General features: G+C 26.1%; 5 protein-coding genes across 5 annotated transcripts; 3 read left to right on the top strand and 2 right to left on the bottom strand.

Annotated features, from left to right (window-relative positions):
• The first annotated feature begins 12011 nt into the window (after nt 1-12011).
• LOC145838749 (E3 ubiquitin-protein ligase ARIH1-like) lies at nt 12012-13037 on the top strand. The gene has a single exon (XM_082946372.1). It carries the CDS (start codon nt 12012-12014, stop codon nt 13035-13037), a length of 1026 nt encoding a protein of 341 aa, XP_082802498.1.
• Nucleotides 13038-17645: 4608 nt separating this feature from the next.
• On the top strand, nt 17646-18228 carry LOC145838750 (E3 ubiquitin-protein ligase ariadne-1-like). The gene is made up of 2 exons (XM_082946373.1): nt 17646-17765; nt 17935-18228. The coding sequence occupies exons 1-2, from the start codon at nt 17646-17648 to the stop codon at nt 18226-18228; spliced, it is 414 nt and encodes a 137-aa protein (XP_082802499.1).
• Nucleotides 18229-22201: 3973 nt separating this feature from the next.
• On the top strand, nt 22202-25333 carry LOC145838751 (uncharacterized). Its single transcript, XM_082946374.1, has 5 exons — nt 22202-22343; nt 23251-23360; nt 24016-24163; nt 24644-24756; nt 25031-25333. Exons 1-5 carry the CDS (start codon nt 22202-22204, stop codon nt 25331-25333), a joined length of 816 nt encoding a protein of 271 aa, XP_082802500.1.
• A 4693-nt stretch (nt 25334-30026) lies between these two features.
• On the bottom strand, nt 30027-39922 carry LOC145837782 (stress-induced-phosphoprotein 1-like). The gene is made up of 12 exons (XM_082945225.1): nt 39874-39922; nt 39160-39246; nt 37054-37185; nt 36410-36551; nt 35995-36160; nt 34986-35154; nt 34247-34476; nt 33685-33902; nt 33088-33249; nt 32296-32432; nt 31545-31690; nt 30027-30360 (listed from the first exon to the last, which is right to left on the bottom strand). The coding sequence occupies exons 1-12, from the start codon at nt 39880-39882 to the stop codon at nt 30288-30290; spliced, it is 1671 nt and encodes a 556-aa protein (XP_082801351.1). The 5' UTR covers nt 39883-39922; the 3' UTR covers nt 30027-30287.
• A 21020-nt stretch (nt 39923-60942) lies between these two features.
• On the bottom strand, nt 60943-66995 carry LOC145838752 (uncharacterized). The gene is made up of 14 exons (XM_082946375.1): nt 66817-66995; nt 66673-66758; nt 66251-66389; nt 65874-66042; nt 65227-65474; nt 65080-65165; nt 64643-64737; nt 63471-63597; nt 63207-63301; nt 62669-62781; nt 62450-62566; nt 62041-62219; nt 61731-61867; nt 60943-61360 (listed from the first exon to the last, which is right to left on the bottom strand). The coding sequence occupies exons 1-14, from the start codon at nt 66993-66995 to the stop codon at nt 61082-61084; spliced, it is 2049 nt and encodes a 682-aa protein (XP_082802501.1). The 3' UTR covers nt 60943-61081.
• Between the last annotated feature and the right edge of the window lie 5094 nt (nt 66996-72089).

The following is a 72089-nucleotide window of genomic DNA, read 5'->3' on the forward strand; positions in this document are numbered from 1 at the left end:
ATACTTGTAGATACTTTTAATACTAAGATAAGGCTACAATTAAAAGACCTGAATAACACTTATTTTTTTTCTTATAACATAAGAAAACAACAAACTTGTAAAAAACTGTAGTGTGCAATGCTCGTAATAAGGTCTCATGTAAGTACAAGTTGAATTAAAGCAGAAAAAAAAAGTTCATTCAAATATTTAAACGTCTAGCAGCTAACAACTTTTCAAAATTGTAACGTTTCAACCTTATATTTAATCTTTAACAATCTTGTATATATGTAAGAAAAGCAGCGAATGTTGAAGTGATCAGCGGTAATGGCCTCTTTCGACAGAAACTCCGTTTTTGCGGTCCTTGCAGCGACGGTTTTGAAACCAAATCTGGGAATAAAAAGTTACCTTTTAAATAAAAAAAAAGTAGTTTTTAGTTGCTAAATGTTTTATTAGCGGTCTGCTTATTTCGAAAATATTTGAATTTTACGAAAACAGTTTTCAAAGTTATTAAAGTTTTTTCTTGATAACTACAAATAAAAAAACATGACTACCTTGGCTCTAGTTAGGCTTTTATCAAAAAAAAAAGAAATGTTTTTAATGATAAGTTTTAATGATAAAATATATACATAGTGAATTAATAAATTAGTATAAACCTTCAATTCTTTACTAGACAGTTTTGTACTTTCAGCCAGTAGCTGAATTTGATCTACCAGTGGGTATTTTGTTCCGTTCAAATAAAACTCCTCCAAAACATCAGTTTGATCGAAACTTAACGAAATTCTTTGTCTATAATAATATTATTTTATACATCATGAGTACCCGTTTTAACATTTTTTATGCATTTATCAAAAAAAAAGTTAAACTTAGTTATAGCTAAAAATTTGTTCTCCACCTGAAAAACTTAGTTTTTCTTCAAAACTATAGTGTAACAAATTTTAAGCAACTAAACAGTATCTAAAGCCATAAACGGTTTTTTTTTTACTTTTTACGTCTATACATAAAACAAAAATATGAAAAAACACGAAACAAACTTTCTTTTCTTCACCGCCACTTTACGCTCTGAAGATTCTTGGTCTGACTCTTCTTCAGATAGAGCTCTTGCTGCCGGCTGTGATAATATCATGTTTAAGTCAATGTTTTTTTAACCTAAACTAAAAAGTATGTCGTATTTAGAATAAAAAAGAAATAAAGTTAATTTGGTCAAGCAAGCATTTTAAAGGGTAATTGTTTTTAGATCAATTTTACTGAAATAATAAATTCTTTTTAGAACATTTTCTACTTAAACTTACTCTCATAACGTTGCTTTCAACTTTTGTCCTTTTCAAATCTGTTATTTTTTTTTTATTGTTTGAAAAAACTTGACTACCTCTAAAAAACATGTTATTATGATCGTTATTAAAACTAGTATTTTTTTAACTGCTGAAAATGTTAATAAGTTTTTTTTTACTTTTGTTTCCATTGTTTTTCTTTCGTTTTAAGTATTTTCTTGGCTTTTGGCCTCTGCGTTGTCTGGTGAGCTTTGCTCTTCGGTTTTGAAACCAGTTCTGTGTTTAAACAGTATCTAAGTTGTACTTTAGTTGTCCTTATACAATGAAACAAGCCAAATAAATTGAATTAACTTATCTAATTTTTAACATCTATTAAGTTACAACGGTTGATTAGTATAGACTTTAAATATCAATAAAAACTAAAATTATATACAAAGGTTTTTATAAAAAGATATAATGAACAAACATATATTTCTGTCGGACTCAGACCAGTTTGCTGCGATATTTCTTGTTTCACGTGTTTTTCTAGATACTCGTTAATACTGAAGTAGTATAACAGAACCTCCATTTGATGCCTAGTAAACTTTATACGTACTCTGTGAAAAAACAATAATTTAGAGTGAAGTATAAATTTAAAAATAGTTATTTCGAAATAAACGACTAAAGTTCTTAAAATACCCAAAGAAATTTGTAAAACCAGAATTCATAAAAAGAATTAACTTTTTGAAAAACTTCATATAAAACTTACTTTCGGGGTTTCCTACCGTCTGAAATCGACTCATCACCAGAGTTTTCATCGTTCTGCTGTAAGGAGGAAAACGTGTTGTTGAGCTAAAAGTATAACTTTTTAAATAATTAAGTAAAATATTTTATTTATAAAATTGAAGACTAATTTATACCTGATTAGCGCTACTTGCAGGAGTGTTTTCGTTATGCCCATACCCTGTAAAAAAAAATGCATACTTTCAAATCAAACGAGTCAAACCTAAAATTTTCTAATATTTGTTAACTTGTGGTCATACAATTTACAAGAGAGTCTAAAATAATACCATTAGTTGATGAAAATGTAGCTGGTTGTTGATTGAAGCTGGTTGCTTGAATAGGATAATTCACTGCTCCATTGACTGGAGTTTGATGCTGAGGTTGAAACTGGTTTTGTGCTCGATAACAGTCATTTAGCTGTTGACAGTGATTTAATTTGTAGTTTTGCTGGTAATTTATTCCTACATTCGGTACGTTCAACTGCGGGTGTATGTTTGGATACTGACTAGAGTAGGGAATTTTCGTGTGATGACTGTAAACATTCACTTTACTCGGGCTGAAGTAGTAACCAGCACCGTTTTGTCTTCCAGGCACAGGATAAAAACTTTGAGCTGCGTGCTGACCGTTTTGCTTTTGCACTGCATAACTACCACCTTGGTTAGCCGAAGGAACTTGCATCGGGTAATAAATTTGCTGGTTGTTCAGATTGTAACCAGTTTGCACGACCGGCGCTGGATGACTTGGTATGCTGTTGTAATGCACCATTGGAACAGAGCCTTGTACTTGCTGATGCATGACCTGATGTGTGGGCAGCTGTTGCGTCGCTTGCAACGTGTGGTAAGTTGGTTGGTCCGGTCGCACAAACGGTCCGCATTGTGGTGGTAGATACGGTGGTTGGGCTGGCTGAAAAGTTTAAAGTACATAAAATAAACCTTCAAAGTTAAATAGACTATTTTCTCAACTTTATCTAATATTCAAAAGAAAACAGTTTAAACTGTCACCTGTTTGTTTGTTAAATCTTTAATAGAAGGCTCGTTTTCAGCATTAGCCGACGCACTGTCATCAACTACAGAGATGCGCGCGTTCTCGGTTGCAGAAGGACTGCTTTTTGGAGAATACTCTGTCACTTGCTCAATCGATGCATCTCCACTGTCATTCAGCAGGGACACAAAGCTCTGACCCATCACTTGGCTGCAGCTCGTTTTCATAAGCGGGTCGTTGTCTGAAATCACCGGACCTCCTCGCTTTATCATGTTAAAAACAAATCTGGCGAAAGAATTGTTGTGAACTAAGTCGAGCACATTAAGTAAACTGTGAAAGCTGTTTTTTTATTGAAATAATAAAATATATCCTTTTACTTGAAATGTTTATAAAGGTTTTTTAAAGTTTTCAGTACATCATGTTCATTAAAAAAACATATAAGAAACTAATGTAAGTTTACGTTTAGTAATAAAAATAGTTTATGTTATTCAGAGAAAAAAGGTTAAAATATATGAATTTTGGTATAGTTTGATATGTATAAACAGCTTTTTTCTACAACTAGCAATTACAAAAGGATGACAAAAGATATTTAAAACAGAATAGTATTGTAGAGTTTAGAAATGAATTAAGAAATTAGTTACAAGCTTAAAGCTAATAGACTTATAAAAAATTAATTTTAAAAAATATATACTAGTTATTTTCTGAAACATTCTTAAAACTTTATACAAAAAACTTTCAAACTAAGCTAAAAAAATTTTAGTTTGTAGGTTAAGTATATTTATTTTGTAACTAATAAAAGTTACAATAAAAAAATAGATTTTTTAAATTTATTTGCTTGTTTAACCTAAAGTATGATTGAGATATTTGTTTTTTAGTTTCTGTTTTATTTTATTCAATTACAACAATTAATTATTGTTACATATACAACAACCAACAAAAATGTTATATCTTAAAAAGCTATTTTTGTAAAAAATCTAAACATATAAATTTCTTAAATCTACTTTTTTAAAAGCAACAATACTTATTATCTATTACATAACTATCAATTTTTTACGTATGATTCGTTCTATACTAACAGTTTTGTATTTTCATCAGGTTTAGTCTCTAAAAACTATGAGATAATTGATTCTAATTGTGCCTGTTTAAAGTTCAGTTTTAAATGCAAAGTTTTCTAATTAGAGGCTATTAATTTTGTAAATAAGTTTATTACCATAGTTAATTTATTTTTTAATTAATCTTTTTAGATGTTTAAGGTATTATTATTAAGCTATCACTTTTAACCATTCAAAGTTTTCAGTTTTTTATAATTATATAATTAAGCTCTACAAAATTTTACTCTTTTGCTTTTTTTTTAGTATAGTTTTTACATAACTAAATTATGTTTAATATCTTTAAAATAGAAATTCTAAATGTTGTAAAAAGTAGCCTATTATTTATTTACTTTTTTTTCTAGTTTGAATCTATATATAAGTTTTTGCAAGTCTAAAATATATTTTTAGATATATGTAGATTATGGTATAATATATAGTAGTTTTTATTAATAATATATTTTAATGAGCTGAACTTTGTAAAATTAAAAACCAGTGGCCGACAAATCTATAAAAAATTAAAACATCTCGTTTACATTTTATTACATTTGCAAATTTACAATTACAAAACTTTTATTACATTTTTGTATCATTTGTTCAAACTGTAAGTAAACTACACAAATACTTGAAAAAATAAGGTTTTAAATTGAATGAATAACACAAAACATCAAAAACTAAGTTAAACAACAAAATATATTCAACAGAAAATACTACGCTGTCATGCAAAATAAAAACTTAAAAGTATAAAGCAGATAAAAATACGTACAAGTTGGGGTAGAAATTTAGTATGCTAGTTGCTAAATTGGGTAACTTTATTTTAAACACTTGTAAATTAGAATCTTGAGTTATAAAAACCATCAGTCTAAAAAATGGCATTAATTATTTTATTACAACTGTGAATAAAATCATTTGAAATGTCGAATAGCCATCACTTTTCATAATATTATTGAGCCATTGTTTTTGGTTATTGTTGAGAAAATAAGGTTTTTAATTTATTTTTTACGTTTACGTTTTAGAAAGTAAAAGTATAGCCGGGTTGTTTGAATTTAAAATCGTTAAGTAAGTTAACATTGCCATAAAAAAATTTGACTCACCATTTTAAACTGAATTACTCTAATCAAGTAAAAAAAAGTTTAACTTAAACACAGTCTTTTTTTGCTTTGAGTAGTGTGCACTGTACTTAAGTCTAGTTTAAAACTGCTTTAAATAAACTATAAATCATCGTTGTTAGACTATTTATCTTTTTTAGATGTAAACAATTTAAATCTTCTTTAAAAAGTATCATAAAATTTCTTATGTTTATTAAACTTTTATCTTTTAGTTTTAAATGTTTTTTTTAGTTTTTTTCTTTTGTAGAATATGCGATGTGAAAAAGTACATTAGTTTAAAAAAACTTATAGTTTTAAACAAAAAAGTTTAGAATTTTCAAAATATACTAAGCTTATTTTTTAACGATATAAAAGTGCTTGTATGTAACAAAACTGCCGAAAAAATTACCACACAGATAGTATGATTAATTTGCCTAAACAAACTAACTAAACTAAATTATTAAGCAAGTAACTATTTTCTTTAATATTAAAATCAAATACAAAACTGAATGAAATTTATAAGTTTAAAGAGCAAAACGTAATTTGTTTCAATAGCAACGCAACTGTAAACTGTAGATACATGTTGTTTAAAATAAAAAAGTAACAAACAACAATAATAAGTAAACTTTTCTGAACGCAAGCTAATTTTTAAGCTTCGAATCTACCACTATTAACACAAAGCAAACTGTCTGAAAAATTAAATGTTACTTACAAAACAAAACAGAAATTACCAAAAAGTTCAATAACTTTCATAAGTTATGAACTAATACCTACTCGTACAGCAATCGAGTGTAAATGAAACAAGGCAAGCATGTCTTCTCTTAAATTTATGTTCTAATTAAATCGAATTAAATCACAAAAATTTAGTTGAATTAAACAAAACTCACTTTTAAAATCACTCTTTAATTAAATAACTGCTATCAATTCCAATTATATTAGGTAGTAAATAGGCTTTAATTTTGTAATAAATTGAGAAATAATTAATGCCTAAAATTACCTTGACAAATTAGTAGTATGTTTATTGCAATTACCAATGATAAAGCTTATTATAATTGGGTAGTAATTATTGCAAAATAAAAGCACAGTATTAAACAAGAGATTGATTAAAAGTCTTGATTTTCGTAACATCATTTAATTTTAGTAATTTTTTTTCAACATAAAAATGTTCTTAACTTGTAACTATTTTATAAACTTTCGTTCTAAGCTCAAACTGTTTCTCACATGTGAAACAAAAAAAAATACTGGTTTAAAACTTCAGTTAGTCTTTTGAAAGTTATACTACAGTATTAAGTGCTTAGTTAGAAAACATAATAATAAAAGCCATTCATTCTTCAATTTTGTTGTATTATTAGTGTAATAAAATAAAAAGGCAGCCAGATACTTAAACTTTATACTTTTGTGTAAAATTAAGCAATCTTTATCAACTGTTTAGTTGTTTTAAAAAACTTAAAAGTTTTAAACCACAATGTTCATTCAAACAGTAGCATGTGAATAACTAAAAAAACCTTAACTATTATGTACTAAATACGAATTTTAACTAGTATGAAGTTTATGACATGATAATAATTCATGTATATATTCATGTTTGTTTTCAATTTGTAAGTTTAAAGTTTAAAGCAAACATAAACATTTAAGTTTAATAACAGTTACCGCCAAAATATACAAAAAAATGTAAATTTTATATTGTGTATCAAGTTTCTTGATCAAATTAACGTTGAAATGAATAAAACAACGTATATACCGCATACACTTTCTTTTAAAAAGTCGTACAAACTCGTTTTAAAACTCGACTGTTAAGCATTTTTAAGACATATTATAACTTAGTTTTTAATCTTAAGTATGACACTTTAAATTTTTTCGAAAACACGTTTTAATTAACTTTTTTTTTCTTGTAGTCTGTTAAAATACTAAATCAGGGTACACGGTAGTTCAGGTTCTTAAAAAATATTTCAAAGAAACTTAACTCAAAAACTAATATACACTTAAAGAATACATGTATGTAGTTCCTCTTAATATATACAAGGCATTTTTTTCTTGTTGCGAAAATTTGAATAATTTTTGAAATATGGTTTAAATAAACTTAAAAATAAAATTATTTTTAGTTTTTATTTAATATCTTAAGAACTTTTTTAAACTTGCAATAAAGATTAGTGTATTTAGTTTTGATAGTTTTAATTTTATCTATTAAGTACAGTTTAATAGTATGACATTTTTTAATTTGTATTTTAAGTTAAGCTGTAATAAAAAAACAAAACCTTGTGCAAGAGTACTTTGACGTTTTTTTTGAAAAACAATTGGTTTAAACAATTGAACTTATTCTACTGTTTTCAAAATAGAACTTTATATTGTATCAAAATTCGTAAACTATCATTTAAAAACAGTGAATGTTTTTTTTCGTATCACGTGTTTACTTTTATGTGAAGTTTTTTTTTGGTGTTGTTATTACAAAACAGAGTGGTTTTGATAAATATTAGAGATTAAATATGCTTTTATAAAAGACATGGAAAACATAATTAAACCACGAAGCTAGTTTGTTATTCAACTTATCTTTACTACTAAAACAAAGTTTGTAAATAGGTAGCAAGATTTGTCTATAATAAATAAATAAAATATTATAATACTGTTGAAATTTTGTCGTTTGGGTTCTTTAAACTTTATTTTTAAAACTTATAAGAATTCGAATGTTTTTCAATACGCAATATATAAGTAAAACTAACCAAAAATTTTTTTTTTTTTGTTATTAGTACATGTATATTTTTTACTTTTATTAAAACATTGTAATAATTGAAGGGTACTATTCTAACAAAAAAGTTGTAAACTCTAGGAGCAAGATGTTTTTCGAAGTAAACCACTGCTTTAATTAAATTACAATTCAGCACAATGATAAAATAGTTCTAATACACTTTAGATTGTTGATAAAGCTGTTAAATTAATCTCATTTAGTGTGTTTTTTTTTTTTTTTTTTTTTAATTTTTTAAAAAACAGTTAAAAGCTCTTAACCGAAACAGAAATCAAAATAGAGTTTTTAATTTGTTCTAATATGGTGCAAGACAATTCAAATTTTGCAACACAGTTTTAATAGTCTTGAGTTATTTTAAATTAAGTCTTTTAATAATTATTAAAACTTGAAAGTAAGTTATAATGTTATTAATTAGACCTATATGAACTTTTTTGTTTTAATATGTACAATTTTTTGAGATATGGCTAACATTTGTTTAATATTTTACTAAGATATAGTAACTTTTAGTAATTATGAGTTTTCTTTTTTTCATAGCTACTTACTTTAAATAATTTTCTGATTATAATCTTAAAAGTTAGACTCCAATATCAATAATAGATACAGGCTTATTATGATAAAGCAAATACTTTTTTTGTCTTTTACATACTTTGTATTAATTTAGCCAAGAGCACTATAATAAATTAAAAATCAACAAATATATACTTAAAACTATTATATAAAAATTTTGCTTAATATACTTAAGGCATGCCGTTAATAAACTGCTCTTATAAAATTTTGTAAAATATTATACTTGTCACAGTTTATATTCTCATATTTAAAAAGTTATTTTAATAAACAGTAATTAGAACTTGGTATACAATTATGGGGCATCACCTTTTTAACCTTTTTTACTAAACATTTTACTCTTATAGTATATATTGGGTAGGGCTATAAATTTTTAACTTTGTGAAAAAATACAAATTGTAAAATTATATAAGTTATTTTTTGGGTAAGGTAAGTTTAAGAAGGGTTGCCAAAATCAAAAAAAATTAAAAAAGAGTTATGAATACTGAATAAACGTTTATTCGTCATAAGTTAAAATGTCATGTTTGAGTATATTTTGGCGATTTATTAGTAATATTTAATAGTAATATTAGCATGGTTATCATATGTTTAACTTAAGTTTAAGTAAGCAATAATTATTTCTTTCTTTAATAGTAGTATTAGCATGGTTATCATAAGTTTAACTTAAGTTTATGTAAGCTTTAATTAATTATTTCTTGGCAGTGTTACAGACTTCTAAAAAAAATCTATTTTATGTAATTTTAACAAAGCTTGTACGTTAACTTATTACATGGTATAGAATACAAATTTTACTTATGAACATTATATATACTTAAAAACAACAAGATATAATTTGTATAAAACCAGAATTAAATAGTTACTGAAATAATTTACAACTAGTCGTTATTGATCAAATTGAGAAAAAGATCACAACAAGGTAGTTCAGATCTATAGTTTGTTTAAAATCATATGGTTTAACATAAAATAATGTACAGAAACTTGAATAAAATTTTGTTTGTTCGTACTTTTTACATAAAGTGTTGAATTTACAAAATACAAACATTTTATTATAGATAAAGAAGAATTTTAAAGCTGTAAGCATTCTAAAATATAAAATATGTATGATGTCAATTTTAAATCATTATAAATAAAAGCTTTTCTTTTAATAGTCCATGCGCTAAGTTGCATCACATTTTTAATTAAAAACTCTGTTATATGCGAATTAGGTATCATTATGCCTTTTTATTAAGCTAAAAACTGCAACTTTACTTTAAAAATCGTAAATGTTAAAGTTTAAGTTAAAATAATTCTTATTTATTTGAAGAATATTTCGTTTGAAATTTAGGCTACTTTAAAGATGATTCCTACACATTTTTTAGCATAATATTTTCTTTTTAACTTATGCTTGTTTTTTTAGTTCAAAGTTATAGTTCTTATTCTTCTCCTAAACCTTACCATGTATCTTTAACTACTGAACCACGACATTACCATAGTTATATTTCAATAATTTATTTGAAATGGTATTTAACTTTTAGTAGCTAGCTATTTTTTATAATTATTGTTTTTAATCTAATGTTTGTATACCTAAAAATTATTATTTGAAAAAGTACATATACAAAGTAGTACTATTAAAAAAAATTAGATTTGTTTGAATTTTTTTTTATTTTATATTTTTTAAATCATTGGGCACAATTAAGTTTAGATTGTGTAGACTGTAGAGTATATTTTTAATTTCAAGTTAGCACAAAATAAATGTTCTATGAAGAAATGTCAAAATCGGCTGTTTATGTGATGTAGATTTTTTTCTTAAATTGTTTGATTTGTTTAAAAGTTTTACATATATTAAAAAACCATATGAAGTAGAGTGCTCTAATTATTAATAATATAAAGAGCTTAATTATCAAATACAATTCTTTCAACAATTGTCAATTCAAGCTTATTTTATAAAGTTTTATAAAAAACAAAGTTATTAGTCATTTTTCAAAGATGACGAAAGTTTTTATTAACCATCTTAACTTTGACATCTAGTTTAATCGGTAAAAATATCTATACTATGAATAAGGTGTAGGCTAGTTTGTAGTAATTAAAGGTATTGCTCATTTATTAAATACTCAAGACTCTGTAGTTATATTGTTAGAGAGAGTTGTGTTTCAGAAAAAAATTATAAAACAATATTATTTCTACTATTATTTTTAGATGAAAAATTTGTATCAGTGTTTTTATGTTTAATCTTTAAAAAAGAGTTTTTTGTGTTCTTTGGGGCTTATAATTTTTTATTGTATGTTTTTTTTCGTAAAATATATTAGATTTAATAACAATTTTAGCCGCTAGATACTAAGAAGAAAAGTGAAAAACAAAGAAAAATTGAAGTAACAAATATGAGTCTAAAACTAATTACGTCTAAAATAAATAAAAGAACATCCAATTAAGTAAGCCTCTAATCGTATTGTTTCACAATTACAACTGAAGAAACACACCAAAAGTTCCTACAAACTTAATATTTGAATCATTTAGTACAGCTTGCTAGTGTACTACATTTTAAATTTTTTTTTTTATAATCATAAAAATTGGTATTCTTTATAAATTTTTTTCTAACTTCATACAAATTTTGACAACTTTTTAGCTTGGTTTTGTTTTCAAAAGAAGTTTGTATATGTTATTTTTTTTACTAAACTTCTTGGTAGCAACAACTTGTTAAAACGTGTCAACCTTTATATTGTTTTCGTTTTTAACAAAAATGTGTTAATCACATGAACATGCTTCATAATACTAAGTTTTGAAATATCAAAATTGTTTCCACAGCATGTATTGTTTACTAAATTTTCAGCTATAGCTGATTTTTTTATTGCACTTTTGATTACTACGCTCTTTTTATCTTTTTTGTCAGTGATGTCAAAAATGCAAAGAAAAAATCAGCTATAGCTGAACATTTAGTAAACAATACCTGCCGTGGAAACAATTCTCATATTTTAAAATTTACTATCATGAGACAATTTTCAAATACTTTGGAATTAATAAGACTAGAACCATTCTAATACATTTAAATAAATCTAAGTTATGTGAAAAGAAAGAATTTGATAACACTTTAGACTAATTTAGTAAAAAGCCATTTTGTTTCATTTTTAATGTTACTTATGTTGATTACGCTTGAATTTAGTTAATTGATTAATTAGTATATTTTTGTATTGTAGAATGTTTGTTTTTTATCTTAGTTTATTGTTTCAGTTGTACTTACCCTGACAAAAATTGAGGAAATGTATTGGAATAGAAAGAATTTGAGTAATTTTTTTTATTGAGATTTCAAAGTTTTATGTTTTTGGTCTGGAAATACTATTTGAAATGCCTGCTTTTTCAAGTATAAACAATTTTATTTAAATGTATTCTATTTCAAAAACTGCTCTAATAATTAACCCCCTAAAAGTAGCTAGTTTTTTGATTAATTTAGCTTAGAAAAAATTATAATTTAATTAATTTTAAATACGATGAAACTCTGCATTTAGTAGTATTTAATTTTAAACATAAATTAAATTGTTTTAGTAGACTTTAAGATAACAGCATAACAATGACCGACAATTCAGAATACTCGGATTCTTCAGATTACTCAGACCTCGAAGAAGACTTTGATGAAGAGTTTGAAGAATTAAGCCAAGAAGACGAACACAGAGCTCCGCAATACACAGAGCTGAACCAAGAAGAAATCCTCGAGTGCATGGAAGCCGAAATAAAAAATGTAACTAGTCTGTTCCCCGACGTCGGTAATGCTGAAGCCAGATGCTTGCTTCGGTGCTGCCAATGGAGCAGGGATCTCGTGGTTGAGGCGCTGATAGATGATGGATGTAGGAAGAAAAAAATTTACGAGAAAGCAGGTATCCAAATGAAAAGCCCTTTGAAAAAAGGCAGCCATCCTGAGTCTTCTGAGTTTGAATGCGAAGTTTGTACTGATGAAGTATCTATTGAAGATACGTTCAACTTGGAATGCGGACATGTATTTTGTAGAGGATGTTTAAAAGAATGTATCACTACAAACATTAACAACAGAGTAAATGTGTGTTGTCCCGGTGAAAACTGCAAAACGGTGTTAAGTTCAGACGCAGTTCTGAGCTTGCTCGACAGCGAGAGATCCCGCTCCTCTTACTTCCGCTTCCTCGCTCAATCTTACGTAGAATCCAACCCGCTGACCAGTTGGTGCCCCGGACCAGACTGCAGTCTGGCGTTTAAATCAGAGGATCCTACCGAGTACAAAGTCGAGTGCTCTAAAGGCCACAGAAGCTGCTTCAACTGCCAGATGCCGTGGCACGACCCGCTGGACTGCAATTTGTTGAAAAAGTGGTTCAAAAAGGTTACGGACGACAGCGAAACGACCAACTGGATCATTTACAACACCAAGAAATGTCCTAATTGTCAAGCGAGCATCGAGAAGAACGGCGGGTGCAACCACATGCGTTGCTGGAAGTGCAAGCATGATTTCTGTTGGATCTGCTTGAACAGTTGGGAGGATAATCACAACTGCCAGCCGAAAGAGGAGGGAAAAGGGGACAATGAGGGGAGGGCGGCGTTGAGACGATACAATCTGTATTTTGACAGGTGATTTTTTAGTTGCTTATTTTTAGATAATCTGTTGTACAAATTGCTTTATAGTTGCTGTGCAAAGTGTGCTTGTTATATGAAACATATACATTATCCGAGATTGATGCTTTTTGCACAGCAATCACAGACAGATTAGTGGATAAAGCATCAAGCTAGAACCAATTTTAAATTACTTTCTGTTTTGTACAACCAGTAGATATGTATATATACATATATATTTATTTATTTAATTATATAAAAACTATAATTCAAACAGCTGTTTCACACATTGAAATGTAAAATTTCATGTGATCGTCAGTAAGTTACAGTTTATTATAATAGTGAACAGAAATTTCGATTTTAGAATTTTTTATAGTAATTATGACGTAGTAATGGTACAGTTTATTGTACGATTAGTTGAATTTGAAATACGCTGTGAAAGTTATTCTATGCTTTTTAGGAAAGTTTAAAAAGGTTATTTTGGAAAAATGTTTTAAGCTATTAGTATATACATATATATATATTTATTTATTTAATTATATAAAAACTATAATTCAAACAGCTGTTTCACACATTGAAATGTAAAATTTCATGTGATCTTCAGTGAGTTGTAGTTTATTATAATAGTAAACAGAAATTTCGATTTTAGAATTTTTTATGGTAATTATGACGTAGTAATGGTACAGTTTATTGTACGATTAGTTGAATTTGAAATACGCTGTAAATGTTATTCTATGCTTTTTAGGAAAGTTTAAAAAGGTTATTTTGGAAAAAATGTTTTAAGCTATTAGAAAAATTTTTTAGGCTGTTGGGAAAAATGTTATAAAATGCTATAAAATACTCGTGTTTGCCGCTTCGATTTTATTTTGTTTTAATATTTAGTTGGTTTTAATTTTGTTAAAAAAGTATTTTTGATAATGGATGCATATGTTTTGTCTTTCGCTTTTCTTGTTTAGTGTTACGTTCTTATCTGATTTTTCGATTTCTATTTTTTCTAAGTTACAAAGTTTGCAGCCGAATTTAGTATTGAATTTTAATTTTGTCCTGTTTAATATTTCCCATTTAATTTTGTAGTCTGTATTGTTGTCTTTTAAGTTCCATATGTAATTCGCTAGTTCTGTTGTGTGTCTTTTGTTAATATTGTTGAATGATGATTTGTGGTTTCTGTATCTTTGTTTAAAGGTATTTCCTGTCGACCCTATATACTGCTTTGTTGTTTTATTTGATGTTACTGTTGCTTTATAAATTATATTTGACACTAGGCATTCGTTATTTAAAGGGCAAGGTTCTTTACGGCAATTACAAAGTTTATCTTTTATGGTGCTTTTATCGTCTATATTGCTTTTGTTTAATATTTTGTTGTTGTGAGCTATTATTTTACTTCTGAAATTATTTGTGCAACTGTAAGATATTTTGATTGTGTTTCGGTTGAATATTTTATGGAATGGGTGGTTTTCGTCAAATGATGTAGTAATCAGGTTTAAGAATTGTTTGCCTATTTTTGAACTTATATTTAGACTGAATGGTGGGTTGAAATATATTATGTCTCTTTTTCTTTGTTTTTTATTTCTTTCTGGTAAAGTGGTTTTATCGTATTTTAAGATGTTTTTATAATTGGCCGAATTTAATGCTTTTTGGTATTCATTTTTTACATTGTTGAAGGATTCTTCGTTATTAGATAGTTTTATTAGTCTTCTGTTTATTGTTTCGGGTAGTTGTTTTAGTATTTGTCGGGGGTGGTTGGAGTTGTAGTTTACGTATAAAATTGGTGAGTTTGGTTTGTTGTATGGTTGGTAACTTGAGTTTGATATGTTGAAGGATACATCTAAGAAGTCTGTTTGGAATAATCCGGATTCTATTGTTATTTTAAAGCCGTTTTGTTTGAATAATTTAAATAAATATTTAGCGGTGTTTTCGGCTGATCTCGGTGATTTGCTTCTTATTATCCCTAGCCCGTCATCTCTATATAATCCGAATTCATTATCTATAAAAATCTTACTTTTTTTGATTTCATTTAGTAAAAATAACCCTATTAAATCGCAGATTTCTGCCCCGTTAAATGATCCCATACTTACATTAAATAGTTGGTCTGAATTTGTTTTTTCCCAGGTTTGGCTTTTATGAGTTAAAATTGCTTTACAAGAGTGTATAATTAAATTCATTTCTTTGTCTGTTATTGGGTAATATTTTTCAGCGAATTCTAATGCTTTAATTAAATTATTTTTGGTTATACTAGGGTAAAATTTGGTGATGTCGAATTTTATAAATCTGTAGTTTTTGTTAAATTTAGAATTTTTGAACCAGGTGATAACTTCGTCTGTATTTTTCCATTGGTTTAATTTAGATTGTTTTCGTATTATACAATTAATTTTATCTATTAAGTTTTTTGAGTATTTGGTGAAAGGGGATTTACTTGGGTTTATGAGTCTGTATTCAATTTTATTCGGGAAGTTTTCTTTGTGGTCTTTGATTGTAATAAATGCTTGTTTTTCTTCTAGTTTTGGAATCTTGCCTTCTACGTTGTTTTACCAGAAAGAAATAAAAAACAAAGAAAAAGAGACATAATATATTTCAACCCACCATTCAGTCTAAATATAAGTTCAAAAATAGGCAAACAATTCTTAAACCTGATTACTACATCATTTGACGAAAACCACCCATTCCATAAAATATTCAACCGAAACACAATCAAAATATCTTACAGTTGCACAAATAATTTCAGAAGTAAAATAATAGCTCACAACAACAAAATATTAAACAAAAGCAATATAGACGATAAAAGCACCATAAAAGATAAACTTTGTAATTGCCGTAAAGAACCTTGCCCTTTAAATAACGAATGCCTAGTGTCAAATATAATTTATAAAGCAACAGTAACATCAAATAAAACAACAAAGCAGTATATAGGGTCGACAGGAAATACCTTTAAACAAAGATACAGAAACCACAAATCATCATTCAACAATATTAACAAAAGACACACAACAGAACTAGCGAATTACATATGGAACTTAAAAGACAACAATACAGACTACAAAATTAAATGGGAAATATTAAACAGGACAAAATTAAAATTCAATACTAAATTCGGCTGCAAACTTTGTAACTTAGAAAAAATAGAAATCGAAAAATCAGATAAGAACGTAACACTAAACAAGAAAAGCGAAAGACAAAACATATGCATCCATTATCAAAAATACTTTTTTAACAAAATTAAAACCAACTAAATATTAAAACAAAATAAAATCGAAGCGGCAAACACGAGTATTTTATAGCATTTTATAACATTTTTCCCAACAGCCTAAATAATTTTTCTAATAGCTTAAAACATTTTTTCCAAAATAACCTTTTTAAACTTTCCTAAAAAGCATAGAATAACATTTACAGCGTATTTCAAATTCAACTAATCGTACAATAAACTGTACCATTACTACGTCATAATTACCATAAAAAATTCTAAAATCGAAATTTCTGTTTACTATTATAATAAACTACAACTCACTGAAGATCACATGAAATTTTACATTTCAATGTGTGAAACAGCTGTTTGAATTATAGTTTTTATATAATTAAATAAATAAATATTAAGCTCCAATTTGATTTGTCGAGCACTATCGATCAGAACTTTGTATAAAACCTTTAATACATATATATATATATATACATATTTCAAAACGGACTAGCTGAAGATTAAAACATTTAGCTTAATCAAACATACTACTTTTTTTTTAAATCTACTTTTCTTAATATATTATATAAATATTGTTAACGTTGCCGAAAACAATTTATATAAAAATTGTAATATCAAATGCAGTAATAAGTTATTCTATTATTACGTAATATTTTATTTTCAATTTTGTTACTATACTTAGAAGTTTGCTTTTAATTGAATAAAATAATTGGCTAAGGACGCGTGTAAAACAAAGAAACAGTTGTTCCAAGAAAAGTACATTTTTGTGATTATATATAATTACATACATGGCTTATTAAAAATTGTCAAGTTCAAAAAAAAAACAGAATAATTGTTTCTTACATAGTATTGTGTTTTTTTTTTGTGTAACTTTTGTATCATTGTTTAGCAAAGTGCTTTTCATTTCAAACCTTACTAGCTAAAAATTAAAACAAATTTATTGTTTCTATGAAACGTATGGTCAAGTTTTCTTAATAAATTATTTAAAATCCCTTCAAAGGATTTTAGTGAATAAAGAGAGTGAATAATTTTATACAGTCACACGATTTTCTATATTTATATAGTTTAAACCAGTTTCCCGATGGGGGCAATATTGCTCTTTTTTCTGCGATTATAGTAAATCGGGGGACAATAACTGATAACGGGTAAAAATGGGGAATAACTGATAAAGCAGCAATAAATTACGCTTTTATATTCTGGAGTTGTACAGAATAGTGAAAAAGAAGTCTTAGGTACAATTAATGGTAAATTTGAAACTTTCAGTAGATATTCTGAAGTTTGTAAAAAAATAAGCAATCATTTTAACTATTTTAAACGGGGAAATTATGTAAAATAATTTGATCTAGTCTTGTATCTACAAATATTTATATCTATAAAAAAATAATAAGTTAGTAGTTAAAAAAAAGTAGTTATTAATTTTATAGGTATACTAGCCACAAAATGAGTCTTGAAACTGAAAGCAAAATCACATTAGAGACCATATTTGCGAGAATACAAGAAGATACCGTTGAAGGGGGAAAGAAACACGCATATGTCTACGAAAAAGAATTTATTAAAAAGGTACAACATCACTAAATTTGTCTACAATTTACTATGTTAAAGTGATATTAATGATAACAGTTTCTATGAGATAAGTATCAATTTTTTTACCTTTTCTAATAAGTTGTGACTTTAGCATTGCAATTGTACGTTGAGTTGGCATTAAATCTAAGACATGTAACACTTGTAGGCGTGCGAGACCCTCAAGACGAGCAGAAACACTCTGATGTATTCCTACGTGTTTGCCTTCTACCTCGTCGAAGATAACGAGGCGCAAATGTTCAAAATAACCCAGGGGTTCTTGCAGGCGAGCGTGGAAAAGCTGAGCCGCTTTCTGGAGAGTGAGGAACACTGGTTGAGAGACGAAAAGAAGTGCGCGGAAGTGAAAGATGTTGTTGCTTTCTGCGAGAAGTTTTCCAAGCAGATGGTCAGGACCGTTTCGGACGGAACCCGTGAAAACAAATGGAATTTCAGAAACGTTTAGCTATAAAGTGTTATTAACCTTAAACATTTTAATAATAATTATCTTTTGTGTGTAAATTATCTTTGAGAAACCTAACAAGATAGTAGTTGTTTTCTTTGAATTTGTATTTAATCTTATCACAAATTTTACGAAGCTTTCCTGCATAACTAGCTTAAAAATAATTTTATAGCGTTGTATCGAAAACTCCGCAATTTTAAATAGTACAGTTCATTATTAAACTCTGTTTTTAGAAAATGCTTTTTGGATAGGTGTTGATTGTTTGAAAAAATAAAATAAAATTCTGTAGAATCTGTATTTTAGTATTTTATTTTGTACGTAGAAAAAAGTGGCTGTTCTATATCGCTTACAAAGTGCTTTACTTTGCCTAAAGTATAGAGCATTATAAAAACATCTTTTAATAAAACAACTTACTATTTTTTATAGTTTTATGTACGACATTACAACTTAAAAAAATACAGTGATTTGCATTCTGCAAACTGCAGCCTTACAAAATTTCTATCCCGCGGCGTGCTTTTTATCTAGTATGAAATTGTTCTGACTGCTTTGTGTTTTTTCTTTATATAGCATAGCTCAAGTATAAGTTTTTATAACAAATGATGTGGCATGCAAAGCATTGGTCTTTTTTCCTGTTTCTTTTGTGTTCCAAAAAAAAAGAAGCCTAAGTAAATTATTTAATAAGAATCTTTACATCTATTAATATTTGATCATGCTTTTTTTTCCAAATATTTTAACAATTAGTGTTAAATTCATAAGATGAAATATAAAGTTGCAAATGTTGCTGATGCAATCGTTACAATTAGGTAAAACATATTAAAAAATAAAATGTAGTTCTGATTTCAAGAATTCAAACTTTAAAAATACTACTTTTAACAGAAAACTTATAACTCAGTCGCAAAAAGTTTTTAATTAGAAATACTTAAATAAGTAATAAATGATGATTATGCATTGTTTTTGAACTAAAAAACTTAAATGAACTTAGTATAAGAGAATTAGAATAAGTTTCCAGTTAAAAATAGGTTTTTTGGTAATTTTTTTGATAATTGATAAATAATCTAGCATATGTAAAGCCTCTTTAAGAACGTATTTAGTGAAATATACAAGCTTTTTTTTTTCTTTTTTTTTCAGGAGTTGCACAAGTTACAGGGAAAAACACGCTCCTTAAAACTTTTATAAGAATTTTAATTGTCATGTAACTGTTCTAAAAAGTTTAATTTACTATAAAAGAATTTAATGTTTTGTATGTATAAAGTTAAAAACAGAACAAGTAATAAAAAATAACTATAAAAAACCAAAAATATTAAACTAATTCACACTATCTTTTTGTTGTCTATCTATTCATTATAAGTTTTTACTGTATTCTGTTTCAGTTTTATTTAAAATATTTTCTATTTAACATCATCATCCAGGGTTTCCTAAATTCATTATTAAGAATGCCTCCTTAGCATAAATTTGAAAATAAACGCTACAGTTTACTTTTTTGTCGCCTTACTAGTTCATGCCCTCTGATAGATAAATCCCCCCTAAAGAGGCGGTGTTTCTCTATTTAAATTCCCTGCTGTAGACTTTTCAGTATAAATTAATGACAATTTTATGAATAACAGTATGGCTTTACGTCATTAAGTAAACTTAACCAATTACTATATTTAACTTTCATGTTGTTATACAAAGTGAAATTGTAAATACAAACTAGTTCTTTATTTTTTAAATACGATGACATTTAAGCTCGCTATTTTTAATTTAATCGGAATAACTGTAGTATTGAAACAAAAAACAATATTAATGTAATATGATATGTAACTTTTATTAAAGTAAGTTTGATTTAAACATATTCTGAACGATATTTAAAATATTTTGGCAGTATATATTGACCAAAACTTATACTTTTTAAACTTTTTTAATAAAAATATAGACGAAATTTTACAGCCTAACCCTAGACTTTCGTATGCCGTGAGACAAGTTCAAGTATAACAAAAGGTTTTATCTCAGTTTACCGAAGGCTTGTGGTCTGATGATCTAATTGGTATGATAAAACTTTATTTTAAACTTATTTGACAAATTAGTATTTATCTTAAGCTTCATTATTTAAGCAATAAAAGCTGTTAAATCTTTTATTTATTTTTCTAATATCTTTGAGGTACGTAGACTAAAATACCAAGGGCAAAAATGTTAAAGCCTTTCAGTTAAAATGCTTTTCTCATATTTAGTCACTAAAAGAAAAAAGTAAAAATTGGCTATCACAGATTTACAAAACTTTTAAAGCCTTCGAAGTGTAAACTATAAATTGCCATTAAAGCTCACAAAACAAAAGCTAATCTTAATTCGCTAAAAATAGGCTTAGAACCTTAAACTGGATGCATTGTAACATGTTCTATTCCTATGATTTCCAATGTAATTCCAGGTTTATTAAAAAGTTCGTTGTTAAAAAAAAATAAAAGCGAATAAACATTTGTCAATAGCAAATAAAACGTTAACATTTATATAATATAGTTACATGAAAACTACTGAAATAATGAGCAAAGTGAACATCCTTAACAGATTGCTACGTTTGATTTTTGAATTCTGAAAAAACTTGTTGGTTTGTCAATAGCAATACTTTTTTTAAAACAAACATAGAAGTTATTCTATAAAATAAAATAATTTTTAATAATTATTTTTTGATGTTTAGTAAATTCCCAACTGAAAACAAGAAGTGTAAAGTTTTTAAAAACAGTAAATATTTTTAAATCGACTTCAACAAAGGCAGTCGAAACAAATACAAACAGTTTAAAAATTTATATAATAAGTAAACAAGTTACACGATAGCACGTGTGTCACATTTGTATGGAGTGCAATTTTGCACGGATGACTCGTGTGCACGGATAATTCACAGTTTTTGTTTTGACTTAATACTCAATGGCATTTGAGAAGTGTACGATTTAAAGGTAAAATAAAAAATCGTAAATAAACTGTTTGTTACTTTAGGATTACAGTAAAATATTGTGGATAGGATTTAAATGTTAGGGCTGTGGGTTAAGACCTAGCGAATTCGGTTTTTGAGTAGTAACATAGTCATTTATGTAAAAAACTAGCCCGTTAAAATTAATGAGATTTTTTTTATAAAACAGTAGCAATCTGTATAAATTTTCATTTTAAATTAATTAAAATGTATTTTTATTAAAACGGGTCTACATATTTTCTCATTAACTACACTTTAAAATAATCGTAATAAGGTAGTTTAGTCGTGTTAAGAATAGAAATGAAAATACTTTAGAAAAAAGTTACTCTAAAATGTTGTAACTGTTAAATCTGTTAAACTGTTAAATCTGTGAAACTGTTTGTTTGAATTTGCGTTTGCTAATAATTAACCAAACGTAGAAATCAAACAAAAGTATTGTTTACTTAAATTTGTACAAATTGAATTTAAACTTTTTTTTTAGTAATGTATACAGTGACACAAAATAAACGGTGTTCGTTGAATTTATTAAAGTTTAATTTTTTTCATTTAACTATATTCAACAATTGCCTATACTTATGCGAAAAGTTAGAAACTTTGTTTAAAGTACTTAACTAGGTTAATTTTAATTTTCATATGTTTGTGTGCACCTTTTATAAGTGCTTATTAAGTCAATCTGGCTATAAAACGAAAAATTAACATCAGAAGCAACGAGGGTTTTAGCTTTAACTAGAAAGTTCGTAAAGAACGTGTTAGCTACAATCTGTGTAGGTTATCTTAAACCAAAAGTATTAATATTTAAATAAAAACTAAAAGATTTTTAACAAATGTAAATAGTAAAAAATATTGTAGTAGATCTTTATATAAGTTTTTCAGAAATTTTTGATTAAATTTTTACCAAATTTAATTTTTTTTTTAACTATCCAAAGTATAGTTTTAAGCTAAACGAAAACTTAAAAATAAGTTATAAGGTAAACAAAATACCTCCTAAAATAAATATATAACATTATAGTATTAAGTTGTTATACATTATAGTTTAAAATGAAGGTAATTTATGCTGGATTTTCAAAATGTGGTACAAAAACCATGCAAAGAGCATTACAAGAGCTCGATTATACAGTTTACGATTTCTTAGAAAACTACGAATACCTAGGAAATAAATGGCAAAAAATCTTTAACGAAGGTAAACTTATATAATGATTTTATTTTTACTAAAAGTAGAACACTGTTCTTTATCTAAGTAGCTGTTTTTATTGCTTATTAATTTATAATATATTTTAAAAATATATTTAACCCATTAATATTTTTAATCTTCGAAAGTTGACTATCAAACTTGGTTATGTTTTAAATGAATACAAAGTGAAAAATATTCGTAAAATTTAAACACTTTTCATTCGTTTTAATTTATGTTTAAGGTTCCTGAGAACTCTAGTAATACTTTATATGTGTATTTTAATACCAACTTTAAACATACATACTTTTTAAAATTTTGTATATATTTCAAGTTTTATATTACAATGTTAATTATACCAAGTTTAAGTGCAAAATGTTTGACTGACTTTTTTTTTCAAAAATTATTTTTTTATTAGTTATTTCGTAAGACTTATTTGGTATACGAGGTAAACTAAATTTTGCTGTATGTTTTATAAAGTATGCATCATGATACAATCGTTTACACGGAAATTGTTTTACTGCTCAAAAATATCTTACAAAGTAAAAACAATTTTAAATAAGTAATTATTGTACCAAATACTAGTTTAAACTATACTTTTTCGTAAGTGTCAAATTATTTTAATATATTTTTATAAAAAATAACAAAAACCATTAAAGGAGTATTTAGTGCCATAACTGACATTTAGTTATCATTTATTGTTCATAGTATTTAAATAGTTTTAAACCACAATTGACAGAATATATTCTAAATAACATACTAACAGATAAAAAATTGAAAATTTAATTATTTTATTTTCATGTAGGCATAATGTGTTAATATTAAAAAATTACTCTTGAAAGTAATCTTGAAATCTTAAATAATATTAAAAACTATTAGGTAATCAAAACAAAAGTTTTTTTTTAAATATTTTTTTTAGGAGGTACAAAAGAAGATTTTTACGAGATGTTTAAGGATGTAGATGCAGTAACTGACATGCCTGCTTTTTATTTCTGGAACCAAATACTAGAAGCTTTTCCTGATGCTAAAGTTGGTTTGTTATGTTGTGTTAAAACAAAATTATTTTATTTTATTACGGTTCACAAACAAAAACAGTAGAGGGCTCTAAAAATCAGATTAATGATTTATAAACTTTACTATTTTAAAAAGATAATCACATAAGTTTCCGGTTCAAAGCTGAATTTATTTTTTAATTTTTATAATTATAGTGATAAAGTTAAACAAAAAAAAATATTTATAAGGGTTTAATACTTTAGAAATTTGGTTTCATTATATATAGAAGAACTTAAAACTACACATCCAATCTGAAGTTTTTAAAAAAATAAACTGCATTTAAAACAACTTTTCTACAGACTTTAGAATTAATCTTCTCTAAAAATAGTTTTATGTCTAGTTTTTTTTTTGGTTAGCATGTTTCGGCATAAATTTATTACAACATGACCAAATTATAGCCAAGACTAAAAATTCACAGAAGATATACACATATGTTTATTTATATGTTGATTTTTTTATTCTTTTTGTGGAATAAGAATCTTGGTGAAAAAGTGTACCAAATGCTAAATAAGCTGTACAGGGTAAAATTTGTTTTTAAATATTAAAAAAATACTTTTAAATTATTACCGTATTAAACTAAAAGCTGTCATGAGTATGTTTAAAGTTTTGTAGACTTAAAACAAAAAATCAGGTTGTCTTTTCTCAAAGAGCTACGGAGGAAGAGTGGATGAAATCAATGAGCAATCAAATCGATCAAAATGAAAATCCGTTTATGAGCATGATCGCTGTTTTGCTGTCTCCCACTCACTACAGACTCAGAAAGTGGAGTATTGATATGAGTGAGTGCTTAACTTTTACAAAAACATAAACTCTCTTACTTTTTGTAAAAAATAATATAACAATACTAACGTGTAAGAACAAACTTTTTTATAAATAACAATACTACAGCAACTATTTGTCATTACGTTGTTAAAGATTGTTTTTTTCTATTTACTTCAGTAAAAATTTAGACTTTTAACTGAACTTTTAGTGAATAATTACCGCTTATTTTTTAAGTTTATTTTATATTCAAAAAATAACACAACAATCGGATCTTAAACACCTCCAAGTTCTACTTGTTTAGTTTTCTAACAATTTTTTTAGATTATTGAAAAAAAAAATGTTTGGTAAATAAAGTTTAGCACATAATTATTTGTCAAAATAGTTTTAAGAAAGTTTTGTTATTCATATTTGAAATTAAGAACATATTGATATAGTTTAAAAACACTTATGTAAATGGTGTTTAACTAAAACTATATTAATTTACAACTAAATTTCAGTTCGGGTAATTATTGGTGCAACTCCAAATGGGTGGTTTAAAAGTGAAAAAGATAAAGTTAATCGAATGTTGTTTCTTCATGCTTACAGAAGCCATAATGCGTATGTCCTAAGTGTAAGTTCAGCACATTGTACAAAACTAATTTTTATAAACTACAGATACTTAATTCAAAACATAAGATTATAAATATTATAAAACTTAAAAGGTATTACTGTATAATTATAACAACTTTTTTGAAACTTTTGACGTTAAAATAAGCTGCTTTAAAAACTTATTTAAGGATATTTTTTTTAACAAACAACAGCTTTTAATAAGTTTATATTAACAGTTTTATTTTTAAACTTGCACAGGACAGTTTTTTACTAGCTACTTTTGTAAACCTTTTCAGTGCGCGCCAAAAGAGCAACTGTTAGTGTACTCAATGGGCGACGGCTGGGGGCCGTTGTGCAAGTTTCTAGGTCGGGAAGTTCCCGACAAACCTTTTCCTCACCGCAACAAGAAGGGGTCGATCACGATGGAGTTGATCAACGAGTCAGCCCTGTTCAAAAGAATAAAAACAGAAATGGTAATTTCGTCCAGTTTGCTGGTAGCGGGAGGTGCTTACTTGATTTACAGAATTTACAAAAACCCAATCAAGTTCGACTTGAGTGCAGCAACTGAACTTATTAGCGGCGTTAACAAATTTTGGTAAAAAGTTCTTTTGTCTTGTTTCTTTTGTGCAACTAAGTTGTTTAAGTTAGATTTTAGTAATACAAACTATGCATACAAAATCTTTTTTTGATGAAAATAGTTAAATGTTGAGTTTACTTCTATTCATTTAAAATACTTAAAGAATCAGGTTTTGTTAAATACGGTGATTTAAATGTATTAATATAACATATCTCATTTATAACTTTATTTTAACACTGATAGTTCTAACTAAAAATTGAGTATCAGCATAGTAATGTTAGTTTTATGGCTTTAACTTTACTTTCAAGAGACTTTTTTTATTTTGTTTAACACAATGAAAAAATTTATTAGTTTATTGTTTTCTAAATTTTAATCATTTTCTACATGCTGGTGTAGAAAATTAGTAAGTTTTTATGTATAGTTTTAATTATTAACTACCGTTTTACCTAAAACTTCGTTTGTATACTCACTTTTGTATTACGTGTTATATATAAATAATAAAATAAAAATATTTTGCTCTGTTTTTTAAAGTATAAGGGTTTACTTCAACATACTATAAATTTTAATTTTATCTTAATAATAACAATACAAAATATTATTCGAACCTATTAAAAATATTTTTATACCTGTTTTAAACATAAAATAGCTTTAATACTATTACTACTCTTTATTTAAAGACGAAAAATTCCCAAAATACTAGGTATTAGGACCTAGTGCACAAAAAACCTTTCGGTTAGAGTATAGAGTCGCAAACCACTTGGATACCGTTTAATGTCTTATCCATTACAAGCAAGAACATATGTTTATGCATAAAAAATTATAGCATATTTAAAATTTAAGACAAACATAACTTCTTTTTTATCACTTACTAAACTATCTACTCATTTTTTTACTCTGTAATTTACACAAAAAATTGCTTAGTTCTATTTATACTATTACTTTAATTTTAGTTACTTAGTTCATTGCAATATGACAACTTTAGTATTGTTTTACTTTGTTTTGTCTACTGTTTACTTTGTAAAATGTAGCAATAATTTTTTACAGAAAAATTTTTTGTTCCTTTAAAACTATATTTTTCAATTGTTTAACAAAATCTTCATAGTGCTAATTTTATACTAATAGTTTTTAAAACGACAAAAAACGCTCAAAATATTTGGTCCTAGGACCTGTTGCACGAAGAACCTTTAGGTTATTGAGTCGTACACCACGGATACCTTTTAACATCTTGACCAAGACAGAGTTTTTTTTTGTGTGTTACAAAACAAACAAAAATTAACAAATTTTGTATTAATAATTAATAATTTTACAAAATAATAAGATCATAAAACATGATAAATAAACTAGACACAGTATAAAATTTTACTCAGAATAGCTTATCATGAAAAACTAAAATATATTAATGGTAGTTTAGCTGTAAAATAACAACTTAGGCTTATTGACTTGTTTCTAATTGTTTATAACTGTGTAGCTCTGTATTCTGTACTTGATCAATTTCATCAGAACCCAATTATTATGCTATAACTAAATGATTATTATTAATAAGTAAGTTTAAATATTTTTAATATTTTCAATAAATTGAAAAACTGTGTCTCAAAAAATCTTAGTGTAGATAGCTAAAGAAAAGATCATCCGGTGACCGCTTTGTACTTTGATGACGCACAATGGAAACAACGAAGAAAGCTGGCACACCTTAGCACCGCTGGAGTGTTACTACTGATAAATGTTTTTTTTCAATCGTGTCATTGTTCTTTACAAACATCTCCCAGTGCTAAACTTTTAATGAATTCTAGTAAGAGTTATTTAAAATAAAAACGCGCATATTTAATCATATACAGTAGATATTATATGTCAAAACAAATCAAATTTCGTTTTCTTATTTTATGTATTATTTTCTTCTAAATACTATAAACCCGCTCGACTTTTTTACAAGCCCTAATTTTTTAATTTAATATTTAGCTAATATAACAATTTTGAGTACTTAATAAAATATGTATTTTAACTAGTTTATTGTTTAAAACAAATGTTTAGTTTTACTTTTTAAGAACTAAAAGTGTATAAACTAAGTAAGTAAACATATATAAAACACTAATTTTGTAGATAATCATTAAATACACTTTTTAAAGTTCTATGGGAAATTTTTATTGCAGGTAGTACATACAAACCTTATAAAAATTTGAAAAAAGCGTTGGTATAAAAGTTAAAATGTTTTAGATTAACGTATCAAGAGTTTTGCATAAACTTTATTCAAAGAAAACATTGAACTTGATAAAAACCAGAAAAATAGTATGTTTTGACGTATAAAGTTATGTATTTTTATATTTTTGATAAAATATAGATAAAACTATGTTTCGTAATACTATATTTACTTAAATAAATTATTAAAAATCATACTTTTAACTTTAAAAAAGGTCTATAGTTTGTATTAAGTTATTTAATAAGAAGGCTGATACTAAAGTAAAAAAAGCTTTAAGTTTAAAAGTTAGAAGTTTTATGAAATTTCTTTAAGTTAAGTTTCTGACATTAAATATTTTTGAAAAGCAAAAAACATTCTGCATTTAGTATTAACTTGATATGGCCAGATCTTAAATTTAGAACTGGTAACTTTTTGGATCAGGTTTATCGCTAGCATAGTGTTAAGTATACTAAATCATTCGTTTAATATATTTAATTCATGGTTAAAATATACATTTAGAAGAATCAAACACTATTTTAAATCTGAGTTCATTACTAGGTCACTTTGATTTCCATCACCTTAATTGCCTGTAGCGACTGCATTCTAATGCTGGTGAATTAAAACTGTTCCTATATCGTCTTAACAATGCTAAATTTGTATATTCTATTGTTATATTAATCGTATAAACGTTACAAACTTCGTTTTTTTAATCAATGATATAAGTAGGTCGTTTTAACAAAATATTTTTTAACGAAATTCTTCTAATTAAACTATCTTCCTCCATGGAAAACTGGAAGAAAGTCTTTATTTTAGTTTAAACTAATAAGTCATTTATTAACTCAATTATATTCGTAAGCTTCATCAAAATTGACCTAGTTTCTTTAATTATTTTCTTTAAATACCTAGAAAATTATTGCAATTGACTACTCAGATTAATAAACTGCGCTGGTTCACATAATACGAACAAGGTTAGTCAATTTATTCTAAGTATTTGTTATACATGTTGCTAAACATTTATCAAGGAGCATTACTTTCAATTCGAACAAAACTTTTATTATTTATTTCAAGGCGTTATTAAATACTTTTTACGACAACATCAAGTCTTTTCTAAATCGAAGTTTCCATAAACACCCCTTTTTCAGTAAAATTTAAAAAAATTATTATCCCCACTCATTTCGTACCCTGAAATATCTAGTAGTGTAATTTTCAAATTTTCCTCATACATTTTTTTCTATTTAAGACAAACAACAATCCTTATGTTTATTCAACAACTGATCACCATTGATTTAACAACTAAAATGTAGTTTTACTGCGACTTTTTTGCAAATTAAATATGCAAGAAATTATAGTTTGGCTTTGTAGGTTTATAGTCATTATTCTTTTTTTGTACACTAATAAATCAATTGTAAGCTCACCTTTGATGTATTTCAAATTTATTGCAATGGAAATAGAAACAACTTTGCGGAAGAAATTTTCATTCATTTTTGATATGTTACAATATTTTTAAACTTTTTTAAATAAATTATTGTTTGATACTTATATATCTTTATGTAAAAACTGTGCAATTAGTCGTCTAATTTTATTAGAAAGAACAAACTATAAAACTTCGTCATTCCTTTAATAAAAGAGCTGAAGTAATAATAAAAAATTGAACTAGGTCATTATGACTGCAGTTATCGTGGTTGAAAAATTAAAACCTGAAAAACTAGATAGTTTAGGAAAAGTTATCTTTTTAATTCGAAATTATATCTAGATATAAATGGTGTTAGTTCTTTACATAATTTTTTAAAGGTTGACTATTATATACAATTTTTGTTTGTTAATTTAGATATTAATTCATAAAATTAACTTTATTTATTTTAATTGACTACAGTTTATCTTTCTCAAACAATTTTAATTGAAGGTGGAAATTTATCTAAAGCTCTTGCATAAAGGGAAAAAATTGTCTTAAGCTCACAGCAAATCTAGACATTCATAATTATATTATAACGATTCGCTATTAAGATTTCAGCTTTATGCATTTTTGTGTAAATAAATTTATTTTTTTGTTAGTAATATAGTTTTCTTTTGAATTTAACAGGGTTGCCACTCTTTTTTTTAATTTTTTTAAAGTTTTCCAAATTTCTTCCAGGTTTTTAAAAGTACACATTTTTGGGTCTATTTTTAGTTTAAAGTTAATTTAAGGTAAGAAACTGTGTTGAATAGTATAAAAACATTGAAAAGATACGGTAAAGCTACTGTAAATGTGATTTTCAATAAAAAAATCTTGATGATGACTAAATTCTTTTATCTATATGATAGGTTTTTAGGTCAAATCAAAATTTTACTACTGAACATATTAAAATTGTTAACTTACGATTTTTTTTGCCTAAATAGTCAAATTCCAGGTTTTACCAGGTAAAGTGGCGACCATGATTTGAGGAAATACTGATACAAATCTAGAAAGTGAAAGCTTAAAACTTCAAATACCTTATAAAACTTATTTAGGAAAACTTTAACTCTCGGGTTGAAAAATATAATTTAAGAAGGTAGAAATACAATAAATCAATTATTAATCGTTTTATTCAAATTTTAGAGAAAAACTTTTTTGAAAAATAGTTTATTCAGTTCAACTTATAAAAAATCCCAAAACAAAGTAGGTATTATCAAAAAGAAATTTATTTAACTTAACCAAGAATTTACTATAGATACAAAACATCATGTTACTAAAACGAAGACGGAAAGAAATATCAAAGAAACTCAGCCTTGAATCAAATTAATCTATCTACTTAGAGCTCAGTAATAATATTGTTCAAAAAAATAATTATCTGAACTGAAGAATTCCGCACTCCATCAACTTCTGTAACTTTCTACTGATTACTTGGTCCTTTAAATGCCTGTGTTTAAAAATTTTATTTATGTAAATACATGTTAAAAATTTTTTAACTTCACAATATTAAAACTACTCCGCTTTTAAGAGGATGAACTCAAGTTACTTAACTTCATTTTAGTACAGCATCTCTTAAAATTTATGTTTTATACAATTTCAAACTAAAGTTTTATCATTTGTTGTATGCGCAACAAACAACCATATAAGAAGAGGTGCAGGACTATTCAAATTCAGACAATTCAAATTATTTAAAAAAAATTGAAACAGCTGCAAATAAAAAATTAATGTATATTTGTCAAATATTAATGATACATATGTAGATGATATTAATATCTACAAGCCATTTTTTCTTCTAGCAAAACATTAAATACTTTATGAGATATGGCTTAAATAAAGTAAGAAACAGTTATTTTCAATAGTATTAAAATATGAAATTTTAAAATTTAAAAAAAAAAAATTGGCTTGTAGATATCAATAAGATCTACATTTGATTTTTTTTCAAATCTATATTACTGAGATATATACTGAGATAGTCTTTCAAATATTTTTTAAGAATTTGAATTGTCGGAATTTGAGTTTTCCGAAATTAATTGTCATATATAACCTATAAAAAGATACCAGTTTAGGCCAGCCAACTCAAAATAGACTTAAAAATTTTTAAAATTTATTAAAAGTTGCTGCGACTTAGGGCTCCAATGTACAAATACTGATTTATTTGTATATTTTAAGTTTACATATAACAAGATTATTTTCATAAAAAAACAAGTTGTATATAAACTTACATTGAACAATTTTGCTTATAATTTACAATTTAGCTTGAAATAAAAGCTAAACTGTAAATAAAAACTTGAGTATTAAATGTAGGCAGGATTAGTTATCTCGTAGTTATAAAGGGTAAACATTAACTCTAAAACTTAGATAAAATACTACACACCTTTCATCAAAGTATAAAGTTTTGGTTTACATACACTTCGAATGGAATATTAGCTTGTACTATTTTTCATAAAATCTGTTTAACAAACATTTTTACATAAAACTATATCAAACTTTCTTTTAAACGTTAATTGCTCGGTTTTTTACACAAGGTTATTCAATATTTGATAAAGCAGGGAGACTAGGTAAAATGGTATAAGACAACAGCGTTGCTTTTCACATTCATTAGAATTCTGACACAAATTAAAAACAACAAACTCTCTGGCAGCGGAAGGATCTTGTTCCATTTGTTTGAGGATGGAACCGATGATGGGATCCCTCAAAATTTCCTGAACCTCCGGATCGTTCATCGCTCTTTCGCGGATCTCCTTTTCATCAGCACCATTCATGTTCTTGTGTTTTTGCTGTGCATTGTAATTGATGCAATTAGTATTCAAGTTTTAACTAATAACTCATAGACTGGGTTGCCAAATGTTTTTAGCAAACTTTCTACAGATTTTCAAAATTTCTTCCAGGTTTTAAAATAACAATTTTTAGGGTTTATTTTTAGTTTAAAATTAAGTTTTAGGTAAAAAACTATGTTGGCTAGTATAACGCCATTTAAATGATATTTTTAAGCTTTTTTATATATGTTTTTTTTGATGATGACAAAAAATTTTTATCTATATAATAGATTTTTTGTGTCAAAACGAAATTTTACTAATTAACATGTTAAAGTTGTTTGAAATTGCAGGTTATTCTTGGTTTTTAAAATATTTTTGTTCAAAATTCAAGGTTTTACCAAGATTACAGCTTTTTTAGCAACTCTGCAATGAACAGCAATAATAAAAACATCGACCTTTAATTTAAAAGTAGTCTTATGCATTTTTTTGTCTTTTTATAGTGACATAAGTTATTATCTGGTTTTGAAATTGCAAAACGTTTTCTTAAAAATTTGAACTTAAATTAAACCTTAGCACTTGCAAAAAAAATTAAACTTAAATCAAAAAAATTTAGCAAAGGAACAAACGTTCATGCATCTTGAGTAGCCTTGTTTTGCTTCGTTGTTGTTAGGATCAATTTCAAGTGCCTTCTTGTAAACATCAATAGCTTCTGTGTATTTCTTCATGGCTTCCAAAGAACCACCTTTCCTCACGTATCCCTTAACTGTGATTATTATCATAATAAGAACTTATATACTTTCAAATATTATGTTGATATGTGTTTGCAAGATTTTTTTTTATAAAAGAATGATTTAACACAACATATTTAAACGTTTATTTTAAAATAAACTTTATTATGAAGATTTATAAAAATACTTATATAATCAGTTGTATTTGGATTTGGACATTTACACCTCTTTTTTTTTTAAATACAAAAACAAACTAAGGCTGATCATTAGGAAACAGGTATATTATGATGAGATGGTAAGGGTATAGGAAAAGAGCTTAAAATACTGCCTTTTTTTACCAAATTGATTTAAAAACTAATTTAAGTAGATTATTTAATTTAATTAAGGTAATTAATGAAAATGATAGTGTAACATTTATGTTTATACTTTAAATGTTATTTAACAGTTAAAAAGGAAATTAAAACTATATATATTTAGTTTTTATAAATATCAAACAAAAAAAGTTCTTTCTTTCATAAAACTATTTTTAAATAGCCTAAATTCAGTTGTAGACAGTAAAAAATCCTGTAATCCTAAAAAACTTCCGAACAATTTCTTCATAAAAAAAGAAACTACAAAACAAAATCTAGATAGCAAGCTTAAAAATAGCATTCGAATTTTGATTTTGCAAGAAAAATAGTAATAACAAACCGAATTTAGGGTCAAGTTTGATGCAGGTTTCAGTGTCTTTCAAAGCGTGTGTGAATTCGCACAATTTCATGAAGACTGCAGCGCGATTGGAGTATGTTGCAGCCGCATCCGGGTTTCTTTTGATTGATTCGTCGTAATGCTTCTTCGCTTGTGGGTAATCACCTAGAATTTTTTTTGTAAAATGTAATATTTAACTTTTTTTATACAATTTAAAGCTGAAGGTTATCGAACCTTATTGCTATAGACAAAAAATCATTTGTATTGGTTTTAGTTGAAAAATTATAGTTGATCTAACTCAGACTTTCCTAAACTTTTATGCAGGAAAACCCCTTCGAAGATAATTAAAATGCAACTGCCCTTATTTATGATTAAATATTTTATTTTCATAGGAGAAATACTGATTTATTTGGTTACCGAAACTTTTAACTCATAAGAAAAACTTTTTAAATCTCTATTTTCTACCCTTTGAGCTTACAAAAATGGAGATGTTGACTACAGTAAGACTAAGTCGAAAACCTAACATAACTTACTACTACATTTAAGTTGTACCCTCTTATACTTATGATAGTTACAATTTTTAATATATCTGATGCCAACCTTTTTTGAAGCACTCATTCCCCTTGTTTTTCTCTTCGATGGCAATTTCCGGGTTGATATAGGCCAACTTCTTCTGCGTTTCCAGCTTCTTCTCGCAATCTTTGAACTTTTGAAGCGTCTCCTTGCACCTGTTTTCCAGCAAAGATTTGTCGTAAAACTTCTTTGCGTCTTCGAAGTTGCCCTCTTTGAAGTAGGAGTTTCCAATTCGAGTTAGGGCTCTGTAATGGAAAAAAAAGTTATTTAAGTCACATAAAAATTTAATATTTATTTGCCCAACACATAAATTTTCACTACACTTACAAGAGTATTTTATTAGTTATAGAGCTTTATGGGCGTTTGAAGAAAATGCAAACAGTCACATTTTAAAAAATCGTTATAACCTTTACATTACATACATAGGAAAATATTTTTTAACTGTTGTACAAAAATTTGCTCTTAATTGAACAATTTATACATTATTAAACATATTGAAGACTGCAGTCAGTCATAATATTAAGCACATATCAAGTCAGTATTAAAAATTTATAACTTCATCTGAGTTACTATCATGACAAAAACTGACTTAGCAATAAGCTTGTAATCGACGCGATTTTCCCTTCCGACTTCAACGGCTTTGTGGCAAACTTCCCTGCATTTATCCATGTCTCCCATCTCGTAGAAGACTGCGGCTTTGTTGGTGAGGAAGGCGATGTTCTTACCGTCCAGCTCGAAAGCTTTGTCGTAGTGAGAAAGTGCTGTTTCGAAGTCCTTTTTCTTGTAAGCTGCGTTTCCCAGCGCCTTCTCCTCCAATGACTAAATATAAAAATATTCAATTTCATCTTAATGAGCTAAGTAAAAACCCATGTATTTTTCATACATAAATTCAGCTTTCAGTATATTTGTGTATTTTTATTGTAGCTAGAACAAATAGTTATCCTATAATATCTTTACTAAATAAAAATGACCAAAATTGCTCAACTGAATCAAAACAACTAGCTTGAAAAAAAAAGGAGCCGCCTGCACTTTGAGAACAAACATTTTTTTTATAAATTTACGGCAAGTTTATTTTCAATCATATTTTATAGCTATATGTAATAACAATATTTTTTAATGAAGCACTCCAGCTTTAATAACTTTAGATTCAATTTGTGACAAAATACTTTTTTCAACTTAAATATAGTCATTTTTTTATATTTATAATTTTAAGCTCTTAACATAGGTTGAGCGTAATAAATATAACACTTTTAAATTTAATTTCAGTTAAAACAACAGTCCAACTTTAACAGTCAACATCACAACATAATTAAAACAAATCTACCAACTTGTTCGACGTTGTCAGGTACTTTCACGGGTTCTGGTTTCGATTCTTCCTGCTTAGGGACTTTTTCTTTTGGTGGTTCAGCAGGCTGTTGGCTCGCTCCTCCCATGTTGGACAGGTCGATTCCCAGCAACACGCTAATCGTTGTCGTTATGCGCGGGTCTCGCATATTCCTGTTTTGTTTTTATAATTGAAGTTAATCTAAAAGTCAGAGCGCAACGGACAACACCTAAAACACGTATTGGATGTCTTAACTAAAATAATTACTTTTATTGATATAAACAAATTTTAGATTCAAGAAAACGTTTGTACACTTTTTCAATTTTATCTTTTTTTTTTATTAATTAACGTTAAGCTTTTAAAAATTATTAAAAAATTGCTTGACTAAATTTTTTTATCATTTGTCCAACTGGTATTTTGAAAAATAACAAATGTTTTATATAACATGTTGTACAAATGTTTCAACAAAAATCTTTCATCAAGTCAATAAGGCACGTTTACAAAGTTATTGTAAGTAGTAAAAGTAATTTTAGAATGATGGTTAAAATTGTTACACAATTACCAATATTTTAAGTAGAAGTATGTCCATGCATGTCACAGTAAACAAGCCATTTTACTAAAAACTTATTTTATACAGTATTTAACTTATTTTAGTGAAAACATAACAACTGAAATGGGTTTTATTTCAAACTTTATAATTAACTTAATCAAAAAAATTTTTGAACTTCAATACATGAAAAATTAGTTCTGCGAAAATATAAAATTATTAAAGTTTTAAAATATTCTTTTTTAAACAAAACGACTTCTTTTTTGCAACAAAAAAGTTAGTTAGATAGCAGGAGTCGCTTAATTTTTCTTAAATATCATATTACATTGAGAAGTAGCAACACTACTGATAGAACTTACTAAATGATTATAAATTTAAGTAAAACATTAGAAAATAAAAATATTATCTATTTAACATTGTACAAAGTTATTTTTGATTATTAATATCCTAAAACACAAAAACAAACTGCATAAGGTCTTGTGGGTTGGTGGCCATGCTGTTAAGGAGCGTTTGGTAGGTAGGATCACTAAAAAAGCCTGCTGTTCTTGGGTCAGCTCTCAATTTTCTTTCCATTTCAGCTGGATTTCCAAACAAATTACCCATGCTTCCCATTGGTTGGCTGCCAGCTGGTCCTAAAAATACTTTTCTTAATAAGTTTTGCCACTTATGGTCTTGCTTCAAAATATTTTTATTTTGCGAACAACAACAGATAAAACGTATCAGTATTTCAGATGAGTGAAATTGTGAACGAATTAGTATAGATATGTTATGACTTAATTAAGCTAAAACCTCACAAGTTTTTTAAGAAACGTATGCTACCTAACCAAGTCATCATATCATATAAACAAAACCCAAACTAAAAAGTATTGAAAATTTTAAACCTGTCAAGTGTTTTTTGGCGGATTCAACACCTTTCTTCAACAACTCGTTATCAGGACAAAACTTGAGGCCTTCTTCGTAAGCGAGTTTGGCAAGCTCGTACTGTTTCAGGAACTCAAGTGCTGTTCCTTTTCTTGAGTAACCCTAGATTATAATCGTTTGTTTTTTTTTTTACATTTTCAAAACTACAACAGAACACATTAAACTGGAAATTGTATGTTTGAGTTTGGTTTATTTGAAAGAGTCGTTAATTAAAAGTGACATATCTATTGAACATTAGTTTTCTTGTCCATAGACTCATAGGCATTTTTTAATAAGAATAACTGGTAATTGTTTTAAGTAAGCAAAGATTTCATATTTAATACTTTTAAACCATAAAAAGACAGGTTTGAACTGCAACAAAAAACTTTTAACAAAATAAAACCAAAGTTGTGTTTTAAGGATTTTGCTTTTAATAAAACTTATTATCTGTATAATGGTTAAAAAAAAAAATCATCTTAAAACTATTGTCAACTATTTTAGTAGATTTATTAAATCAGAAATGAAACTTAAACAATTTGTTTAAGAAAGGAAATTCTGTTTAATATAACAAAATTTTTAATGCATTATTACAAAACAAAAACAAGAAGTAAACTATAAAAAAAACCTTAGGCCAGTCAGGTTTGACTTCAATGACACGTTCAGCATCTTCAAGAGCTTTGTCGTAATCATTCTTTTTGAGGTAAGCAGCACTTCTGTTGCTGTACAAGACATGATTTTTAGGGTCGACAGCTATTCCCTGCACAAAAATGTAATTGATTCATTGACCATAAAAATTGTAAGATACATATGTAATATAAAATGCAAAAAACTTTAAATTTAGTGTTTTTAATTCTTATTTAATACAGTTGCACTGTGAAATAGTTCAAGGAGCTTTGACAACTATCCTCTATGCAATATATGAACTAGAGTGATTGGATAATTTGAACTTAATAAAACAAAAAATTTCTGAATGTGAATAACTAAAAATTAAGTCAAAGTTGTTTATATAGCTATTAACAAAACATTATTTAGTTTTCAAATTTACACTATTATAAGGCTGTTGTTATAATTAGATTTATAATATAAAAATGGTAGGTGAGCATACTTAAACGTCATTCTTTTGTAAAATGATAGGAAAAATTTACTCTTTAATACATTAAAAAACTGAGGTTTTACAAATCTGCAATAATGGATCACAACAAATGTTAACTTTTAATTAAAATCAAAACAAGTAGCTAGAGGTTAAAAAAACTAAGTTTGTTTGAGGTTGTAGTGACTATATGATTTTTTGTAAGTTTAAATACTTTCAACTCAGAGTAGTCTCAAAGTACTACAAAAACAGTTTGAATTCAATTTCAGAAATACACATATTTCAATTTCTTATGCATAGCATTGATTTTTACCATCTACTTTAAGTAGAACTAGACTTCATTTTCAGCTAGTTAAAAACTTATTTTTTTATAGAACTATAACTTCTTTTAACCAATCTATTTCCATTACACTATTTCTACATTTAAAGATTATGAACTAAAATTTATTTTTTTCATTAATTGATTTTTTAACTTGAAAAATCATATAACTTTAAATAACAAGTTACAAAGACATATGCTGTAGAAATAAATAATTATTATAACAGACAGATGAAACTTTTAAGTGTGATAAAAATGTTGTTGGCAAGAAACTTTAAATATTGTAGTTGATAAAAAAAAAACTTACAAATGCTTTTTTACTAACTAATAAATAATTAAATTTGTCTATGCCATAGGGGGTTTCACTTTGTTTTTTTCAAGTTGATATTGAATTGTTAAATTTTATTTTGGTTATCATACACTCTTGTGAAAACTAAAAAGGCTAAAAAAGAACACTGTGTTAAAAATCTATCACTAGTTTTCCTTTATTTTTCAACTTTCTTTATTCCGTATTTTAATTATGATAAGTCTATGACTAGTTTTTTTTTATATTAACTTTTTTGCTTTTTCTGTAAACAAATTGCTACTTTTCAACAATTTTAAAGTTAAAATCATGAAACTTGTCAGGGATATTTCCTGAAAACTTAGGGTATCTAGCTCAAAAAATAAAAGGCAGATATTATCTCTTAAGTTAAATTTAACTTTAGATTAACAAGATCAAAAATTACAACCTGTACGCTATGATTATAAACTTTTAAGAAAATAAATGAAATTAAATAAAAATAAAAATTATTTTGTAATGTTTGTTATATATAGATCATACTAAAAGCTATCATATAATAGAAGTTATGGTTCTTTTTTGTAAAAAATATCTTTTTATCCTCATGGCTCTAATGCAGGGGTCGGCAAACTGCGGTCCGCGAAGTACTTTTCAGCTCAGAACATATATATAGCTCAGAAAAAAAGTAATAGGAAAAAAATTGTAATAAAATCTTACAATTAGTGTCACAATTTAATAATTACTCATTACTAGTACTCTACTAATGCTTATTTTATCACATTTTTGGTTCTAAAATTTTTTTTTTGCTAATTCTTATGAGTATTTAAAAAAACTGCAACCAGCACGCAAATATTTCAAAAAATATTGGCCCACAACAATTAAAAGGCACCCAACCCCTGCTCTATTGGTTAAACAATACTTTATGAATAATATAGAAATATAAATTATAAAAAAAATTATATACTGAAAAAATAATGCCTATATATAATATATTCTTATTTTAATGTTCTATTCACTATAGATGAAAAAAAAGTTCTCTTACCTGGGTATAAAAGCCAATTGCCTCATCAATTTTACCAGCACTCAAAGCTGTGTTGCCTTGAGCTTTGAATCCAGCTGCATCTCCTGCCTAATATTTATAAATAAAATTAAAACAAACAATCAACTTCAATTAATAAATATAATCTTGTAAGATGTTATATTAATTTTATTCCTTAATTGACTACCTCTTTATGATGAAAAAAAAATTAATTGTAAACTTAGAATTACTATAACTTTATCCTGAAAATAATCCTGATTTATGTGACTAAATTAATAAAAGATAGAGTTACTAAGCTTACATAAGATTTGAACTTTTTTAAATGTTAGGAATCATAAAACCAATTAAATGTTTTAAACATGTGCCTTTATTATTAACTATCTTCTAGAATAGGGATGTAGCTGATATAAAAAACATAGCTTTGGTAGTTTATCACAGCCTTCAAGCAAGCAAACTTGTAGTCAAGTCTTTTTTTTACAGGCAAAAAGTTGTTGTAGTTTGCCAACCCATATTTCAAACTTAATCTTAATAAAATCAAATTTTACGTAATTCTAAAATACTACTTTTTAAGTAAACGTACTTTTTTAAATACAACTCAAATTATTATAATAATAAATGCAAAAAAAGGGTAACTACAGCCAACTTGTTAAAACATGCCAAGTATTATTAAATTTAACTTTACTTGAAAAAAAAGATTATAAGTAAATTTTAACTTACTGAGCTCATTTTGAATTTTCAAATGTAATATTATGTACTATACAAATCTGAAAAAATAATAACTTTAGATTTACTACAACTTAAATAAATTATCTAATTTGTTAACAAAATTTTATGTTTGATAAACAGTTTTTCTACTGTTTACAAAATTAATATTTTAACTACTACTTTAATAATCATCCAGAAAAAAAAACTTTTTAGACTTATTAAGGGCATAGAAGTTACTTTTTACAGATTTTTAGATAATTTTTTTGAGATATTGCTGGTCTAAGTCAGAGACTACAATAGATTCCTTATGGGAGACGCAAACTAGATCCGCAAATAACTAGATATCACTAAAAATCTATCTCTTCCTATGTTTTTTGAGGTAACTACCTTAAGCAGAAAATGTTTCTTGCAATATTTAGAAAATTTTGTTGGAACAGAATTAATTTTTTTTTTTTTAATGTATGACAAAAAAAAAAAATTTTTTTTTGTTTATTTTATATGAAATTTTTATTTAAAAATTTTTTTTTAATTCTGTTCTGACAAAATTTTTTAAATATTGCATTTTCTGAAAGTTTGAGGTATATATCTGAAAAAATTTAGGAGAAGATAGATTTTTAGTGAAATAGCCTTTTTTTGCCGTTTTAGTTTGCGCCTCCAATAAGAAACCTATTGTTGCCTCTGACTTTGACCTTAGTTAAATCTCTATAAAAAACATCAAGTTGTGAAAAAATTAAATTAACTAAATCTTATTGAAAATCTATAAAAAAATTGAACTATCCAGAATTTTACATAAATAAATGTATCCTTAGTCGGCCTTAGTTCAAAAAGAAAAATAAAATATTAATCTGGGTTATCCTGAGCTCTGAGTCATCTTAAAATCTTTAAAAATTTCAAAATATTCTGCGTTATTTTGAGTATCTTGAGTGTGTTAGGCCTGCAATTACCTTAAAAAATTGCTAACTAATAACTGATGAACCCTTTACATGAAATATGAAACTATAGTCAATGATGTTACACTTTTAGTTCAACCTACATAAATACAGTGTGAAAAAATATCTTAGTTTTATTAAAACAGATTCTATTTACAAAACAATATTTAGCCCAGTGTAGGCTCTTCATTATAATATAATCTTATTTGTACAGAGATTAATTAATCTGATAAAATGTTGGCATTCCGGCTGATAATTTTCAAAAAACAATTATTTCATTTGTCAAGTTGCTAGCCCACTGTGGGATGCTAACTTTTCAGTAAAAAAAAAAATTTTTAACTAAAAATCTACCTTCGACAAATTTTATAAATTGATTTCAAACTCTTTCAGTCAGACCTTAACTTTTTTTTCATATGTCAGAGATATTTTTTTTATTTTCAACTTTTCTTACAAAAAAAACCTACTTTTAACAACTTCAATTTTTTGACCATTAGTTTTTTTTTTTGTTGCAAGGAGAAAATCCTGAAAATTTGAGATCTCAAGCTCAATAAATAAATAAATTTTAGTAATTTTTAATTATTTATTTCAATTAAATAACTTAAGTAAATAGGATGATTTTACAAAATCTTTTACAAAAACAACTTTATCTTGTTCTGGACAAGAGGTTAAAAGGTATCCTTTTGGCAACTTGATAACCAAAAGGTTTTTTTTGTGCACTAGGTTTTAGGACCAAACACTTTATTTGTTGTTCAATAAACAGTATCTCACAAGTTAATTATTTTCTATCTCTATAAAAATTTGACTTATGGCTTATACTTTCATTACAAGCTTACTTCATACAAGCTTTCATTTAAGTGTCTATGTCAATCTTAATGAAAATTTATTATTTCACTATGGCTTTAAGGGCATAGTGGGTCCACCTTGATTTTTACAAATTGATCTTATTTTGAGTTTTGTCTGAGCTGTCAGACATTTTAGCTTTATAAATTAAAAGTAATTTTTGAGATATAACCAATCAAAATTGGTGACCTCAATAAGTTCCCAAGGAAGGCACAAACCAAACACACAAAAAAAAGACTATTTCATTAAACATATATATTCTCCTTCATTTTTTAACCAATATTCTACAAATTTTCAAAAAAAAATGCGTTAATAAATTTAAAAAAGACTGAATGCAGAACTTAGTTTTGAAAAATGTACTTTTTGCTGAAATAAAACCTTTTTATTATTTTTTTATCTGAAATTTATTAAAACGTAACATTTTAAGTCTTTTAAACTATAAAAGGAGCATTTCCTGAAAGTTTGAGGTCTATAGCTCAATAAATGAAAGATAAAGTAGATTTTTAGAGATGTTTTATATTCCCAAGAAAATTGACCCCAAAAAAATTGTGGTCTATACGTTTGTATTTGAAACTTTTAACAAAAATTACAATACCGCAAAAGTTAATTATTTTTAGTAAACAAATAGTTTAATTCTTGCTCATAACATATTGTTAAAACAAAAACAACAATAAAATAAGCATTTGACAAGTTTGATCTCCTAGGACTAGTATATAAAAAAAATTGGCTATTGAGTTGTAAACCATGAATAGTTTTATGATAGAAAAACATAAGACTTCCTCTGGATTCTACAACCTTAAACATTTTTTGAAGGTCAAGCAAGCAAATTTTAAGTCTTCTACACAACTTTAACCTAATAGTTACTTAAGGGCATAGGGGGGGGTAAACACCCTTTTTTGGTTTTTGATCTTATTTTATATAGTTTTTACTAAGCTACAAGATGCTTTTTACAGATTTTAAAAATTATAAATATTTATTGAGATATAGCCGGTCAAAGTCGGAGCCAACAATAGGTTCCTTATGGGAGGCGCAAACTAAAACGGCAAAAATAGACTATTTTACTAAAAATCTATCTTCTCCTACGTTTTTTGAGATAACTACCTCAAACTTTCAGGAAATGTTCCTTGATATATTTAGAAAATTCTGTCGGAAGGAATTTTGAAAAAAATAAAAAATAAAAATTTTATATAAAAAATAAACAAAAAAAACAGTTTATTTTTTGTTTTTTTGTTATAAAATTTTAATTTTTTAATTTTATAAAATTCTGTTCCGACAGAATTTTCTAAATACTGCAAGGAACATTTCCTGAAAATTTGAGGTAGTTATCTCAAAAAACGTAGGAGGAGATAGATTTTTAGTGATTTCTAGTTATTTGCTGTTTTAGTTTGCGCCTCCCATAAGGATCCTATTGTTGCCTCTGACTTTGACCGGCTATATCTCAAAAGTTATTTTGAATTTTTTAAATCTGTAAAAAGCATCTTGTAGCTTAGTAAAAACTACATAAAATAAGATCAAAAACCAAAAAAGGGTGTTTACCCCCCCCTATGCCCTTAATGGATTGATTTTGAAGTAGATTTCGGTAATAAACTATTCTTAATGATACTTATAAGATTTTTTATAACTATATGTGCAGTAACTTCAGCAAAAAACAAGGTTCTAATCCAGAACTGCACTATATTCATATTCTAAAAAGAATATAAAGTTGAGGTAAATGAGCTAATGTGCCAACCAGTAAAGTTGAAAAGTTCACTAACTTCTAAAGCAAATTAGTCCACTTTTTTATTTATTTTAAGAAATACTTCATTGCATATATGTGAGGTTTATCTTGTTAACTTTATTTTAAGCTATTAGTTAAGATTTTACCTTAATTTTGAGATACTTTATGACATTTCACTAAACTAATTGTAAACTTGAGATTGTAGGAGTCAAAGTTAAAGAGTTAATGGAAGACAAAAGTTAAGGGCATAGGGGGGGGGGGGGGGTAAACACCCTTTTTTGGTTTTTTATCTTATTTTATATAGTTTTTACTAAGCTACAAGATGCTTTTTACAGATTTTAAAAATTCAAAATAATTTTTGAGATATAGCCGGTCAAAGTTGGAGGCAACAATAGGAACCTTATGGGAGGCGCAAACTAAAACGGCAAAAATAGACTATTTCACTAAAAATCTATCTTCTCCTACTTTTATAACTACCTCAAATTTTCAGGAAATGTTCCTTGATATATTTAGAAAATTCTGTCGGAAGGAATTTTAAAAAAATTAAAAAATATAAATTTTATAAAAATAAACAAAAAAAACAATTTTTTTTAGTTTTTTTTTTATAAAACTTCATTTTTTAATTATTTTAAATTCTGTTCCGACAGAATTTTCTAAATATTGCAAGGAACATTTCCTGAAAATTTGAGGTAGTTATCTCAAAACACGTAGGAGGAGATAGATTTTTAGTGATTTCTAGTTATTTGCTGTTTTAGTTTGCCCCTCCCATAAGGTTCCTATTGTTGCCTCCAACTTTAACCGGCTATATCTAAAAAATAATTTGAATTTTTAAAATCTGTAAAAAGCATCTTGTAGCTTAGTAAAAACTATATAAAATAAGATAAAAAACCAAAGAAGGGTGTTTACCCCCCCTATGCCCTTAATGAATGCAAAATTAGTATTTAACTAATTAACTATCTCTCCTTCTCATATATTTTTATTTGAAATGATTTGTTTTTAATATTTAAGGGCATAGGGAGGGTTCATCATTTTTTTCAAATTTGATCTTATTTTATATAGTTTTCACTAAGCTAAAAAATGCATTTTACTGATTTAAAAAATTCAAGATATTTTTGAGATATAGTTAATTAAAGTCAGAGGCAACGATAGATTTCTTATGGAAGGCTCAAACTAAAACAGCAAAAATAGACTATTTTACTAAAAATCTATTGTCTATATTTTTTGAGATATCTACCTCAAAATTTAAAGAAGTGCTCCTTGATATATTTAGATAATTCTTGGAAATTTTTTTCAAATATTTCAAATTTAAAATTTAACATAAAAAGTAAACAAAAAACAGCTTTTTTTTGTTTTTTTTTTGTTATAAGTTATTTGTTTTTAATTTTTTTTGATTTTGTTCCAACAAAATTTCTAAGTATTGCAAGGAACATTTCCTAAAAATTTAAGGTAGTTATATCAAAAAACGTAGGAGATAGATTTTAAGTGGTTTCTAGTTATTTGCCATTTTAGTTTGTGCCTCCCATAATGAACCTATTGTTGCCTCTGACTTCGACCAGCTTTATCTCAAAAATTATTTAGAATTTTTAAAATCTGTAAAAAGATAAATCTGTTAAATTTCTGACTCCTTGTATGACTGTCTTGGGGCATTGTCTGTTTCTACTGGAGCTGGAGACTTCTTTCCCAGGCACTAGCCATTGTGTCTAGTTTCATTCCTTAACATACAAACACAAAAATAATCTTAAGCTGTATTGAAACTAATTCTATTCAAATAGAATGTATTGATTCATGTTTTGAAGTAAACATTTTGAGGTCTATTTTTAATTTATAACTAAGCTTAAGGTAAAAATCTTTAATAGATAGTATAATAACATTGCAATGATACTGTAAACGTAGTTAAAATCTTTTTTTACTTTTAATTTGATGATGACAAAATATTTTGGTCTTTATGATAGGTTTATTGTATCAAACTAAAATTTTCCTTCAAGAGATCGAAAAAATTGTTGGAAATTTCAGGTTTTTTAAAAATTTCTCAGATTCCAGGTTTTTCAAGGATTATATGTTTTGTGGCAACCCTGCAAATAACAGCTCTGCGGTCTTGCAATGTAGTGGATATTTTAGGTTCATGAACAGAACTAATTTATAATTCTTTTTGACTTAATTCAGAATGACAACTCAACTACATATAAAAATTTTATGACAGTTTAAAGTTAACATTCTAAACTGATTACACAATCATTTCTTTAATAAATTTAAATTTGGCAATATGCCACATGATAGTGAAGGTAGCTTTGGTTTATTAAATATTTAAACCAATTTTAGAGTAATTAATTAAGTACACATTTGTTAACATTTGAATTCAGCATGATATTTGTATTCATGAAATTTCTAGAAACATTTAGAAGCTCAACATTTTAAATAATTTTAGGTTTACAGTTAAACGTAATATTTGTGGCAATATACTTTTTTTTTTGCAAGTAAAACAAAATTTATTCATGAAGAACTTAAATGAACTATAAAATTTTACTATTTACTTTTCGTTTTCATCCGAAAGATTTTTCTAATAAATTACGTTTTTAAAATAAATTTACGTCTCTTATAGAACAAGACAAAAGCGTAAAACAGAACATTTGAGCAGTTAAATAGTTAGGAAGTTTCACTTTTAAATATAAAAAAACTTATATTAACGATTTCTTTTGGCTATATATTTTAAAGAAATGATAACTTAAAACTTTTAGCTCTATAGTTATGTCGAATTTGTATATCCAACATGCAATTTAAAAAAAAAGACTAGAATTTCCATTTTATTTGCCAGTTCAATAAAATTTGTAAAACAAAAGTAATTTCAAAATAAACTAAATGAAACATCCTATGACACGAACAAACTACTAATTAGACTTACGAAAAAGAAACGAAAAATTATCGATAGTTGAGTACCTAATGACAGCATTGACTATATAGTAGTTTACTTTGCAAGTTTAAAATCCGCTAGTCAAAACATAAATATAAAAAATCAGCAAAAGTTCTTAGTTTTATTACTTATCTTAGTAGTTTTAGTTTTAGATATATTTATTACGTTTATAAACTTTTAATAAAAGTTTTGGAAAATTTATTTGCTAGATAATTATTTTTATTTAACTATTGAATACGTAAGCATTGTATTTAAAAACAATATAAAAACGTAAAACGACTATTTTTTCTTTGAATAATGTTATTATTTTTGAAATGTAAGTAAGAGATGCTAGCTATTTATCTTTGCTTTTGTATTCAAATCATAGTGACCATATTTTATCCAATCAGATTATTGCATTTTAGAAACAGGATTAAGTTTACTATTTTGCTATTGATCTTATGATGTATTTGGTAGTTAACCTATAATTCTTAAAACTTTCATACCTTCTAAAAATTGTTTAAAACTAAATTTAATAATTTTAAAGTTTTTACAAAGTTTTACTTTCAAGCAAAAGTTTGTTGATGTGAATAGTGTACTTGAATAACTTAGGATAACATTTGAAAATATTTTTGCTTAAAAAAAAGCCTAGTTTAAACATAAAGCTTAAGAGACGTTTCTAAATAATGTAATTAGATTGTTTTTGTCTCCGATTTGTTTTTAAGTATTAAAATTTTTGTAAAAAGTTTGTGCAAGTACGTATATTTGGTTTTACTAACTTTTTTCTTTATTAGAAGCCTTTAAAGTTTATAAAATAGATGAGGATTGGAGATACAAAAACGTCTAAAAATTAGAGTTTTTGGTAAACTAATAATTCCCACCCACACGATTTCCACCCAAACTAATCTCCACCCGATCAATTCCAACCTGATCAGTTCCTACCCGATTAATTTCACCCAAGTTATCCGTCACTTTTGCAAGATCTTTTTTTTGCACGGCGTCATTTTTGTACGAAGCGTTTATTTTGGACAAGTATCAACTTTTGTATGACGTCACTTTTGGAGATGTGACATGTTTGCAAAGTTTATAACTAAATTATTATAAAACTCTATTAAAGATAAATTAAACTAAGTTAGATATAATTTCTTAAACCTTAAAAATATCAAACAAATCTAAAACTATTTTTAAATTTCTATTATACAAAAATTTTAACTACTTTAGTATAGAATATTTTAAAGTCTAAATAAACTTAACCTAAACTAAACTTAAAAAAGGATTATAGCTAATAAAAATATAATGTAAGGACATTGTCTTGAGTAATTGCAGTTATAAAAAAGTGGTAGTTCGTGAAAAAGTGACACAAATGCAAAAATGACTCTCCGTGCAAAAGGATAAAAGTGACGTGCAAAATTGATTGGGTGGGAATTGATTCAGGTCGGAACTGATCGGGTGGGAATTGATTGGGGTTGGAATTGATCGAATCGAAATTGATTCAGGTGGGAATATTTAAGGGTAGGATTTAGTTCAAGTGGATAATTCTCGGATAGGTTTTGATTTGGTGGGGAACTAATCGAATGGGAATTTATTCGGGTTGGAATTGATCGGGTGAGAATTAATTCGGGGTGGAATTGTCCGCAGGTTGGAACTGAGTGGTTCCTGAGTTTTCAATCTTATTACAAAGATAAAATCGAAAGAAACAATTGAAAATTACAGTAGTAAGGTTACTACAGAAATAATACTTTGAGATCTTTTTAATAAAAAAATTTAAAGATATTCGACAGCTATATAAAAATAGCTATGTATTAGTAAAATTATTTTCGTTAATTTTTTTATTTTATTCATTGACAATGTTTGAAATAAAAAGGTTCTTAGAGTAGTTTAAATTTACCTGCATATAATAAAACTAAAATTATTTACTCAAGTAAATTAATAACAATGTTTAGTATTTCTTTAAAGTTTTAGTCTAAAAATACTTTGTAGTTTTGGTTGTTAATTTTAACACTTTTATAGTACATTTTAATGTACTCATCATCCTTACTGTCTAGTGATGCAGATTGTCGCCCATACAGATATTAAGGTTAAGAAATGAAAGATTTAAAATCTATGTCTAACCTGTTAACATGTGTAGATAAAATAATCTATACATAACAATTAAAAGTGTATTTTTATGTAAATAGAATCTCAACTTATCAAAAAAACTTTATAAAAGCTTTAATTCGTATAAAATTTTATTTTCTCATCTAGTTTAGTTTATCATTCAAAACAACAATACCTTTCTTTTGATTATAAAACTGTTGAATAACAAAACTAATAATCACTACACTAAATTCAAACTTTTTTTTGTTTAAATTTCAGCTATTTTTTGTATTGGAAGAGTTTATAAACACCTATTATCTCGGAACCATTATTAAATCTTAATAACTTCTTATTAACGATACTATTTACAACTTAAGGATCATTTTTTGGAAACTTAAGACATCCTTAACAATAAATTTTTTACTTTCATTTGGAGCATTCTATAAAAATCTGTAGCAGACAGTATGTTATCATATTTGCAACAAACAATAACGGATCTAAACAAATATTTCCGAACTGAATTTTTGAAGCCTTATTTTTACTCTAGACTACAAATTGTTTTTAAATTTTAACTACATATTTAAAACTTTACTACAATTATGATAAAATAGTTTGAATTTCATTTTTAAACTTAAATGCAGTATTAAAGTCTTAAGTTATTTATTAATTACCTTATGTTAAGAAAACTTATGAAAGTTATAAACAAAACTAACTGTACGTGTAACAGAAAAACGTTAAACTTTAAACGTTTATTATTATTATTATTATTTGCATAAAAATATAATTTATTGAAACAACTACTAAAACTAAGGAATATCAATTACGTTAAGAATAAAAGGTGTAACTCTTTATTCAAATAATTTTCAGTTGTCGATATTTTTTTCTTAAACTATTACAATTACAACCAGACAAAATTAAAAACTAAACAGTTACTAAAAAAACTACTACTAAACTTTTATATACCTAAGCTAAAAATTTATTAACAACATAATGAACATATTTGATAATATTTTAGGGTGGTAAAAATAAGTTTTAGATTGTATTATCAAAATTTCAGTCCTAATTACGGCAAAAGCTATTAGAAAAGTTATGTCGTTCTTCACCACAGTAGTCGGCGATCTTGCAGTTATTTGTGCCACACTGATGCTGTTCCTTAATGCTTGGTCCATGCTCGCATCTCGCAACAATAAACTGATCAACGTAACAGTGATTTGTCATAATTTTTAGATTTTATTTAAGTTATTAAGTTAGATTAGTAAAAAGTCTTTCAATGTAAAAGCATATTGGTTTAAAACAAATACTTATAATCATCAATGTGTGCAACATTAATTTTATTAAAAACAAACTTTGTTGTGTAAACTGAAGTTAAAATATTAACAAACTAAAAAGGATTAACTACCAAAATATATGAAATATTTACAAGCAGAAGTACAAATCTAAACTTTGTTGTGAAGTGAGGTTATTAAAAGATTAAAACGTACAAAGTTATTTACTTACAAGTATCAATAATTGTTTCAAAGTTGTGTTTGACTTTTAGTTTATAGCTGGTTTTTTTTTAACATTTAAACTATTACTCATTATCTCTATGTGCTTGTTTCATATTTGAAACAGTAAGAACTTGACCATTCTTATGATAATTTTAAAAATATTAACTTTAGCAATTAAACAATGTCATTAGAAGTTAAAATAAAAAGGTTGTTATAAAGTGTTTTTATTTAGCCCTGGTAACAAATAGTAAACATCAAAATAAAAAAGTACCAAATATCGAAACGATAAAAAAATAAGTTCTTGCGAACCTTTTGTACTTAAATGCCAGGAGTTCTTCTGAAAAACTTTAATACTAGTATTACAGGTGTTTAAGATCAGCTTCGAGTTATGGTTACTAGTTTTAAATAATATATTTTATTTGTGTATTTAATTTTAATGTTACATTACTGATTTGCTGTTTTTAGTTTTTTATATGCCCTTTTTCTTGAAATAAAAAATGAAAACAACTAGAAATGGATGAGTGATAAAACTTATAAAAAACCATTAGTGGTTATCCTGTAGTTTAGAACCGCGTATTTTACTTATTAAATGATTGTTTTCAGAGAAACTTTTTCATATTAACTTCATTTTCTTTTACACTAGCAGGGCTAAAATTATTACTAGAGTTAGTTTTAATTTTTAATTATGTTTATATATTATTTAAACTTTATTATAATTTTTTTTATTATCACTTTTACCCCTAACCTTTGCCCTCGGTCGGTAGCTTTTTTTCTTTAATTACTATTTTTTATTTATTTTTTTTTGTTTTATTTATTTTTATTTTTTATTAGTTATTTTTAAATTTAAAATTACTATCACTGTTACCCCTAACCCTTACCCTCGGTCGGTAGCTTTTTTTTCAACTATTGATTTTTGAATAATTAGTTTCTTGTTTTTTTTATTTAATTTTTAATAGTTATTTTTTTATAAATTTAACTATCCCTGCTAAAATAGAAAAATTATTATAATATTTAAAAGCTCCACTGAAAATAATAAATTTTGTAAGTAATATACGCGCTACTAAACTAAAGGATTAATTCATTAGTTATACTTTTTATTTTTGTGAAGTATTTTCTTCCTAGGTATTACAATTTGGAAGATTAAATACTTTTGTAACTTTTGTGTAGAATATAGCTGAAAGTGTGTTCTTTTATTATGATTTAAAAAATACATTCTGATCTAAATTAGATCAAAAATTAAAAAGCTTTTATTTTTCATTTAATAGCTCGAATACTTGCTAACAGTAAAAAAAAGTTTTAAAAGATTTATAAATAATAGGCCACTAAGTCTAAAGAAAGGAAGTTTTTGAAGTTTGAATTTTCTTATATTTAATTTTGGTGACTAAATGAGGATATTATTTTTTAAGATAACACAGGGTTTAAATTGAACACTTTCAGGATAGAGATGCCAAAATACTTTGATACATGGCAAACTTGGAATTTCTAAACATTTTTTCATGGTAAGTAGTAAAATTTTGATTTGACACAAAATATCTTCAAGGTTGATTATTTTTTTTTGTCATTATCAAAGACTTTTTTATTAAAAACACATTGAAGTAGCTTTACAGTATCTTTCCAAGGTTTTTATTAATTAAACACAGTTTTTTACCTTAAACTAAAAATAGAATTACAAATATAACCTTTTTAAAACCTGGAGAAAATGTCCCAAAAACTTTTTGCAACCCAGCACAGAATATCTTAGAATAATTTGAATTATTTTTATCTCCAGCTAAATTTTTTATATAAACTTAAAAGGAATCAAGTCGGTTTGGTTTAAAAAAAGCTAAAAATAGTTTAAAAACATTTTTTAAATGGCATCCCAGTTATTTTATAGATCTTAAATGGGATTTAGTTGTTCCAGTTTTAAAATTATTTATCTAATAAACCAGTTTTGTTCAAAAACTTTCTACCTTTCAAAAATTAGTTAAACTTATTTTGAAATTTTTCCAACATTATTTTTTAAATTTAGGATGGCTCAGGATATTTTTTTGACTTAAAGAGTGGCTACATATAAAGTTTCTAAAAAAACATATGCAGTTTTTTTTAATGATATTTCTTACATTTGTACTCTAAAATATTTGTTGTTTAAATTTCATAAGATGTTTGTTTTTTAATTCTTCTACTAAATTTATGTCGCTAGTTGGCTTTTAATAAAATTTAAAATGTTTGTCAAATTTGTGGCTTTGCAGACGCAGAGAGAATTTGTGTTTCAAAATAGCATCATAATGATTTTGTTTTTTTTTTTTGTACTATTTGTTAAAACTTTCATATGTGTTTCAATTCAAACAAGTTACTAAAGAAATAATAAAACTCAAGTTTTGTTTTTGTTTTATAAACAAACATATTTAATCCCTGTGATACTTAATTGCCATTTAATAGCCAAACGAAATTTGTTTTCAATGCAGAACCGTTTTAATTGAAACTTCATTAAACTTAGCTGCACTATGAATTGCTAAGTGCGCTCAAATACAAAAAAAAAATTAGTGATATTAACTCAATTAATTGGTTTTACATTTTAAATAAAAAGCCACTATTCTTTCAATGGCTTCACGGATTAAGCGAAAGTTGTTTTAGCTTAGTTTTTGTATAAAAATATATTCTATTTATATTTTCAATCAACTTTTGGATTATATTTTGCTTTTCAATTTGTTTTTAATGAGTTTTGGTTTAATTTAGACACGGGAGCTTTTTATTTTTTAACTATTGATATTTGTTTATTTATTTTCTTGCTTTTTCTGAACAACTTTTTATAGTTAGTTTTTATATATTTAACTAGCCCTGCTAATATAAAAAATTGAAATTAATGTTAAAAAGCTCCTCTGAAAATTATAAATTCAATAAGTAAAATACGCGCTTTTAAACTGAAGGATAAATCTATTAGTTATATTTTTTATTTTTGCTAAGTATTTCCTTCCTAGGTTTCACAATTAGGAAGATTAAATACTTTGTAATTTTTTTAAAGAATATAAATGCAATTTTATTTTCTTTTATCTTGCTTTAAAAAACACATTCTGAATTAAATATGTTCAAAAAAAATAAAAAGCTTTTATTTTTCATTTAGCAACCTGTAATACTTGCAAACATTAATAGCAATGTTTTAAAAGATTTATAAATTTGAGGCAATAAAGTTTCTTTTTAGAAAGAAAGTTTTATAAGTCTAAATTTTCTTATGTTTAATTTTGGTGACAAATTGAAAATATTATTTTACAAGATAACACAGGATATAAGTTGAGCACTTTCAGGATAGGGTTGCCAAAAGACTTTGAAACTTGGAAAAACCTGGGATTTGAAAATTTAGACTAAAAAACCTGGAATTTCCAATAATTTTTTCATGTTAAGTAGTAAAATTATGATTTGACACAAAATATCTTTCAGGTTGATTAATTTTTTTTTGTTATTATCAAAATTTTTTTTTTGTAAAATAACGCATTGAAGTAGCTTTACAGTATCTTTGCAATGTTTTTATTCTTTTAAACATGGTTTTTTACCTTAAACTTAACTTTAACTTAAAAATAGACTTATAAATGTCTACTTTTTAAAACCTGGAGGAAATTTTGAAAACCTGGGTAAAATTTGTCAAAAACATTTTGCAACCCAGCTTAGAGTATCTCAGAACAATTTGAATTTTTTTTATCTCAACCAATTTTTTTGTTATATAAATTTAAGAAAACTCAGTCCAGTTTGTTTTTAAAAAAGCTCCAAATAGTTTAAAAACATTTTTCAAATGTCATCTTTTTTTATAGATCTTAAATGGGATTTAGTTGTTCCAGCTTTGAAATTATTTATTTTCAAAACAAGTTTTTTTCAAACAATTTCTAACTTTAAAAAGTTAGTTAAGCTTATTTTGAAATTTATTAAATTTTTTTTCTTAATTTAGGATGGCTCAAAATATTTTATTGACTTAAAGAGTGGCAACATATAAAGGGCCAAAAAAACAAATGCAGTTTTTTTTTTAATGAAATTTCTTTTACTTGTATTTTAAAGTATTTGTTGTTTAAACTTCATAAGATGTTTGTTTTTTAATTCTTCTAATAAATTTAAGTCGCTAGTTGGCTTTTAATAAAAACTTAAATTTTTGTCAAGTTTGTGCACATGGCGATTAGGCACTGCAGACGCAGAGAGAACTTGTAATTCAAAATAGCATCATAATTATATTTTTTTGTACTATTTGTTAAGCTTTGAACTTCACTTGTGTTTTTCAAATCAAACAAGCTATTAAAGAAACAATAAAACTCAAGTTTTGTTTTTGTTTTATTAATAAACATATTTTATCTCTGTGATGTGATAGCCAAATGAAATGTGTTTTTAGTGCGGAGCCGTTTCAATTGAAACTTTATTAAACTTAGCTGCACAATGAATTGGTAAGTGCACACAAATACAAAAATAATATTAAGTGATATTAACTAAGTTAAACTAGTGTTACATTTTTTAAATGAAAAAAAAACTATACTTTTGAATAGCTTCACGGATAAAGCAAATTTTTTATTCTTTGTTTTAGCTTAGTGTTTATATAGAAATATATTTAATTTATATTTTCAATCAATTTTTAGATTATATTTTGCCTTTCAACTTGTTTTAAATGCGTTTTGGTTTAACTTAGACACTTATAGAAACAACTAAAAGGTCTACAATTAATTACTAAACTGTTTTTATTTCTAGTTGGATGACAGTTCAAATTTGGACAATTAAATTCCGACAATTCAATTACCAAAATAGTATTTTAGAGACCATAACTCAAAAAGTAAAATTTGTTTTAAAAAAATTATAAATAGATATTTATGTCTTATTAATATCTACAAGCCATTTTTCTTATTTGCAAAATTTCGACTACTAAAAAATAATTAAAACTATATTTCAAAACTTATTTTAACCATATCACAAAAATATTTAAAATTTTTCAAAAAAATGCTTGTAGGTATCAATAAGGTCTAAAAACAAATTTATAGTCTTTTGAAAGTATACATTACTTTTTAAGTTGTGGCCCTTCAAACATTTTTAACTTGATTTGTCGGAACTTAAATTGTCCGAATTTTGATAGGCGTACACCCGTTATTTCTATACACAGCCTTAAACTTTTGGTAACTAAATATAATTTATGTTGTAACTTAGAATTTTTTTTTTATTTAGCTTCAATAAATACTTTTCAGAGTAATAAAATAAACTCTAAAAATGTGTAAAATTACTATTTTATGTTTTAAAAAAACAATTAAATTCTTTTATAGTTAGTTGTAATAAATAGCTAATTTAATATTAATATAAAGCAAATTCGAATACATTTTAGCTAAAATTTATTATCATGCTGCTTATAATTTGATATTCAAATCTATTAATCAAAAAAATTAAAAAAATAGTTTTAAAAAATTTATAAACTTTTATTACACAACCTATAAGTTTAAAATGTTTTTAGGTTTACAAACCGTGCTTAACAAATTGTCAATAAACTAATAGAACAGCGACTAAGTAAAAATAGTGAAATATATATGAAGACGTAACTATCCAAAACTGTGTAAAGATTTAATTTTTAAAAGATAGAAATTTTTTTACTATACTATAATGATAACTTTGTCTGAAAACTAAATTTAAATTAAAAAAAAACGATACAAAGCTTAAATTAAAAAATATCTTAGTAAGGTACTATCAAACGTAAACTGTTGTTGATAAATAGTTACTGTTATCGATGAAATAAAGATAAAAAACTTTTCTAAAACAAAACTTATAGTAAGTTTAAAAACCTATGTTAATAAGAAACTGTTCTCATTTAAAAAAAATAGTATTAATGATGAATAAAAATAACTTTTTTGAAACAAACTTTACGTTAAAAAATAAAAAAAAAGATATATTTTAATAAGATAATATTTTTCCTAAACTATTGTTTTATAAGTGTAACTTTTATCAAATAAAAAAATGATTAAAAAAATTTGTGTTACAAAAACTATTTTTAGTAAAACTACCTTAATAAAAATATTGCTGTTGTAAACTAGTTGGTTTTAGAAGTTTGCTATTACTTATAAAAAGGCAGTATTGATTTATTTATGTTTATGCATGCTTATATTAATTTAACTCATTCACTCTCTAAATAAATTAAATTCGTATGGTTGCAATTAGAGTCTGTAAAAACAATTGGTTATGCTTCCTCAAAGGTTTTGTTCGATGTTTGATGTTTGTTAGCATAGTGAAGTTTGAGTACGGCTCAATCAATTGTCTTGCTGGTGGTCATCTTCTTCAATTTATGTATGTGAAAGCACCATTTTTTTAAAAAAGACGTAATTGTCTTTTCCACATAGTTCTCATCACAGACATTGCACTCTGTCGCATAAGTCCCAAAATGTTTGCTATTCAAAAACATTTCATTTTTATAATTTTACCACTTTTTTATTTTATTAAGTAAGTTTTTTCACTGTTCCACCTTCTCCCCTCGGCTGCACAGTAAACATTTTCCACAAGGGTGTGACCCACCAATTAAACCACATCTTCATGGGCTTGGATCTTATAGTTGGTCAACAGTGTTGAAATTGTTTGTGGACGTTTATATGCCACTTAAATTGTTCAATTGTCGTATTTTCTCGTTAACTTCTTTGCCTTCTTCATTGGTGGTCCAAACCCATGTTTCCATTCTGCTGAATTTTTAACCATATCGACAATTAAAGCTTTGCAGAGACAAAACTAAAAACATTTATCTTTTTAAGCCTTTAGTACTTTTAGATAGTCGTAGTCACGTTCGCACAATCTTCTTGGTTTAGTTTGTAGATTTTTTTAAAACAACTATTTGGTTTTTTTGATTAGTAGAAAAATCACAAACAAAAAACCAACTTTCCTTGAGTGATTTAAGCAATATATTTAGTATATAAATGTTGTCATGTTCAATTCTATTAATTATAAGTGCCAATTTAGTCTGTAGTAATAAAATTTTTAAAACAATTTTAGCTTATTGTTAAATCGAACTTTTATACGTTTGTTCTAATGTTTTATGTTGATGAATCTTTTTTTCAATTTAGTTGTAGTGTTAAAGTATATATATATTTTTATTAATTTAAACTATACTGTTTGAAATTAATAATAATAAAAGTATTGATATCTATTTTATTTTAGTTGAAGAAGTTTAAATTTTTATTTTTATATGTTTATTTTATAACATTTAAAGATAATAGTTGTATGTTAATTTTAACAAATATATAAAAGTATAAATAAAGTTTCACAGCATCTAAGAACAACTTTATCAAGTTACAAAAGGCTAAAGTTGAGTAGTGTTATTCTTTGTTTAGCTTTATTAAGTATAATTACTTTTTAAAATTTTAGTCTTTGTAAGTTGAAGAATTATTGTAAGATGCTGCAAAAACTGGTGCACCACAATTTTAAATGAAAAATAATTTTAAGGACCACAGCTAAAAAAACTTATAGGAAAAAAAACGTGTGTAAGACTAAGTAATATCTACAGACCATTTTTTTATTTTTCTAAATTTTAAGTAGTTTTTGAGATATGTTTAGAATCAGGTTTTATTATAGTAAATATTAATAAATTTTAAAACATTTTTTAATAATTTTTGTTATTAGTTAATTTTAGAATATCATAATCTTAACTGTAAGATCTAAAATCGCTGTTTTTTTTTTTTTCAAATACTAAACACTCCTTGGGATATGGTCTGTAAAATATTTTTTAATAAATTTGAATTGTAAGAATTTAAATTATCCGAATTCGAATTATCGTGACTCATGTAACCTGTAAAATTTAAATGGCTCGAGTTTTGGTGCCTGAATCCAATGTTGCACAAAAAACCAAAAAGTAATAATAATAAAATCAAAGCGGGGGTCTGCTTGTAACTTTTTGTTATTTGTTTGGTTATTTACACATGCCTTTTTTAGTAAATTGTTTGCTGAAGAATTTACTTTGATGTACTTGCTTTTTATTTGCTCTCCTATGTGTCATAAGTAATTAAAAAGTTTAAATAAGCTTGTTTTACAACATATTATATTGTCTAATTGTTATTAACATGTTTAATAAAGTTAAAACAAAAAAAAAAATTCACAGATTTGACGTAATTTTATAAACAAAATATGGAAGAGTTTTTAAGAAGTTTAAAATTAAAGATAAATATTAAAATGTTAAAACCAACCTTCAAAAGTTTCCTTCATGATTATATTCAAAAGGAAAAAAACAAAAGCAATAAAAGAATGTCAGACAAAAAAGAAGAGTTGATTGAGGAAGCTAAAAAACTTTTGAAGGAAAATAATATAACTTTCGAAAAAGATTTTCCTCCTGGTTTCAAATACAAGCTTGAACCTTTGAAAAACGATGACGCTGATTATAAGCTTCTGGAAAGCTCAGTCAGATCAAGCGACAAACTTGAAAAAGACTACCAGACTGCTTCTAACATCAACAGACCGGATGCAAACCGCAAGGCAGACTCTTTGAAGATTTACCGGGTCGTTTCGACTGACGGCTTCTCAGAAGATTCTAACGCTTCTGACTGTTCGCAACTTCTTTTGCTGCACGGAACGCAAGCGCGGAACGTGGAAGGAATTTTGAAAACGGGGTTCAACCCCTCACGTGATGGAACATACGGAGCCGGAGTGTACCTCACTGACAGCGTTGATTACGCGCAACTTTACGGAGACAGCTTTGCACTAGAAAATAAAAGTATCAAGTGTTTCAGTTACATTTTTGTAAGCAAAATAAAACAGACTTGTGTAAAAGTACCATCGGACGGTGTTGAACATTATACTTACTACCATAAATATGTTGATGAAGAACCAACGATGAAGGTTTTTGACAGCAGTTGCTACTTAGCAGAAAATTTAAAAAATACATCAAAAGATAAATTTGATAGTAAAAACAACAGACTTTTACAAGGTACGTTTGAAATAGAAGACTTTATGATATCGTTGGCACATCACGATTTAGTGATTCCTGTTTATCTTATTCAAAAGGAAGAACAATACAATGTAAAAGAAATTGCACAACTAATTCTTTATGATAATTTAGATGTTGAAAAGTATTCGACGGAAAGTACTTTTTCTTTAAAATCTAAGATGTTATGCGCAAAAGACAATAACTCTAACAAAGTTAAAGATTTAACTTTAGAGTTATTAAAAAAAGCATTAAATACAGAAATAGATGCAAATGATAAGGCAAAATCGAAAATTCTTAAATATGATAAAATATTTGATGAAAAGATTAATCTAATTATGAAACAACTTACATTTAAACTTAGTAGTCTCATAGAAGGAAAAAACAATTCGTACGCAAAGTTTAGAACAGAACTTTTGCAAAAGGAAAACGACGATTATAAATTTATTTCAAGGTCAGTCGTAGACAACAAAACAGAAAACATGCCAAAAATTTTGCATTTGTTCAAAATTCACCCCGCTGAAAAACCCGAAGCAGCAGTTTTCAAAAACAAGCAACTTTTGCTCTACGGCGTCGAATCGTTTCGTGTCAACAAATTTCTTACCGGTGGCTTTCCTCAACGGGGCGATAAAGAGTTTCTTGATACGGAATATTTTGCTACGAACTATTTGAAATACGAAGTGCATGACTTTGTTAGTCACTGCGAAGTTGACAAAGCTGTGAAAAGGTTGTCGTTTGTGTTCGTTGTGACGACTGAACCGCCTTACGGAAGACTCTCCCCGCGTGAAGTAAATAGGATGGAGGCAACGAAAGACAGCAGAGAAAGTTTAATTATAAAAGGAGCATTTACTGATAAAGAATTGAGGCTGGAGACAAATGCTTTGATCCCGGCATACTTGATCGTTTTCGAGTCGGTATAATTACGACGAACGTGTCCTATTTCAATAGACGTTGCATTTAATATTCGCTTTTTAAGTATAACATTGAATAAATTACTTTCTTTATTAACACTGCTTATGTTTTAACTTCAAAATATTACCATTTTTTTATACACACACGTTTTTTAAATGAAACACAGCAGAATAGTTAATTAATAACCTATTAAATCAAGGGTCAAGTGCGGGCTAATTCTACTGGAAGAAGTTGTTAACAGACACTTTATAGGAAAAACACTTTTCCGCGTCCCCTGCATTTCTTAACAATAGTTGTTGAAAAAAACTTGTGGTACTAGTTTTGTTGAATTTAAGTACTATTACAAATCATAAGCTCACACTGGGAGTGTAAAGACAATGAAGCAATTGTCATACGTAATTTCTTGCTGTCAGCTACAAAATTTAGGCACTTCTGATTGGCTGGAACTTGACTTTTGCTTATTTTTAATTTTAACTAATAAAATGCGTTTTTTTATTTATTGGTAATAAGTTTAGGTGAGGTAGGTTAAGGATAACGGTTTAGATGTTAAACTTTGGGTAGTATTGATTGGGTTAAGTGTTTAGATGTTATGTACTGCTGTGTTATTATTTGACCTCATTTGCTTAAAAGAATGAAAACCTAATAACTGCAGCTGACCAGATTTCTTGTTTAAAATCTGTTTTGATTGTTTTCTTAAAATATTAATGAAGTTATGTAAGTTTAAACCCAAACCAGTACTTCTGCAAGCTTTATTTTCGATTGAAATTTTTCAAAAAAATATTCATTAAAAATCTTCATTCGTTAAACAACTAACTTGAGGTCTTAATTTGTAAGTATTACACTTTTCACCATTTTTTTAAATACGATAAAATTATATCAAAATAGGAGTTAAGTATTAAAACAAATACTAAAATTAAGGCATATCAGTTTCGTTACAATATAAAATGTATATAAAAATAAGAACTAATTATTCAAACCATTTGCAATTTTCGATAACTTTTTTTAAACTATTGCATTTACAACCAGTCAAAAATTAAAAACTAATTGGTCACAAAAAAAACTACTAGTAAAATGTTATGAACCAAAGCTGAAAATTTATAATTAACATAATGAACACATTTGAATATACTTAAGAGTTGTGAAAGTAGTTTTAAGTTTGTGTTATTACTAGTTTAGTCCTAATTACGGCTGAAGCTATTACAGAACTTAACTTAAAATCAGTGTATTTCTAAATTGAAAACATGTGTTTTTAATTATTTTTAGTAAATTTAAGAACTAAAGATTTAAATTACAAAAAAAAAAAAACGTTTTCTAAATGCCACATTTCTATATTATATTAAAAACTATGATAAACCTTTAGTAGTTTATTTAAAAGCGTCAAAACATTAAGAGTATTAATAATCTGTTCTAATTCAAAACTGATTATTTTTCAATCTTTATAAAAAGAAAACTCAAAATTTAAATGTTATCAAAATAATTACATATTTCCTAAGATAAACTTATTCGAGTGCACTTCCACAGTGCAGATTGCTTTTGTATTTCATTCATATCAATGTCGTTCTTCACCACAGTAGTCGGCGATCTTGCAGTTACTTGTGCCACACTGATGCTGTTCCTTATTGCTTGGTCCATGCTTGCATCTCGCATTAATGAACTGATCAACGTAGCAGTAAAACTGTCTCCCGACCCGGATACGTTTTCCACGGGCTTACTGAGAATTTCTATCTCCTCTACGCTTTCCAACGTGTAGTAAAATGCTTTTTTACGCTGTCAATTTGTTTGTAATAACATTAGCTTCAAATGATTTTTCGTGTTTTTGTGTAAATAGGTGAAAAATAATTTAAAGTTAAAAAACATACTTTGATAAAAGTAACCACCTAAAAACTGTACATATTGATTAAACTATATTGATAACTGAAAATAGTTTCATTATAAAAGTACTTTTCAACGTACAAACATAAAAGACTTACTACAAAAAGAATCGCGGCGAAATCTAAGAGTAGTTGTAAACAAATGTTGTTTTTCTTTAAGTTTATAGCGTTTATGCAGTTAACTGTTAATACGGACACTCTATTAAGCTAAAGTATAAAAACAGTACAAATCAAATGTACAGAATAAATTTCGAATATACACTAACTGAATTTTTAGATACAAGTAAAACGCCAAACTCTCCAAGTGTAATAACAACATGTTGCGAATGCAGTGTGAGCTTACTTGCAATTTCACCAATTTTTTTCACAGTTGCTTCTTGCTTTTCATTACACCTTAACTCATCTTTAAAGAATAATTTGAAAAGTTTATTTAAGCACTTAGATTTTTGATTTTGTAACGCACTTAAGGTTTAATTCTACTTTTAAAATATTTTTTTTTTAAGTATTAATATAATTTTTATTATTTTAAATAATTTTAATTTAATAATTAATAAAAAAATCATATCATAGTTTTACCTTCATCAATTTTTACACATTCTTTTGGAAACATTTCGTTGTGCATTGATACAAGTTCAATTAAGTTAGGTGTGACACAAAAATAGGACGGTGAACTTTCATCAGGTAAACATCCAGCTCTAAAAGCTTTTGCTGACTTCATCACTTCTGCGGGTTCGAGTATGAAAGGTATCCCGTTTCTGATTAAGAAATTATTATAATACATAATGATAATAAAAAGAGTATAATAATTATTTTTTATAAACAATTAAAAAAACACAAATAATTTGAAAACTTGATTTCAGCGGTTAGTTTTGATTAAACTTATAGATAATAAAGATGAAAACCAAAATGTTGATAAAAATGGTTTTAATAAAAAAACTAAAAAGTACAATTATAAACTAAAATATTAAGCAACAAAATTTTATACTTGTAACACAGGTTACTGATGTAATGAATAGTTTCCGTCAGTAGATTTCCGTCAACACAGACAAAAGCTGCTGTACAAATCTGCTCGGAAAAATTTTCCACTACTTCAGGGGTCAACCTGAAATTGAATAATATGTAGTATACATAAAAGTTTGATAGGGCTTAAAAACAATTTTACTTATGAAAATATTTATTTTAAGTTATTTATCTTTACAGATACTTTGAATGTATTGAATCATCAACAGTTCCCAGATAGAGTTCCCCATCACTTGAAAACGTTGCATTGTAAATAGCTGTCTTTTCGTCTTCTAGTTTGACTATCCCTGATATATCCTTTATAAAAAAAATGTTTTTTAAAGATATGCTAGGTATTTAAGATATACGCTTAAAGTTATTGAAAACTTATTACTTTAAAAATTGCATAAACTGTTGTTAATATTGTTAACTTACAATATTCTTGTTATCAATGTTGATAAAACTTTTAATATTTTCGTTATCTTTTTTTATTTAATATGCATTTGTTTTACTTTTTTTTTAATCTATATATAAAAGTTTCGATTTTTATTTGGTAAATTTTAATTATAATTTTTTTGTTATAGTACTGTAAAATAAAAATTTAGTTTAGGGTTTTCTTGTTATATATAAATTAAGAAGAAAGTTTAGAGCTTAACAAGCACCTAAAATTTAAGTTTCCAAATATATCAATTTTAGCAATCAGAATTTTTTTATTAGTATTTATTTTAGTTTTGTATTCCTACCATTCCATCAAGGTGGTGTAAAATAATCTTTCCAGCCGAGTCACAGCCCACTAATGAGATGAACAATGGATTTGTTTTTAATCTCAAAAGATTCTCTGTTTGAACAACTATTAATTACAAATTATTCAAACCAATACGATAATTATAGGACTATACAAAATAAAAAAACATATACGTAAAAAATATTTTTTAGTCTACGTAATTGAAATTTTATAAAACTACAAATTAAGGTTTAACCAAAAATATAAGCATATTTAATATTACCCGCAACATTTCTTCCAACTCCACCCGATGACATGCAAATACTCGCCTTGTTAGAAGGTCCTCTAGCGGCTAAACGTGAGTCACGTGACTTGACAACTACATCCAAATTGGATCCACCAATGACAACCTGGATCACGATTTCAGTAAGTAAACATGAAGATACTCTTATGTTAATAGAAAGAGCGGCTCTAGGTCCTCAATTTAAGGTAGTAAATGTTTAAAAGAGAAAATGTTTTTGTCGTGGTCCTACGATTTCTGCTTAAGGTTTATTCCGGACCCTGACTTACAGTATAAACTAAAGAAATCATATTTAAGTACGCACATAAAAAAGTTTAACTGTTAGTATGTGACCTTAATATAACGTTTTATTTCAGATTTTTCAGAACTTTACCTGTACAAATCAATAATGAATGAAGTTAAAACTAACTAATTTTGAAATTTATAATTTATACAAAAATATTCTGTTTGATTGAGTGACTGAAAACTATTATATGTTTTTATAAAACTTTTGTTATAAAGTATTTTAACAACAATAAAAGGTCAAATTTTGTTTCAAAAATAAAATAAAAAACAATTTAAGTTTTATAGACTTTTAGCAGATGTTTATAAGTAATTATTTGTAGTAACCTTTTAGCTGAAAAGCATTTAGAAAATTCTTTAAGAAAACATATCGTGATTTCATAGAAGCTAGAATCGTCACAATGTTTAACTACGAAGAGGGATTAAAAAACTTTTTTATATAGTGTTTAAATATTTGTTTTTACTTTTCTACTTTTAAGTTTTTAACAAATTTTCAGTAGTAACTTTTATATGTTAGGTAATTCATATAGTGCAGACTTTAAATATCTTAACGATAACTGATATTGAAAAGTTTAAACAATACATTTAATTTTCAAAGAGATTGAATAAAAAAGTTATATAATCGTGAAAAAGTATAAAAGTAAGTAGATTTTTTTTTATTTATTGTACTAGTATGTTAGTCTTAAATATAAATGATTTACAATGTTTTTTATATTAATATGATTTAAATAATGCAATGAGATAAACAATATACAACTAGTATGACAAACTGATAAAATGTTTTAAGATGGCATATTTTTAGAAGTAAATTTTTTAGTACATGATAAATAAATGAACCATAGTGTAAAAATATAATTACTAAAAAAACAAACCGGCCGTTTAAAGTTGGTTTTGACGTCACCACTTTTATGGTACTTGACTGCGAGTGATGCACCAATTTTCGCATTGTGCTTTATTAGAGATATGTCTGTTACAAACTTTTTCTTTTTGTTTTTATAACAACTATTCTAAACTATCATGCAGTGATATGCAGCAACATGCAATAATAAAAAAAAACTATACTGCTGCATCATTGCTATTTTCTATATAAGTTCAGAGATAAGTTAATATTTAGATTATACATATAAAAATAACTGCTAAAATACAAAATATATTTTTATACAAGCTTTTATCTCAATTTTGTAATAAAAATTCATTATGACCATAAACATGCAAAATACTAAATTTAACTATAGAAATATTGTTTTTGTACTAAAGAAAAATACTTAAAAAATCAGTCTTAAAATATCAAGTTTTAAAAGATACTCACTTGAAGACAAAGATTTTCCTTTAGTAATTTTGTTGACATTTTTCAGTATAAAAGGAGTTACATCTTTACCAGTGACTCCATCTGCACTAAAGAACACTAGTTTTAAAGACTGGCTTTAATATTACATTTAACAAAAAAAAATCTCACTTTGCTTTTAAAATAGAACGATCAATTGCCCTTTGTATCTCGTTTCCGTCTGCTGCCAAGTGTTCAGGTATTGGAACGGCGATCAGAACTCCCGAGTTCAGCTGCATGCTTTCGTGGGATTTAATCAGCCTCACTGCTTCCGCCTCGTCGGTGAGGTGAATCGGAGATTCAATTCCGCTGGAGCGCGTAAAAAACGCGGGAAAGTCAGCCGAGTTGCCGAGAGTGGCAACGGAAACTCCCTCTGTTTCCTTTTAAGTTAATACTAAAGTGTTATTGGAAACACTTTGCATAATAACTTCATGATCGATTTAAAATTTAATAAGTTTTTACTTTCATTATACTTTTGATAAGAAACTTAATGTAGTTTGCAAAGCTTTATATATTAAATTAACTTATTAAAATGATATATGCAGTGATTTTAAGTTGCATATGTTTTCAGTACAATAAGATATCTCAAGTTAATAGACTTATTCAAAAAGTTTTTTTTATCTTTACTTAAACTAATTTGCTAAGCTATAGTTTTATACTGTAAAATATAAAGATAAAAATTAACTGATAAGTATAAACTCCATGGTTGCTAAACAAAGTGTTTATTTTTGAACCTGGTTTAAACAGTAAATGTACTTTTAATTATCAACAAAACAAACCAAGTACTGAAGTGTCTTCTCAATATCGAGTATTGACTTGACGCCTGCACAGATGACGGTGACCGGGGTTCTCCCGAATTCCCTCAGATCCGAGCTGACATCCATCGAGTTTTCTCCATCTCGGTGAACTCCCCCCACCCCGCCCGTCACAAAAAACTTTATTTTGTTTCTGAAAATTGTTTGTATAAACTATTCTGGACAAAAAGTGTATAAAATGATAACAGAGTCAATGTGGTATAGACAATGATAAGGAAGGAAAACGATAGAAAATATTTGTCGTACTCTTATAAAATCAGTTTTCTAAGTCTATTATGTTACCTTAACATATATTTGTATAGTTCTTCAAAAAACGCCTAAAAAGTTATACACAAACTGACAAGCTTGCGAGTAGCATGGTCGCTGCGACTGTTGTGCCTCCGCACAGCTTTTTTGCAATGACTTCAGGCAGATTGTGCCGTGACACTTTCACACATTTCTCGTCTTGCGAAACTTCATGTATTTCTTCTTTGCTCATTCCTTGATAAAATAGCTTTTAAGTTTTGATCACTATGAAAGTATAAAGACTACTAAACACAAAGTCTAGAATTTTTAATTCAGAAAAAGTCAAAAGATAACAAAGTTTAGTCAAATATTAAACTTACTGTTACAGGTAAATACCTAAAGTAGTATTCTTAAGACTTTTTCAGTATTTTGTTTTTTAATAATAAATGGTTTAGTAATTCAGTTTCTGAAAAGTATATTTAGGTGTACTTCATCAAAATTATCAAAATGTCATTAAAACTTATAGGCTATTATTTACCTACAATAACTTGACCGTTGAGTATTCCTATAGTTGCAGGCATTGCTCCCTGGCTACGAACTATATCTTCAACTTCCAAAGCTGTTCTAAAATAAAAAGTATAAAACATTTTATAATTTCAAATACGTTAAAGATATAACTTACTGAACATTTTTTGGATAAGGCATTCCATGTGTTATGATCGTGCTTTCTAATGCAACAACCGGCAACGTTTTGTTTTCTAAAGCATTTCTCACACTTGGATTAGTTTTGATTATCTTGTCGAAACTGAGGTTGTTGAAAAACCTTGCTGATTTTTTTTGCTGCCATATAAGTTTTAACATTATACCTAAGATACAAGTGTTTAAGTTATTATAAGAAAAAGTTAACTGACTTACTTGCTAAGCATGCTCATAAATAGATACAGAAAAATTAAGTGAACAAAATGATACAAATACTCTGTATCAAATTTAAAAAATCATAATAATTATAAAATTATTTATAAAAATTTGGAACTAATAAAGAACTATCAAAATTTGGTCTTATTTTGCCTAGTAAAGTTTTTATAATAGAAAATTCAAAAAGTTTTAATTCATCTAAATTTATTTTGTGTAAAAAACTTGATTATTTTTGTTTATAAATAGCGCAAATAATGTTATTTTTAAATGAAAGATAATAAAAATATATCTACCAAAATTTGTAAATGTTATTTAAACGAGGTTCGTTTTAAATTAATTTAGTATTTCATTTCTAAATGCTAAATGTATATAACAAAATATCTTAAAAGAAAATCATAGCTATGACTTTAATATACTTTTTAAAAAAAGTCTAATTTTAAACGTTTGTATGAAAATACCAGTTAAAGAAATTCAAAACGAATGAAAAAGAAACATAAACTGCAAAAATTACTTTTATTTTTAATATAATAAATCATATTATTTCTAAAACCTGTAAGTGTTTACATCGTTTATGCTTTATTGCTATAAAAAATATCACAACACTGGTGTGCTAAAAAAAAGTTAATTCACTTAAGATATGTTAAAGAAATTTTTTTAAACAGTTGTTTTCAAGTCAGAGAAATTTTAGTTGTTCTAAACTAACTACAATTGAAAATTTAATAATTTAATTAGTTTACTTCACAAAGTATAAATAATAAACCTGTTTTATACTTTAGCTAAATGACTATAAAAAACTAATGGAATATATCTTTAACGTTAATTAAAAGATATATTTTATATATTTGTCTACATAATAAATCATTACGAATACAATTTTTAAAACAGGCAAAGCTATTATTGAACCATTTACAGTAACTAAGAGTAGTGTACAGAGGTAACTTAATAATTTTTGACAAAGTTTGTGATAGGATCAATTTATATTGGAAAGATTTATTTAAACCATCATGAATGTGGTGAAAAGTTTTAACAACTATGTATCAAGTAAACTAAAAAGTTTACTAATTATAAGACTTGTAAAAGTTTTTATTTTCAAGGCTTTTATGATAGTTTCTTTAAAAAGTTTTAAAACGAATTATTATATAAAAGTTCGTTAGTCACTGACCATGAACATTTTTTAAAAGTTTTACAGATAAAAAAATACAAAACTTAAGAAAAAAAAAACTGCTATATTTAAACTTAAAATACACTTAAGGAAAAAAAAATTAGATAAAAGTGCTGGAACAAATTGCTAAGTTTTTATCAGTATTTATGCATATCCTTTATTTAAAATCATTTATTTTAAAACCAAATCCAGAAAAAAAGAACATTTTTTAGATAAATTTTATTTTTATAATGGATAATAAAAATAACAATACAAAACTTCCAAACGACATTTCTGTATATTAACTTAATAGACACTTTTAAACTGTTGTTTGGGAACGTAGAAAAATAATTTAAGATTCTTTTTACAAACTTTACTACCTATAAATTTTTATTTCAAATTTATAAGAACTGCTTTAAAAAAATAGTGTTCTCGAATTAAAAATAACTATTCGTAAGAATTTATTCTTTTTCTTGATTTACAAGTGTTTTTGTTTTAGAACGTGTTCACTATACAACTCTACTAAACTATAATCTATAACTAATAAAATATTGTTGACGAATAATTATAAACTTAATTATTCTAACATTGTGAATCAAAACTTATTTCCATATACTTACTTAGTTAAACAAAATTATCATTTCTCAGGTAATTTGTCATGAAAATAGTTTTGACTTTACCTCGTTAAACTATTTAATTACATACTAAAAGCTATTAAAACTATCTAAAAAAACAAAGATTTTGTTAAAAATGAAACAGTTAGTGTTGAGTACCGTTCGGCCAAAAAATATTTCAAAATCATTATCAGTAGTATATTAAAATTTTTATAAATTTTACTAGTTCAAAGCTTCTCTTTAAAACCGAATCATTGTAAAAACATTATCGCTACTTGTTACAACAAACTTTTTCGAACTATAACTCCTTTTCGTTCCCAAGCGGAGATTAAAATTTTTTTACATACAACATGTTTTACTTTTTAGAACAACCTGATACTTTTAGACTTGTTTAAAAGAATTTTTACAGTAAAACTGTTTATACTTTTACGTAGATTTTACAACTGATATTAGTACGAATGTGGTTTTATAAAAAAGCATGTTTTTATAATATTAATATAACTGTTATTGTATATTACTAACTTAATAATAGTTACTTTTATATATTGAATTTTCCTCCATGATAAACGATCAAGTTTCGTGCTTGAATTGTTTTATTAAATATTAAAGTCAACAGTAAAAACATACCAACAAAAAGTTTTAATAACATTTTTTATCTAAACTTGTTTAACTATTTTGTATTTCATAAACTTTCTACACATAACAATAAAGTTAACTTAATTTTTGACACTATAAATACCTCTTTTTAATTATTTAAAAATAAAGGTCATACAAAAATTTTACTAAGATTAAAAATAGTTGGTTTGACTAACAACATTAACTTTTAAAAAAATATATAATTTTAGTTCCTATATTAAACTCTTTAAATATTTTTTAAAATAAAAAGTAAAAAAAGGGATATTAATTCTTCAAATTATATGATTTAAAATTACAATAAAACTTATATTAATTCTAAATAAAAATGTACGTTCAAAGATATATCTAATATTGATCTACTAGATGAATAAAATTAAAATCCGGCAAAATAATATTTTTAAATTAGTATCCGGTAGGATCAGAATATTGTTTTGAAATTCGGATCCGGCTCTGCATTACTAGCACTTATTTGTTATGTAGATCTAAGTTTAAATTTTATGTAAGTTTTATTCGCAGAACAATAGTAGTTTAAACTGTAACTGAAATAACATAAAATTGTTAAAAACTTCTAATTTTTATAAAATCTGAAAATAAGAAATAAGTGATATTTTTAAGTATTAAACTGAGTACTCGCACAAGTTGAAATAAAACATTTAAAAATCTTTTAGACAAATTCTTATTACTTTTAAATTTAAAGACTTTCTTTTTTTTTTTACAGACTATTTTTATACCATAAGTTACGAAATAGCTCAAATATTTAATCATAAAAAAAGAAGTGGCTTAAATTCAAGGTGGTAAAACACAACTAGTTGTAAATAAAGTTAACTACTTAGCATATGATTACTTTCAAATTTAATTATTTTTCTAAATATATGTAGATTTTGCTTAGATCAACAAAAATTAAAACCAGTGATTTTTTTTTTCAGATATCAAATTTACGACAGCTTTTTTAAAATAACGAAAAAAGTAAATTACTGGTAAAGTATTTGTAGAATTATAATTGTTTAAAAACTAAAAAATAATTATTTGTTGTAAATAATAACATCTTTATATCTATATGACTTTAAAATAAAGACTAATTTGTTTAATTTAGTATATATTGTACTGTACTGAACATATATAGAACTGAAAAGCTGTTCTGTCAACTAACTGAACAGTAAAACATTGTATTAGTAAAACTTAGTGTTATCAAAGTATATATACTTAATAAACACTCAAATTTTAAAATTTTTATATTATATATTTTGATAACAAGCCTGTTTTACAATCATCGAAGAATTAGTAATGGTTGCTAGTTTGTAAGAAGTTTTTGTTACATGTATCTTACTAATAGTTGGTAAATTTTAAATATACTAAGGCATTTAGGAAACGAAATAACTTTCTATTTGTCCTTGACATAACATTAAACTGTATACTGGTGTATGACTCGATAGCCGAAAGGTTTTTTCGAACACCAGGTCCTTGGACCAATTTTTTTTTTTCTGTTCAAAAAATAGTATATTCAGATTTTTTTAAAATTATTTTTAAGCTTTTGCACATTTTAAATTAATCAAGTTTAAATTTGTTAGTAAAAATAAACAAACAAAAAGTTAAACGAAGTTAATGAAATTCTCACTAGCTTAATAAATCTCGTTCAGTATTTAATAATACTATAAAATTGGAGTTTTTGTTTCTACAATATAGCCTTTTTATCAAAAAAGAGCAACCTAATTTTACTATTATACACTCATTAATGAATAATAAAATTAGTTTACTTTTTGATATTCATACTGTTGTTACTTAAAATAAAACATAAAAGTTAATAAACATAAGTACAGGACTACGGACAGTTATCTGTACCGACAGTATTTTGTATTGTAAATATTTATTATTTAAAGCTCCAACTAGACCACATACGTTAAGTGTACATCAAGTAGTAATATTTATTTTATAAGACTAAACAATGAAATATAACGTAAAAGAATTTTTAATTTTTAATTCTCAATAGCTGAATTATTTTTAAGCAATTTTTATGAGGTTCGTATATTATTAGTTTACAATAAAAACCTACACCAAATAAATCATCATTTAGTTTCTGAAAACATACTAAAAGTTCTAATTAGTATACTAAGTTTAAAAAAAATTGAACTTTAATTTCTTTAAAATCTGAAAGTTCTATCGGTGTTTTAAAAAATAGTTTTAGAAGAAGTTTGTTATAAATATTTTACATACGAAAATAAATATTTTTTGATATAACTCAACATAAAATACAACAATTTAACTATTTTACAATATATAAAAGCTTACATTGGAAATTAAAAGTATTTTTGTTATCTTAGTTATTATTTATACTTGATTAAACTTACACTACTAAATTACTTTAAATTGCTGTATTTAAGTATATAAAAAGCTAGTTTTTTTTTTGAATAAATTAACAAGACTCACTAAACTTGTTTTGTTAATTAAAAATAAAAAAATTTCAAGGTAGCTTTGCTCAATTTTAAAAATAGCAAAGCTTTACCAGAATTCCACAAAGAAAGTAGTTGATATTTGTTTTAATCTAAAATATAAGGAAAGGTGTCAGAAAAGCACGGGCGTCACGTTAGCACAGATTGACACTTTAGCACAGGCCTGCACTTTAGTATGGCATGACACTTAAGTACAGAGTGA

Source organism: Thalia democratica, chromosome 6 (genome assembly GCF_965202585.1).
Source record: "Thalia democratica chromosome 6, ktThaDemo2.hap1.1, whole genome shotgun sequence".
NCBI lineage: Eukaryota > Metazoa > Chordata > Thaliacea > Salpida > Salpidae > Thalia > Thalia democratica.

Coding starts and splice junctions, on each gene's coding strand:
- LOC145838750 (XM_082946373.1), top strand. CDS start 17,646: ATGAGTCTTGAAACTGAAAGCAAAATCACATTAGAGACCATATTTGCG. Junction 17,766..17,934: donor AAAAAGAATTTATTAAAAAG/GTACAACATCAC, acceptor TAACACTTGTAG/GCGTGCGAGACCCTCAAGAC.
- LOC145838749 (XM_082946372.1), top strand. CDS start 12,012: ATGACCGACAATTCAGAATACTCGGATTCTTCAGATTACTCAGACCTC.
- LOC145838751 (XM_082946374.1), top strand. CDS start 22,202: ATGAAGGTAATTTATGCTGGATTTTCAAAATGTGGTACAAAAACCATG. Junction 24,164..24,643: donor AAAGTGGAGTATTGATATGA/GTGAGTGCTTAA, acceptor ACTAAATTTCAG/TTCGGGTAATTATTGGTGCA. Junction 24,757..25,030: donor ATAATGCGTATGTCCTAAGT/GTAAGTTCAGCA, acceptor AAACCTTTTCAG/TGCGCGCCAAAAGAGCAACT.
- LOC145838752 (XM_082946375.1), bottom strand. CDS start 66,995: ATGTTAAAACTTATATGGCAGCAAAAAAAATCAGCAAGGTTTTTCAAC. Junction 66,759..66,816: donor CCTTATCCAAAAAATGTTCA/GTAAGTTATATC, acceptor TTTTTATTTTAG/AACAGCTTTGGAAGTTGAAG. Junction 65,166..65,226: donor CGTTCTATTTTAAAAGCAAA/GTGAGATTTTTT, acceptor AGTGTTCTTTAG/TGCAGATGGAGTCACTGGTA.
- LOC145837782 (XM_082945225.1), bottom strand. Junction 37,186..39,159: donor CAATTGGCTTTTATACCCAG/GTAAGAGAACTT, acceptor ATTTTTGTGCAG/GGAATAGCTGTCGACCCTAA. Junction 34,477..34,985: donor TACCTGACAACGTCGAACAA/GTTGGTAGATTT, acceptor TTTTATATTTAG/TCATTGGAGGAGAAGGCGCT.